General features: G+C 36.1%; 1 protein-coding gene across 1 annotated transcript; it reads left to right on the forward strand.

The window, feature by feature from the left end:
- Positions 1 to 26,335: 26,335 nt before the first annotated feature.
- LOC122029642 (acyl-coenzyme A thioesterase 13-like) lies at positions 26,336 to 50,686 on the forward strand. The gene is made up of 3 exons (XM_042588714.1): positions 26,336 to 26,549; positions 26,624 to 26,767; positions 50,326 to 50,686. Exons 1-3 carry the CDS (start codon positions 26,370 to 26,372, stop codon positions 50,467 to 50,469), a joined length of 468 nt encoding a protein of 155 aa, XP_042444648.1. The 5' UTR covers positions 26,336 to 26,369; the 3' UTR covers positions 50,470 to 50,686.
- The last annotated feature ends 21,403 nt before the right edge of the window (positions 50,687 to 72,089 follow it).

A 72,089-nucleotide genomic window follows, 5' to 3' on the forward strand; every position in this document is an offset into this window, starting at 1 on the left:
ATCTTGTCCACTCGGTCACTCTTTAGGAGTAGTGATGGCAGAGTACACAGTTTTTAAAACCCTACCCACTCAGTCTCGCCATCGTGTGTGAGATGGCTGACTGGCGTTAGGGGTGACCAGGACATGTCATTGGCATCATATGCATGATGCATTTATTGCTTGTATTTGTTTCACTTTGTTTGCTGCATATTAGATGGATGCATATGATTGACATGCATACAGGGACATGCATTTTTGGTCTGACGATCTTGTTATCCTGATAGGAGGCCCTGGTGAGTACAGCTTCTCCCTTATCTTCAGTTTTGCATTGTTTCATTACTTCCGGAGACTATACGCATATTTATTACTGCTGGTTATTATTTACTATGCATGTCAGCTAGGTAGCCGCTGAGTGTTGGACTCACCCTCTGTTATTACCATTTTAGGTTGAGGCTGTCCGAAGGAGTTCCAGTTGCTAGTTTCCCCCTCTATGTTGCGATGATTTCCATTTTGGATTTTCTCTTTGGTTTTCTTATTATGTTATCGTCTACGTTTCCAAACTTGTACCTTTTGACACTTGGATCTTGTATGAACCCTTATTCTCGATGGATTTTCATTTGGATGTATGCTAGTGATTATGGGCGTAGTTGAGTAGGATATAATATTTGAATTTTATGGGTGTAGTTGAGTTGGATATTTGAGATATTTTCCTTATCGTTGCTTATGTTTGGTTTTTACTATTAAACTGCATGGGTGCTTGCTTAATATATATTGTTATTGTTCCGACCGTGTTGGTCGAGGTATATGTGGCCCTGAGGGCATTATAGGAAGTTTCATATTGTCACCCGTACAAGGGAGATGCTGCTGAAATTTCTTCTGGCAGAGACTACCTGGGGTGTGAAAATATTTTTGGTATTAGAGCCAGCTTTGCGAGTCAAACTAGTACTTTCATATATGTACGGATTTCCGTTATGTTTATGTTTCGGAATTTCGTTTCGGATTTGCATGAATTTCCATCAATTTTCTCGTTTCGAAATTTCCGAGGTTAAAAAGGGGGACTGGAAGTAACGGAACATCTCCAGACAACATATAGGTATGATGTTTAATTTTATAGTTTGATACTTGTAGTAATATTTGTGTTATAATTCAACAGATATGAGGCGAGGTGCACGTGCTCCCTTGCCGAGACGTGGTGCAGGACGACCACGTAAGAGGATGTTGGAGTCCCTGGCAACAGAGTCGCTAGAGACATTTACGGGGGTTGAGCCTGTGGGTCAGGGACAGACTCTTTACGGTGTTGCGGGCGCATCGGGCTCCCAGACTCCGATGGCTTCTTTAGAGGTACCTACCTCGGTTGCACCCGTTATACCCACTCCTACAGTATTTACGGTACCACCAGCTGTACCACCGGCATACCCAGCACCTACTTCGGTCGAGCCCATGGCATACCCGACACCACCACCACCAGTGCCTACGACGTACCCGGTACCACCGCCACCAGTGCCTATGGTGTACCAGGCACCACCGCCACCAGTGCCTACGACGTACCCGGTACCACCACCACTAGTGCCTATGGCGTACCAGGCACCACCGCTACCGGTGCCTACTGCACACCCGGCACCCGCACTAGCAGCAGCAGTTGCTCCACCTCCGGTACCACCACCCACCTTACCTCCAACCGCGCCCACCTATACTGACCCTGTAGTGCCACCAGTGGCACCAGCCCCAGCCTATGCAGCAGCACCAGGGATACCTCCCCCGGCCTACCCAGTGGTACCACCTGTAGTACCAGCTCCAGTGGTTCCGCCAATTCCTGCAGTCGTCCCTACTCATCACACTGATATAGTTGCGACACGAGCTCGGATACCAACTTTGGCAGAGTCGATGAAAAGTCGACTCACCTTATTCCATGGAGAGATCGATCCGAGTGTGGCCCAGTCCTGGATATAGACTATGGAGTGGATCTTCTTCTACATGGCTTGCTTCGAGTGGGAGAAAGCAGAGCTGGTTGCTTTCCATTTACGAGATGAGGTTGATATCTGTGGGATACGCAGCGTTCCATCATAGGCGAGTCAAATATCACCTGGGCGAGTTTCAGAGAGGCTTTAGAGAGCCGGTATTGCCCACGAGCATATTAGATGACTCATCGACAGGATTTTCTGAGTCTGCGGCAGAAGAACCGCACGATGACAGAGTACAATGCTGAGTTTAATCGATTGGACAGGTTTTGTCCAGAATTAGTTGTTGAGGACAGATCCCGCATGTTTTAGTTTATCCAGGGACTGGATGGACATCTGCAAGTAAAGCTTGCCAGTTTTAGGAGTTCATCCTATTAGAGACGTTGGACAGAACCCTCATGATTGAGTCAGCTCAGCAGAAAGCATTTTCAGACAAGAAAAGGAAGCAAACGGGTCAGACGTCAGGACAGATCCAGCAGCCATAGGCAACCGGACAATAGCAGAGTGCTCGCAGTCGGCTAGGTCAGGGTACTTTTGGGGCTTCAGGGCAGCCTCAGAAGTCAGGGTAATCTTCATCAGGATGTTCCCGGTCTTCTCAGCAGAACTGGAAACAGCTCGCCAGTGACACTCACTGCACCAGATGTGGGTCCAGAGACCACCTCACCACAGCCTGCTCCCTGGGATAGTCGGTTTACTATTATTGTAAACTGCACGGGCACCTGAGCCAAGATTGTTCGATGAAGGCTCAGCATATTGCTTCTGGAGTGTCTGGTCATGGAGGACAACCCAGTCAGATAGGGACTTATTGAGGAGGGCGGAGAGCCCAATCTTCACATAGCTAACAGAGGACAGCTCCCCCGGCAGCAGTTGCATATAACATGCATGGACAGGAGCACACCAGTGCCCTTATGGTACCACAGGGTTTTGATGTGGGACCTCAGTATCAACTATAGCCCCTGTTGGTTACTACTCGGAAAACCTAATGGTTCCACTGTACAAAAATTTTGTACAAAGGTCTGAACCTTTTCCTAGCTACCATGTGTTCTTTTAAATTAAACTCGGATCGCCTGCGGAACTTAACACGTTTGATCCTAAGTTTAATTTATTTGTTCTTTTAGGTTTAGACTTGGATCTCCTACGGAACTTAACACTTTCGATCCAAATCACCTACGTTATTAATTCTATTAAATATTAATTTCCAAAATTGGCTTCCAGTACTGACGTGGCGAGGCACATGACCTTCTTGGATATGGGAGCAACCACCACCGACTAGAAAAATCCTTTTAAGGAAAGCTAATATTTAATTTCCTTAAATAACTTTAGGTCAACCGAAAAGAACAATCAAATCACAAGAAAAAGAAAAAAATAAAAGAACACAACATCGAAAACAAATTTAAAATACTAGAATCGCATGCCTCTTGTATTTGGTATTTTTACAAAGAAATAAAACTAGCATAATGCGGAAAAACATTACTAGTTATACCTTTCTTTTGAAGACAAAGACCTCATGATCTTCTACTGTATTCCTCTTCTAACCTCGGACGTTGTGTGGGCAACGATCTTCCGAGATGAGAACCACCTTTCCACCTTCCTTCTTTCTTCTAGATTTCGGCCACAATAAATTTCTTCAAGGATGAAGAATTTCGGCCACCACCAATGCTCCAAGGGATACTAGAGACGAGGCTTGCTTTCTCTTCTTCTTCTCCTTCCTTGATCCGGCCACAAACAAGAGCTCCACCAAGAAGATAGGTTTCGGCCAACAAGAGGAGAGGAGAGAAATAGGGTCGGCCACCAAAACCAAGGAAGAGAGGGAGGAAAAGAATAGAGGTTGTTCACCCATGAAGGCTCCTCCACCTCCTCTTTTATAATCCTTGGTCTTGGCAAATAAGGAAATTTTAATAAAAACTTCCTTAATTCTTTTGCCATGAAAAGGAACAATTTATTTAATTAAAAATAATTTTTCTTCTCATTATTATAATGGTCGGCCACACCAAATCTCCAAGCAAATAAAAATTTTAAACACAAATTAAAACTTCCTTATTTGCTTCCGGAAATTTTATAAAAAATTTCTCTAATAATTTTAACCCTTCATGATTGGTTAATAAAAAGGAAATTTTATAAATTAAATCTTTCTTTAAACATGTGGATAATTTTCGGAAAATTATCTCTAAAAATTAAAATCTCCTTTCAATCTACAAATAAGGAAAGATATCAAATCTTTTCTTAATCTTTTGTAGACACTAATAAAAGAGAATTATTAATTTTAAATTTTCTTTTAAATCATGAACATGGTTAAAAGGAAAGTTTTTACCAAAATTAAAATCAACCTTTTAATCTACAAATAAGGAAAGAGATTTAGTTCTTCTCTTAATCTTTTGTAGAATCTTATAAAAGGAAAGATTTAAATTTTTAAACTCTCTTTTAAATCATGTTATCCACATAAGAAAAATTTAAAACTAAAAATCCTTTTATTTTAATTTGGGCCGGCCACACCAAGCTTGAACCCAAGCTAGGGCCGGCCACCTTGAAGCACCCATGAACCAAACTTTGGCCGGCCCTAGCTTGGTCTCCAAGCTAGCTTAGCCGGCCCCTATGGGATGGGTAAGAAGGTGGGTATAGGTGGGTATAGTACTCTATAATTAAGAGGCTACGATAGGGACCGAGAGGAGGAATTGATTTTGGTCTCCCGATAAAATTAAGCATCCCGTGTTCGTCCCGAACACACAACTTAATTTTATCAATAATAATTCATTCCACTAGAGAACTATTATTGAACTACCGCACCAATCCCAAATTATATTTTGGGCTCCTTCTTATTATGAGTGTGTTAGTCTCCCTGTGTTTAAGATGTCGAATGTCCACTAATTAAGTGAGTTACTGACAACTCATTTAATTAATATCTTAGTCCAAGAGTAATACCACTCAACCTTATCGTCATGTCGGACTAAGTCCACCTGCAGGGTTTAACATGACAATCCTTATGAGCTCCTCTTGGGGACATTCTCAACCTAGATTACTAGGACACAGTTTCCTTCTATAATCAACAACACACACTATAAGTGATATCATTTCCCAACTTATCGGGCTTATTGATTTATCGAACTAAATCTCACCCATTGATAAATTAAAGAAATAAATATCAAATATATGTGCTTGTTATTATATTAATATTAAGAGCACATACTTCCATAATAACTGAGGTCTTTGTTCCTTTATAAAGTCAGTATAAAAGAAATGACCTCAAATGGTCCTACTCAATACACTCTAAGTGTACTAGTGTAATTATATAGTTAAGATAAACTAATACCTAATTACACTACGACCTTCCAATGGTTTGTTCCTTTCCATCTTGGTCGTGAGCTACTGTTTATAATTTATAAGGTACTGATAACATGATCCTCTGTGTGTGACACCACACACCATGTTATCTACAATATAAATTAATTGAACAACTACATTTATCATAAATGTAGACATTTGACCAATGTGATTTTTATTTCTAGATAAATGTTTATACCAAAAGCTAGGCTTTTAGTATACATCTTAACAATCTTCCACTTATACTAAAAGACTAAGCTGTTATATCTGCTGCCATACATCCGATTCCTAACCCTTCAACATGCCCATCAAAAGCTCTTGCCTTAAGGGCCTTAGTGAAAAGATCTATAGGTCATCATCTAATGCAATCTAGGCAGCAACAACTTCTCCTCATTTATATGATTTCTCGTATTGGGTGGTACTTGCGCTCTATTGTGTTTACTTGCCTTATAGACTCATGGTTTCTTCGAGTTTGCTACTGCACCACTATTATTACAATAAATTGTAATATTTTTTGGACAAACCAGAAATCATATCTAAGTCTATCTTGAGGTTATTGAGTCATTCAGCTTTTATGGCTACCTCAGAGGCTTGCCATATACTAAGCTTCTATGGTTGAGTCCAGAAAAAACACCTACGCTTATCACTCTTCTATAGTTATGACTTTACCTCCTAAAGTAAACACAAAATCCCGAGGTTGACTTATTATTGTCCCTATCCTCTTGGAAGTCAAAATCCGTGCAACCCACCGGGACCAAATTAACTGCCTTGTAAGCTAGCATATAATCTCTAGTGCCTCTAAGGTACTTCAATATATGCTTTACTGCAGTTCACTGTCCTTGTCCAGGGTTACTTTGATATCTACTAACTATGCCCTTGGCAAAACAAATTTCTGATCTCGTACATAGCATACATTAGGCTTCCGATAGCCGAAGCATAAAGAGCTGCCTTTATTTCCTTTATCCCCTTTGATGTCTATAGAGACATATCTTTAGATAAAGTTACTCCATGCTAAAAAGGTAAGAAACATTTATTGGAGTTTTGCATGCTTAAAACGAGCAAGGATTTTTTCGACGTATGAAGCTTGGGATAAGTAAAATATTCTTTTCTTCATTCTCCCAAGTCCTTTATATCGAATTGTTTGGACAACCATACCCTTACTTCTGACAACATTTTGATATTGTTTCCAACTACCAAAAATGTTATCTACGTATAGTACAAGAAACACCACCACGTTTCCATCACACCTTTTGTATACACAAGACTTATCCGGTTACTAAATAAATCCATAGGTCTGGATTACTTTGATAAACTGGATGTTCCAAGACCTTGAAGCTTTGCCTCAGTCCATAGACTGATTGAGCTTGCACACAAGATGCTCTTAGCCCTTTGCAATGAACCCTTCTGGTTGCTTTATATGGATGCTTTCTTCAAGACTTCCATTAAGGAATGCTGTCTTGACATCCACTTGCCAAATAGATAAAAGAATCCGGATAGACTTAAGCATGGCTACCAGTGAAAAAGTTTCCTTTTTCATCAAGCCTTGCTTTGAAAGTTTCTACCTTCCTGTCTATTCCTCTTTTCCTATTATAGACCTTTTTACACCCCAAAGGCCTTTACACCATTTGGTGGTTCTACAAGCTTCCAGATTTTATTAGAATACATATATTCTAATTCTGTTATTCATTACTCTTTGCCAAGATGCTGCATCTTTATCTTGGAGTGCTTCGTCATATGTCCGGAGATCAGGTTCATGTCCTCCAGGGATCGAGTCCAAAAACTCTCCTAAAACATGAATCTTTTTAGGTTTCCTAACAACCCTCCCACTACGACGAGGCACTTTCTACAATTGTGTATCATTTGTGATACGTGTTGTAGTTTTCTTGTGGTATCTCATCTTGTACAGTTGGTACTAGATTAGACATGCCTTTTATTATTTCCGTAAGAACAAATTTACTTATGGGCACGTGGTTTATTACATAGTCCTTTTTCTAAAAATCGATCATTGATGCTAACAATGACCTTCTGATTTTTAATACTATAAACCTACATTCATTTCTCTAGGATAACCCACAAACAAGTGAATTTCTGTCCAAATTATCATTGTCTCTCTTCAGCATATGTACTGGACTTCTCGAATCCGAATATGCTTCAAAATAGGCTTATGCCTATTCAGCAATTCTATATGAGTAGAGAGTTTTAATTTTGGAAGGTACTATGTTCACTTCCATTTCTAGAGTATATCCTTAAAATGAATTTGATAATAACTCATCATCAATCTACTTATTTCCATAAGAGTCCTATACCTTCCTTTTTCTACACCATTCTGTTGGGGTATACCTAGGTGCAGTTAGTTGGGATTGAATCCCTACTTCTGATAAGTGACTCCTAAATTCTCCCAAGAGGTACTTGCCACTACGATCTAACCGTAGTGTCTTGATACTTTTACTTTAACGTTTCTCCGCATCAGCCTTGTACTCTAAAGAACTTAGTCTTGCGGCACATTAAGTAAATGTATTTGTCTCTTGTATAGTTGTCTATAAAATAGTCAAAATATTCGATACTACCTCTTGTCTGGATAGTCATAGGATCACACAAATCAGAATGAACCAATTCCAATATATTTTTGGCTCCATACCCCTTAGACTTAAAAGCTTCTTGGTTATTTTTCCTTCCAAGTAAGACTCACAGGTTGGAAAAATTTCCACCACTAATGAATCCAAAAGTTCATCAGCTACCAATGAATCCTACTCAAGTTAATATAACCTAGCCTTAGATGCCAAAGATATAATTGGTTCATTTCCGAAGGTTGCTTTCTCTTAAAGTTAGAAGATATGTTACTAATTTTCATTTGTTGCATCGTGGGAGTTATTGGATTTATAAATTGTCAACCAACGTAACAGAACAGATAACTTCCCTCCTTTTCTTAATAACAACTTTGTTATTAAAAGAGGCAGAATATCAAGTTCTTTGAATAGTTTAGAAACTGAAAACTAGTTCTTTCTAAACTTGGTATGTAAAGACAATTACTTAAAATCCATATTTCATTCTTATCAAAGGATAAACATCTCCCACTGCAACAGCTGCCACTTTTATAGCAGTGCCCATGTGGATGGTGTTTAGTTGTCGGGTTTCCTGGAACCCTGCAATGAATTGCGGACATGATTAATGGCATTTGTATCTGTTGGTCCCTTTGGAGGCCGGCAAGAGGGGAGGAGTGAATTGCCCTACAAAATAAAACTCGAACCTTTCTCGGATTTCAACTATATAATGAACACTTGTAATAAATAAATAAAAGAGACTAAGTAAAGAAAAGCAGACACCAGAGTTTTACTTGGTTTGCAATCAGGGGATTGCTAATCCAAGGAATGTAAGCGCACTATCTGATTCTCCTCTGGGCGGAGTAGCCTCTTTACAACGTTGACAGCACAAATGAAAAGAACAGAATTGAAAGCACAGAAGGAATTGATTACAAGTTTGTTATTCTGATCTGTGCAAACCAGTGCTATATTTATAGCACTGGTCGGGGCGCCCCGAAGGGGTTCCGGGCGCCCTGGGGGGATAAAACTTTATCCCCCAACGTTCAGATCGAGTTTGACTCGATCTGGTCAAAAACCTCGTTCCGGGCGCCCCGGATGGTTCCGGGCGCCCCGGACCCCAAAAGTCAACTCTGGTTGACTTTTTCCGTCCGGTCGCTCCGCTTCGGTTCAGCTCGTCTCGGTCCGGGTCTTCTGTTCCGGCTCCACTAGCTTGGGTGATCTCGGCCATCCGGAATAGGGCTCACCCGAACCCATGTTCCGGCCTTCTCCTCGAGCAGCCTTCCTTCCCGGTTTCTCGTCCCTCGAACGCCGCGCACGTTCTTCTCGTCCACCGGTGTACTCTTCCGTGGTCACCTCATCCCTCGGACGCACCGAGCCTGTCGGCTCTCTCCCGTGTCGTCCTTCTCGCTAGCCGCGTCTTCCGCTCGACTTCATGTGTTCCTAAGCTCCTGCACACTTAGACACAAGGGTTAAACAAACGCAGGACCTAACTTAGCTTGTTTGATCACATCAAAACACCTTGGGGTTCCAACAATCTCCCCCTTTTTGATGTGAGCAACCCAAGTTAAGTTAGGGTAACCATATGCAATAAAAATGATTTATATTTCAATAAGGCCAAATATTTTTCAATTGAAAAATTATAGTACCTCCCCCTAGACTTAACATACTTCTCCCCCTTTGATCATATAAAAATTGGGGTTTTAAATAAGTCTAAGGTAAATTCAAACAAAAGCTTTAAGTGTAAAATATTTACTAATGTCTAAGTAAAATTCAATTTAAAGGCACTCTTCAGAATTTTTCTTTCGAAAAAAATATTTAAGTAAAACATTTTTCAGATAAAACAGTCATAAGTGTTAAAAAAAATTTTAAGTGTGAAACTTATCTCAGCATCCCAAAAAAAAATTTTCTAATTAATTGAAAAAAATTCTAAGTTAATATTCATAAGAAACAATTCTAAGTCAATTTTTTTTAAAAAAAAAAAATTATAAGGCAATATTATCATAAAAAAATTCTAAGATAAAAAAAATTTCTAAGTCAATTTTCATAAAAATTTCTAAGATAATAAAAAATTTAAGAAAATAAAATATTTTCTAACACAAATTGAATAACTCTTTTAAAGCATCAAGTAATTTAAATTAATGCTTTTTCAGTTAGTCAATTAAACTTTTCATTTCGATACTTGGCTTCCAGGTCGTGGCGAGGCACTAGGCCTTCTTGGTTATTGGAGCAACAACCACTTCCTTAGACAAAGCATCATAAAGAAATTAGTTGTTTAATTTCCTTGCTGAAAATGCTAAGTCTAATTTTTAATTTTAAATTAAATAGGTTTTTGGTACCCAATAGAGGTTCCTACCTACAGGATTAACCAAGTATTTCCTAGGTATATAGATTTTTGATATATTTCTAATTTGATTTTGATGAAATCTATAATACCAATTTAAACCTCCATAATTTCTAAAAGTAGAAATATTTGAACCATTAGATTTTTTCAATCTTTCTATTTCTTCTTTTAGTTTTTCATTTTCAATTTTCAATTTTTCAAAATCCTCTATAAGACATGATTTTGCCAAAATTCTCTTTGTTTCTAAAATTTCATTTTCTAATTTGGCATTTTTATTTTCTAATTTATACATGGATTTAGTCATAGCTTTGATACCAAAGTAAAGTTCATCAGGGGGTAAGAGGCATACCTCACTTACCATATCAGACTTGAAGCCTGAATCTCCCCCTGCTTCGCTACTTCCATCTGAGGTCGCTCCCCCTTCATCGATGCTGGGTTCTGATGTACTTTGTCCTTCGTGGCTTGCCATCAGTGCAATCCCCGCATATTCTTGAGCTTCTGATTCAGATGAAGAAGTGTCATCCCAAGTTGCTTTTAGGTTGTGTTTCTTGGGTGTCTTCATTTTAGCCTTCTTAGGTGTCCCTCCTTCTGACACTGGTAGCACCGTACCTTTCTTCTACCTTTTTGATTCTTTTTATTCTGCATTTTAAATTTATTAGATCTAAAAAACTTTTTAAAGTTTCTTACCATGTACGCTTCTTGATCGTCTTCGGAGTCTGACTCAGGTTCATCCTTGTTGGTTGCGTTCAGCGCCATAGTCTGGGTTGTGTCCTTTGATATCTCTGCATATCTAGTTTCGTGTAATTCAAGGGTAGAAAACAACTCTTCTAAAGTACTTACCTCCAGGTCTTTTGAAATGTAGTAAGCATCGACGATTGATGTCCATTCCGGAGTTCTTGGAAACGCATTGAGCGCGTAGCGAATAGTATCCTGGTTTGTTACCGTTTCACCAAGATTTTCGAGACCAGTAACTAGTTCTTTTACCTTTGCATGTAAACCGACTACTTTCTCACCTTTCTCCAGACGGATGTTCATCAGTTTGTTGCGGAGGATGTCCCTTCTAGCGAGCTTTGCTTCGGACGTGCCTTCGAGGAGTTCCAAGAACTTCTCCCAAAGTTCTTTAGCAGATAAGTAGTTTCCGATGCGGTTGACCTCTTGAGGCGGTAACATTCTCAGCAGGTGATGTTCCGCACTGCTGTTTGCTACCGACTCATTCTGCTCCTTCTTTGTCCAATCGCTCTCTTCTTTTTCTTTTCCATCTTTATCTATTGGAGCTACAAAACCATATTTCATAATAAACCGAATTTCAAAATATGTTTTTAGGAATACCTCCATACGACGCTTCCAGTCTGTGAAGTTCCCCTCGAATTTTGGTGGGACGATACTTGGTCCGGCCATCTTGTTGCTTCGATCGGCGGTTAGTCCTCCTGAAGCGCCTTGGCTCTGATACCACTTGTTGGTCCCTTTGGAGGCCGGCAAGAGGGGAGGGGTGAATTGCCCTACAAAATAAAACTCGAACCTTTCTCGGATTTCAACTATATAATGAATACTTGTAATAAATAAATAAAAGAGACTAAGTAAAGAAAAGCAGACACCAGAGTTTTACTTGGTTTGCAATCAAGGGATTGCTAATCCAAGGAATGTAAGCGCACTATCTGATTCTCCTCTGGGCGGAGTAGCCTCTTTACAACATTGACAGCACAAATGAAAAGAACAGAATTGAAAGCACAGAAGGAATTGATTACAAGTTTGTTATTCTGATCTGTGCAAACCAGTGCTATATTTATAGCACTGGTCGGGGCGCCCTGGGGGATAAAACTTTATCCCCAAGCGTTTGAACTAGATTGACTTACATCGCTGCGGGCGCCTGAGAGTCCAGGCGCCTAGGAGGTCACGCCACCAAAAGTCAACTCTGGCTGACTTTTTCCGTCCGGTCGCTCCGCTTCGGTTCAGCTCGTCTCGGTCCGGGTCTTCTGTTCCGGCTCCACTAGCTTGGGTGATCTCGGCCATCCGGAATAGGGCTCACCCGAACCCATGTTCCGGCCTTCTCCTCGAGCAGCCTTCCTTCCCGGTTTCTCGTCCCTCGAACGCCGCGCACGTTCTTCTCATCCACCGGTGTACTCTTCCGCGGTCACCTCGTCCCTCGGACGTACCAAGCCCGTCGGCTCTCTCCCGTGCCGTCCTTCTTGCTAGCCGCGTCTTCCGCTCAACTTCCTGTGTTCCTAAGCTCCTGCACACTTAGACACAAGGGTTAAACAAACGCAGGACCTAACTTAGCTTGTTTGATCACATCAAAACACTTTGGGGTTCCAACAGTATCTACACTCCAGGTTCTGGTAGATAACACCACTAAACATGTTTCAACTAATGAATTAAATACACCTATATTATTCTTTAGTTCTAAAAAGACAGACTACCTTAATGTCCAAGTCCTATTTCCAATCATTACAATCGGGACTACTAAGTCTTTTCTATAGTATAACAACTAGAGAATTGACAAATATTTTTAATCCTAAGAATCACAAAAATATTTGATCAAGATCAATTCCTTAAAACCCCCATGAATTTTGTATGCCACGATAGTGTGGACGTATACAAAATCAAAGAAGAGATTTTATCCATTAATTTTATTATCTCGTCAACTTTACTTTATGACGAATAAAATTAATAGTTGATCTTTCTTTGATCAAATATTTAGTCAAAACTTTTGAATTTAAAATAACATTGATTCCTCAAACAATATTATTTAAATTCACCAACACCTCAAACACCATGAATTTTGCATGCCAAGATAGTGTGGATGTATACAAAATTAAACATTTGTAAGAGGAGGGGTTTACCCATTAATTATCTTGTCAATAAATCTTTATGACAAATAAAATTACCTCAAACACCGTGAATTTTGTATGCCACGATAGTGTGGACGTATACAAAATCAAACATTTGTAAGAGGGGTTTTTAATTTTATTATCTTGTCAACATATTTATTTGACAAATTAATAGTTGGTTTTCTTCAGTCGCACAAATAATAGTAGTGACTCCGATGGGGAGGATACTATTAGACGTGCCTAAGTGTATACCATTACTTGACACTAAGTCCATTAATAAGATTGTGCCCCTTCCGATGGGGAAGATCACACACTCTTAATTAGCTTCCTATAGTCATCCAAAATGGAAGTTTAATCTAGTGATCTGCAAACAAGCTCATCCGATATGGAGGAAGGCACTCAGAGCCAACGCGCAAGCTTGTTGCATCACTTATAAACCAGTAATGGAGACCGTGGAATTTATTTAAAAATAAATCTCTCTCCCACTTAGTTATTTAAAGTGAGGAATTTTGACTATGCTAGTCTACTTAACATGCATACTAACAAGCACACACAGTCATAGCATAAAAAGCAATAAACAAAAAAAAAATTCAACTATTATGCCTTTTATCTATTGCTGTCCTCCGTGTGTCGTCAACCCTAGCTGCTGCCATCTTTGGCCACTGCCACCGGGTCTAGTTGTCGCATCCATCTTGCTCCTTGTTCCGCTGCGCCTCTGGTCCTCAGAAGGTTCCACGCCTTGTAAGATCCGATCCACGACATAAATAGAATTTTACATTTTTCGATCCTATATTCCTCGAAGGAATGTACATGTAAACTAGATCGAACATAAAATAAAACTTACATCTATCGATCCTATATTCCATAAAAGGAATGTATATGTAACTAGATCAAAAATAAAATCCTAATAAAACTAAATACAGCTCCTGCTGTATTTTATAATACAATCATGCACACACAATAAAATGCCCTTGACATGTCCAAGGGTTCAATCACACACACAATATCTATAAGCCATAATAGTTGGATCCTGCATCCACAAAGTTAGCACATCCTACTATTATCCTGCCTAAATTATGTATGACATGTGCATAATTAAACTAATACCAAATACATAGAGGCAAAACCCTAGCTCTGATACCAATTGTTGGTTACTACTCGGGAAACCTAATGGTTCCACTGTACAAAAATTTTGTACAAAGGTCTGAACCTTTTCCTAGCTACCATGTGTTCTTTTAAATTAAACTCGGATCACCTGCGGAACTTAACACGTTTGATCCTAAGTTTAATTTATTTGTTCTTTTAGGTTTAGACTTGGATCTCCTGCGGAACTTAACACTTTCGATCCAAATCACATAGGTTATTAATTCTATTAAACATTAATTTCCAAAATTGGCTTCCAGTACTGACGTGGCGAGGCACATGACCTTCTTGGATATGGAAGCAACCACCACCGACTAGACAAAGCCTTTTAAGGAAAGCTAATATTTAATTTCCTTAAATAACTTTAGGTCAACCGAAAAGAACAATCAAATCACAAGAAAAAGAAAAAACAAAAGAACACAACATCGAAAACAAATTCGAAATACTAGAATCGTATGCCTCTTGTATTTGGTATTTTTACAAAGAAATAAAACTAGCATGATGCGAAAAAACATTACTAGTTATACCTTTCTTTTGAAGACAAAGACCTCTTGATCTTCTGCCGTATTCCTCTTCTAACCTCGGACGTTGTGTGGGCAACGATCTTCTGAGATGAGAACCACCTTTCCACCTTCCTTCTTTCTTCTAGATTTCGGCCACAATAAATTTCTTCAAGGATGAAGAATTTCGGCCACCACCAATGCTCCAAGGGATACTAGAGACGAGGCTTGCTTTCTCTTCTTCTTCTCCTTCCTTGATCCGGCCACAAACAAGAGCTCCACCAAGAAGATAGGTTTCGGCCAACAAGAGGAGAGGAGAGAAATAGGGTCGGCCACCAAAACCAAGGAAGAGAGGGAGGAAAAGAATAGAGGTTGTTCACCCATGAAGGCTCCTCCACCTCCTCTTTTATAATCCTTGGTCTTGGCAAATAAGGAAATTTTAATAAAAACTTCCTTAATTCTTTTGCCATGAAAAGGAACAATTTATTTAATTAAAAATAATTTTTCTTCTCATTATTATAATGGTCGGCCACACCAAATCTCCAAGCAAATAAAAATTTTAAATACAAATTAAAACTTCCTTATTTGCTTCCGGAAATTTTATAAAAAATTTCTCCAATAATTTTATCCCTTCATGATTGGTTAATAAAAAGGAAATTTTATAAATTAAATCTTTCTTTAAACATGTGGATAATTTCCGGAAAGTTATCTCTAAAAATTAAAATCTCCTTTCAATCTACAAATAAGGAAAGATATCAAATATTTTCTTAATCTTTTGTAGACACTAATAAAAGAGAATTATTAATTTTAAATTTTCTTTTAAATCATGAACATGGTTAAAAGGAAAGTTTTTACCAAAATTAAAATCAACCTTTTAATCTACAAATAAGGAAAGAGATTTAGTTCTTCTCTTAATCTTTTGTAGAATCTTATAAAAGGAAAGATTTAAATTTTTAAACTCTCTTTTAAATCATGTTATCCACATAAGAAAATTTTAAAACTAAAAATCCTTTTATTTTAATTTGGGCCGGCCACACCAAGCTTGAACCCAAGCTAGGGCCGACCACCTTGAAGCACCCATGAACCAAACTTTGGCTGGCCCTAGCTTGGTCTCCAAGCGAGCTTAGCCGGCCCCTATGGGATGGGTAAGAAGGTGGGTATAGGTGGGTATAGTACTCTATAATTAAGAGGCTACGATAGGGACCAAGAGGAGGAATTGGTTTTGATCTCCCGATAAAATTAAGCATCCCGTGTTTGCCCCGAACACACAACTTAATTTTATCAATAATAATTCATTCCACTAGAGAACTATTATTGAACTACCGCACCAATCCCAAATTACATTTTGGGCTCCTTCTTATTATGAGTGTGTTAGTCTCCCTGTGTTTAAGATGTCGAATGCCCACTAATTAAGTGAGTTACTGACAACTCATTTAATTAATATCTTAGTCCAAGAGTAGTACCACTCAACCTTATCATCGTGTCGGACTAAGTCCACCTGCAGGGTTTAACATGACAATCCTTATGAGCTCCTCTTGGGGACATTCTCAACCTAGATTACTAGGACACAGTTTCCTTCTATAATCAACAACACACACTATAAGTGATATCATTTCCCAACTTATCGGGCTTATTGATTTATCGAACTAAATCTCACCCATTGATAAATTAAAGAAATAAATATCAAATATATGTGCTTGTTATTATATTAGGCTTAAGAGCATACACTTTCATAATAACTGAGGTCTTTGTTCGTTTATAAAGTCAGTATAAAAGAAACGACCTCAAATGGTCCTACTCAATACACTCTAAGTGTACTAGTGTAATTATATAGTTAAGATAAACTAATACCTAATTACACTACGACCTTTCAATGGTTTGTTCCTTTCCATCTTGGTCGTGAGCTACTGTTTATAATTTATAAGGTACTGATAACATGATCCTCTGTGTGTGACACCACACACCATGTTATCTACAATATAAATTAATTGAACAACTACATTTATCATAAATGTAGACATTTGACCAATGTGATTCTTATTTCTAGATAAATGTTTATACCAAAAGCTAGGCTTTTAGTATACATCCTAACATCCCCAGCCACTGGTATAATACCAGTCACACCCTCTAGTCCAATATCAACCGCAGATACAGCCACTGGTCCAGTACCAGTCACAACCCCAGTCGCCGGTCCAGTATCAGTAGCAGTCTACATATCCGTCTCTGGATCAGTACCGGCACTGTCAAAGTGGCAGGCTCAAACTCTGGCGCTGCAGCCTTTGGCAGCACTACCACCTCCACCACTACCAGAGACTGGACGTATTCATGCGGTTACCAGAGAGGATGCACAGCCAGCTGACAGATCTGTTTTCCATGGTATGGTTTTACTTTATGCATTATCCACTGATATACTAATAGATACTGGTAGCTCGCATTCTTTTATTTTCCGTGCCTTTATGAGGGATATAGGTAGACTACCTACTCTTAGACTGCAGCGACTGATCGTCTCCCAACCGTCCGGTGATACATTGGACGTCACTTAGGAGATCAGAGGTTGCCCGTTAGATTTTGGCAACATGATACTCATGGTTGATTTATTAGTGCTGAAAATTGTTGAGTTCGATATTATCCTTGGCATGGATTGACTGTCTGCATATCATGCCACGGTTGATTTCCAGACGAGGGTAGTCACATTCCGACCTCCGAACCAACCCTCATGGGATTTCACTAGCATCAGGGACGATGACATATCGATCATTTCAGCGATTCGGGCTCAGAAGTTGCTGCCACATGATTGTCAAGATTTTTTGTTATCTTTGATTAATACTGAAGACGGCAGTAGTTCTCAACTCTCCAACGTTCCAGTAGTTCGAGAGTATCTGAATGTATTTCTAGAGGAGCTACCATGCTTGCCTCCCAGAAGGCAAGTGGAGTTTGCTATCGAGCTGATTCCGGAGACCGCACCAGCATTGAAAACTCCATATCATATGACGTCGAAAGAGTTGGACGAGCTAAAGGTCCAACTCCAAGAGTTATTGGACAAGGGATTTATTCGTCCTAGTGTTTCTCTGTGGGATTCTGCGGTATTGTTCGTCAAGAAAAAGGATGGTACTCTGAGGTTGTGCATCGATTACAGACAGCTGAATGTAGTGACCATCAGAAATAAGTACCCCTTACCACGGATCAAGGATTTGTTTGATCAGATCAGAGATACATTAGTATATTCTAAGATTGATCTGTGGTCTAGATATCACCAGCTGAGGGTTAAAGAATCTGATATTCAGAAGACAGCATTCCGTACCAGATACGGACACTATGAATTCTTGGTAATGCCATTTGGACTTACTAATGCTCCAATGGTGTTTATGGATTTGATGAACCGCATCTTTCTGGAGTATCTAGATTAGTTCGTTGTCGTCTTCATTGATGACATTTTGATCTACTCGTATTTCGAGGAGGAGCATGCATAACATCTTCGCATAGTCTTGGAGACTCTTCGACGACATCGTCTATATGCAAAGTTCAGCAAGTGTGCCTTTTGGCTATCTTCAATTGGTTTTCTGGGTCATGTGGTTTTTAACCGAGGTATTTCTGTAGACCCTTAGAAGATCGAGGCTGTCACCAGTTGGGAGCAGCCGAAATCAGTTCAGGAGATCAGCAGTTTTCTGGGATTGGCTGGATATTACAGATGGTACATCGAGGGTTTCTCCTGGATTGCTATGCCACTGACATGCCTGACCAGGAAAGGTGTGAAGTTCACTTGGACAGAAGCTTGTGAGACCAGCTTTCAAGAGTTGAAGCGGAGATTAGTGTCGACACTAGTTTTGGTTTTGCCTTATGGAGACAGATTCATACTCTACACCGACGCATCTCTACAGGGTTTGGACGCTGTTTTGATGTAGCACGGTAGGGTAGTCTCCTATGCTTCTCGGCAGTTGAAGGAACATGAGAAGAACTACCCAGTTCATGATCTGGAGTTGGCCACCATTATATTTTCTTTAAAGATTTAGCGGCATCACCTGTACGATATTACTTTTGAGATTCTCACTGACCATAAGAATCTTAAATATCAGTTCACTCAGAAGGAACTCAATCTTCAACAGAGGAGATGAATGGAGTTCCTGAAGGATTACGATTATACCATTAGCTACCATCCGGGGAGAGCTAATGTGGTTGTCGATGCGCTCAGCAGGAAGTCCAGAGGGACTTTGGCTTGCCACCGAGCTTCAGTCACAGACTTGATTCAGGGTTTTTCTGAGTTGGGCCTTCAGGAGCAGAGACAAACAGAGCAGGGTATATTGGTTACCGTGGTTGCTCAGTTGTCAATCAGGATGAGGATCTGAGAGGCTCAGGCCAGTGATCAGTATTTACAGTCCATTAGCAGCCAGATATCTTCCGAGCAGCAGACCAAATTTATACGAGATGAGGAGGGTATTATATATTTCCGAGGCCGATTATGCATACCTCCATCTCACCCGGTCAGTGAGGAGTTATTTCAGGAGGCTCATCGCTCCCGATTTGCTATCCAACCAAGCGAGACCCGCATGTATTGAGATTTGAGGCATTCCTACTGGTGGAACGACATGAAGAAAGACATCATGAAATTCGTAGCTAGGACCAGAGACCTGCCAGATTACTTCAGTGGATTCCTATTCCTGAGTGGAAATGGGAACGTATTACCATGGATTTTGTGGTGGGGTTGCCTAGGACCCGACGAGGCCATGACGTGATTTAGGTGATCGTTGATCGGTTAACCAAATCCGCGTACTTAGTGATTCAGAAGACCGATTCTCTGGATCGATTGGCAGAGCTGTACTATTGAGAGATCATCAGATTGCATGGTGTGCCGTTGAGTATTATATCAGATAGAGACCCACGGTTCACGTCCTGGTTCTGGCAGAGTCTGCAGCAGGCCTTGGGCACACAACTTCTATTCAGTACAGCCTTCCATCCATAGATAGATGGACAGTCAGAGCGGACCATTTAAACTCTGGAGGACTTACTGAGGTCTTGTGTATTGGATTTCGGAGGTAGTTGGGAGGACCATTTGCCTTTAGTAGAGTTCGCCTACAACAACAACTTTCATTCGACTATCCAGATGACACCGTTTGAAGCGTTGTATGGTAGGTCTTATCGGACACCCACCTTGTGAGAGGAGGTTGGGGAGGCCCAACTGCTAGGACCTTATAGAGCTCAGTAGAAGGCAGAGTTGGTCCGTATTATTAGACGGAGGATGTCCGAGGCGCAGGACTGCAAGAAGAGTTATGTTGATCAATGACGCAGACCCTTGGAGTTCTCTACCGGTGACCATGTATTCCTGAGAGTTTCACCCACGAAAGGGGTGAAGAGATTTGACCTCCGAGGTAAGCTAGCTCCATGATACATTGGGTCTTTCCATATCTTGGAGAGAATTGGAGTAGTAGCTTATCGCCTGGCGCTACCACCGCCCCTGGTAGATGTTCACGATGTATTCCATGTGTCTATGCTGAGGAGATATATATCCGACCCGGCACATGTGCTGATAGATATCTCAGTTCCTATTCAGCCTGACGTTACCTACGAGGAGGTTCCGGTACAGATTCTGGACCAAAAAGAGCGTCAGCTACGGAACAAGACTATTCGGCTAGTTAAAGTCGGATGGCAGCATCATTCTGACGAGGAGGCTACATGGGAGCTCGAGGATACGATTCGAGCTCGATACCCCCATCTTTTCACTTGAGGTATGTGAGTTAATTTCCGTTCAGCATTTATACTATCTATTTATTGTTAGTACTTGTTGATGGTAATAACGAAAATTTGGAGACCAAATTTTTATTAGTGGGGAAGAATGTAAAATATCGAAAATGGGTGAATAACTATAAGAGAATTTTTCGAAATTTTCTGGAAATTTTTTTAGAGACCGTATAGTATAGGTTACGGGGATAAATATTTGGCTACGGAAAGCCTGTTTAGGCTACCCCAGTTTAATGAGGAAAAATTTTGTTTTGTTTTGTTTTGTTTTGTTTTATTTTCTCTTCCTTCACCGTTTCTTCCCCTGACCCACGCCCCCGCGCTGTTGCCGTTTCTCCTTCTCTTCCCCAACCGACGTGCCGCCGCCATCGCCGCTCGCATCCCTTCCTCTCCTCCCCTCGCGTACAAAACCACTGGCTGAGGGAAGCTTCGAGTCCTCCCCTTTCCTCTTCCTCACGAGTTAACCCTCGCTCCCCTCTGCCCTAGTCGTCTCCACCCTTGCCCCTCTCAGCCGATAGTCGGCTACCAGCGCTTGAAGCCCCACAGACATCGGTGATCGAGGGCAAGCCACTGTCGATTTGTAGCTTATGCCCTAGCCAGCCCCCGACGCCACTGCCGCTCTCCCTTCTTCCCTTTGTGACACTGCCGACCACCGGATCAAGTCAGAGCCACCACTGATCGTGGGAGTGGAAGGGCTATCAGGACTCCGAGGGTCAGCGATCGAGTCTTCTTCATCCCCTCTGGATTTATTTTTTTCCTAACTCGGTACCCTAGCAGAGGTCCTTAAGGTAGGTGATGTATCGAGTTGTGGATTGAGTTCTTGACCTCTATTCTTGATCTGATCAGTGAACTTCTTGCTTGATCTGTCTTGTTGGATTCATGATCATTTTTCTGATTCTGGACTAGGAGGAAAGCATCGAATCAGTGGACCTCTTCTTCATTGTTACTGATTGAGGTCTCGATTGAGGTAAGATTAGGTTGTTGCTTGATTAGTGAACTCTATTCCTTGCTCTGATCCGTGATCTTCACTTTTGATTTCACCTTGAATCAGACAGCGAAGAATTCTAGCAAGGAGTCTTGCTCTGTGGTCCAACAACTCAATCCAGCAGCAGCTCACCTTAATCTTTGTTTAGCAGCGGTTGAGCTTGAGGTATGGTGTAGGAATTTGGCTACGTATTGTAGTTAGATCAGTAGGTATGGTTTGGATTACATGATTAGTATGATTGACTAGGTTTGGATTTTTAGTCTAATGGATAATTAGGGGTTAAGATAACTAACCCTAATTATCCGTTAGATTCAATTAGGTAGGTTAATAGTTATGTTGATTAGGGTTTTACCCTAAATTAGTTTTAGGGATTTTATTTAGCTATTCTTATGAATTTAGCTAAATAAAATATTTATATATTGTTTGACGTAGGACTCTGATTCGAGACGAGTGTCTCGACGTCGGATTAGTTCGATTGGATCTTCTATTTGAGACAGGTACCTTGACTTATCTTTTAGATAATGTCATGTCGATATGCTTAGTAGATTTTAACAAGTAGTAATAATTATGTTTATATCTGCATCGGTATGTCACTATTTGTTTTCGAGCATGTTTTGTTTGTTACCTGTTTAGCATTCATGCTCCTGTTTATTATTTATGTTATAGAGGTAGTGACATACCATGCTATGTGATATACCGGACTGATCATTTACAATATTTGACCTGTGTACCTAGATCGATTTATTTGATCTATTTATTTTTGGTACATGTTTTATGGAGGTAGATATGGTCAGAATTTGTATGTTTAGTGTCATGCACCATCTCGCATGATTGCATGTTGAGCGATTGGTAGCTCCATTATTGTTGAGCACATCGCTAGTTACTTGGATCTACACACACAATCATTCATGGGTTAGTGGTATATCAAGTAAGGTGTGTGGCATTTATGCTCTGTTAGGCTTCGCTGGTCCACTCATGGGTAGTGGTGATGCAGCGTAGAAGTCGATAGATAGATTTGCTCTGTTTGGCTCCATTGGTCCGCTCATGAGTAGTGTGATGCAACGTGGAAGCCGACAGGGATCCCTCCTCTGTACTGGCTCAAGGAGATAAGAACATTGAGCTCCCCCACTTATGATTTGGGGCAAGAGGATAGGTGTACTCCGACAGTATCTTGTCTACTTGGTCACTCATTTGGAATAGTGATGGCAGAGTGCACAATTTTCAAAACCCTACCCACTCGGTCTCGCCATCGTGTGTGAGATGACTGACTGCGTCAGGGGTGACCAGGACATGCCATTGGCATCATATGCATGATGCATTTATTGCTTGTGTTTGCTGCACTTTGTTTACTGCATATTGGATGGATGCATATGATCGACATGCATACAGGGATATGTATTTTCGGCCTGACGACCTTGTTATTCTGATAGGAGGTCCTGGTGAGTACATCTTCTCCCTTATCTTCAGTTTTACATTGTTTCATTACTTCTGGAGACTGTACACATATTTATTACTACTGGTTATTATTTACTATGCATGTCAACTAGGTATCCGCTGAGTGTTGGACTCACCCCCCTGTTATTACCATTTTAGGTTGAGGTTGTCCGGGAGAAGTTCCAGTCGCTAGTTTCCCCCTACAGGTTGCGATGATTTTCGTTTTGGATTTTCTCTTTGGTTTTCTTATTATGTTTATCATCTACGTTTCCAGACTTGTACCTTTTGACACTTGGATCTTGTATGATCCCTTATTCTCGATGGGTTTTCGTTTGGATGTATGCTGGTGATTTTTATTTTATAGGTGTAGTTGAGTAGGATATAAGATTTGAGTTTTATGGGTGTAGTTGAGTAGGATATTTGAGATGTTTTCCTTATCGTTGCTTATGTTTGGTTTGTACTATTAAACTGCGTGGGTACTTGCTTAATGTATATTGTTATTATTTCGGTCGTGTTGGTCGAGGTATATTTGACCTTAAGGGCATTGTAGGAAATTTCATATTGTCACCCGTACAGAGCAGATGTTGCCGAAATTTCTTCTAGCAGAGACTACCTGGGCGTGACAGACATAAAGAGCTTAGATTCCACACATTTCAATTCTTGTGGGTTTTTGAGGTTGCAAGAAATCTAAAGGTGCACTCCATTACTTATTTTGGGTTCCCCACAAGTTCTCCAATATTGTGATAACTTTCAACTAGAATGCATAGGTCTAGTCTCCTGGAAACTAGTACCACTTTAGGCCTGATATGAGGGAAGACCAGGACCAAGTTGGGCCTAGTCTCCCCACACCAAGCCCAACTTTATCTTGGTTTGCTCTCAAATCAAGCCCAACATGGTCTTGATTTCTAGGAGATAAGACTTAAGCGTTCTAGCTGAAGACTTTTTGTCGTTGCACTACTAAGGAAGTCCGAAAAAAAGTAAAGGAGAGCACATTTAGACTTTTTTACACTTTAGAAACTCACATGACTTGGAATGAATGCATTTAAAGCTCTCTAGGTTGATTAGTGAATTTTGACTGAAATCCATTGATGGGTATAAACTATTTGAATTTCTATGATTTTATAACCATATGAAAGAGTAGAGTTTAGAGAAGCTAGATATGATGTCAAATCTTTATTCTAATTTAGTAGTTAAATTAAAAAACATTGAGTTATATAAATTGATAGGTGAGAGGATGGGTGAGTAAAGTATTTGGATTTCTGTGAATTTGTAATCACATGAAAGAATAAGTTTGGAGAAGGTAGATTTGATGTCAAATCTTTATTCTGATTTTAGTAGTTAAATTAAAAAAATTGAGTTGTATACATCTTAGGTGAGAGAAAGGGAGAGAGAGATTTGCTTTCCATGAGTAGAGAGAGAGGGAGAGAGATGTTGAGATTACATGCATCCAAACCATATAAATAATTTTTATATTTAATCTTTTGAATATGACTCGTTTGGAAGTAAGAATTAAAACCTATGGTTGATAGGAGGAGTAAAGTGGGAAGATCATCCAAATTAGTATGCCCTTTGGTCATTCTCAAAATATGGTGCGTGATTTGGAAATTTTCCAAATTTATGTGCACCCTTTGGTATGATATTCTCATTCTCAGTTAAATGCATGATTGAACAATGTTTAACATCTTGCCTTGCAATTTTTGTTTTCATATTTTTAACTTCTTGTCTGAACCGAGATGATAAGGTGATCTAAAATCTACTTCCAATATTTCCTTTCTATGTTCAGTGTCTATGAACTTGGACAAAACAATTAGTTTTATGATATAAATGCTCATATTCCATCTGTATCTCTTTGTACGACTGATTGATTCCTTATTATCTTAATTTCATGCCTCTTGCTTAAAATTTTTCATTATCTTTAGTCTTTTGCAAGAAGATATAAATATTCTGCAAATAGCAATTAAAGAGATTCATGTTAATTTACCAGACAAAGAATAGTTCCTCAAACATATACAAGTTAGTACATAACACTCACTCTAAAGGAACATATCCAACCAACATCAAACACCATCTTTTGTCTTTGCAAGAGATGACATATTCATATTCATTGCAACCTTCTTTTTTATATACTTTTCTTGTTAGAGATGTGAGAATTGATAATTTGTAACACTAATTATTGAGAAATATAAATATATATCAATTTGTTATGGTAGCAACAATTAAGTCATGCTTACCTAAGAAAAATCATTTGAACATGTCATCAAAGGCCTCCCAAGCTCCTTGTACCCCTTATAGACTTGAGATCAATTTTCCTCATGTAAGGAGTCCCATCCATGCTAACCTTTACAAATAATCAGATAGCATCCGCCTCCGTCTCCACCTTCAGCATTGGTATTTTATTAAACAATTGTCAGTCAAAAAAAAAAAAAAAATCATCCTTAAATACACAAAGTTCACATATTTGATTCAAAATAAAAAACTTCCCCACTAGGGACAAACCGATACTCCTGTGACCCGAGTCGTCCTCTGGCAAAGAATTGACAAAGTCGGTCTCATCCTCGGAAAGCTCTCATTTTTCGCCCCTCATGATTGGCTTCTTTGACGCATTGGAGCCCAGCAAACCAAGCCACAACTAGGTGTCCTTAACGTAGCTCTCCACGGCTTTTATGTTGTTCACTTTCTTCCAAATCTCGATTAAAAATTCTACGGATTCTCAGAGCCCACACGAATCAATCCAAAACTCTAGCCTTGATCTTAAATTGTCATCGACTTATAGTGTCTCTTTGTGGTGTTAGGCGGAGGGCAAAGAAATTATATTTTCTTTAGTGGAATAAAAAAATACTTTTGAGTTTTTATGCTTGTTCGATTAAATATGGATAAGGGTATATGGAAAAAAACAGATCAATTTGAAAATAACTACACGTTTTGGATATTACACCAGCCGTTCAGTAAAATGCCCCCACCTAAAACCACCTTTGGCCAACTATTAGAGCATTCGCAATGTTAATTTGTTATAACATTCATCATCTTATCAAAAAAGTATGAAATCCACTGTCATATACTCATTATAACAGCATTTTTTTTTACTCAAACCCTTTTTAACATTAATACTTATTATTTATGTATCCCACCATCTACTTATTCATCTCTTTTATTAATTTTTTAAATAATATTAAAAAATTTATAATTAAAAAAAAGAAAATATTAAAAAAATTAAGAAAGAGGGTGTTCAAGCTTTTGAACATTCTCTCTCTCCTCTTCATGTGAGTGTTATAATATTAAGAAAGAGGGAGTGCATGGTTCTGTGGCTGAAAGGTCCAGGGGTCGATCCCCGGGGTATCACTGCCTGGGGTTAACGTCTCCGCTATGTACTTTCCACCTGTGTACCTATATTTACCTCCCTTTATATCCGTGGGATCGGCTCTAGGAGGACCACTGATGTGACGGTTCTATATTTTTTTTTTATAATATTCATTTATAATGAAGAGGAGTATTAAATGAGTATTATAATATCTATTTAATATCCCATTGAGATGCTCTTACTGACATAAGGAAAACTAAAACGTGGCTAGGTTATAATAGAGTGCAAATCCAATTTGGCCTGAAACTTCTGGTAATGGCGTTGGAATCAGCGAAGAGGTCACTGGAAGAGGCGGCAGTGGAGACCCTTCCCACGCCTGCCCTAGACGCTCTACCTTCCAAGTTCTATGATGCCTTCCTCCTCCGTGGCCTCCGCATCGATCTCGTGGAGCCCGGTCGCCTCCTCTGCTCGTTGATCATTCCAGCTCGCCTCCTAGTCAGTCTTGTTCCCTTCTTTTGCGCATCAGCCTTTTCCGATCTGGACTCCATCCTTCTTCTGTGTCATTGCAGAACACAGGAAATTTTCTGCACGGCGGCGCTACCGCGTCACTGGTCGATCTTATCGGCTCTGCAGCTTTCTACACCGCTGGGGCAAAGACAAGGGGAACTCCTCTGGAAATTGGCGTCTCCTATTTGGATGCTGCCTTTGCCAACGTAGGTTCCTCGACATTTAACTTAATTTTTTTTGTTAAATAGTCTACGAATTATCTTACCGAATGGTGGTGTGACTCTCCTTCGTGGTTGGTTTGTTCTTTCTCGGAGGGATCCTTTCTTTACGAGAACGATCTGAAAGTATGGGATTATGTGCAATAAAGCTAAATTTTAATTTTAGATTACTTAAGGTGGTATCCTAAAGGAATACTTTCTATTTGTTTTGACAAGAACCTGAAAAGTGATCAAGTCAAAGCTCCTTTTGCTGACCGTTTAATTAAAGATTTAGTTTTCCTTTACTCTTCATCAATAAGTTATTTTCTTGTAGACAAGACACCCTTCTTGGATGCCTATAAATTATCACCCTCTAAATAAAGTGAAGTCAGTGATCCTTTCCACCTCCATTATCCTTATGTGTCACATTTCTTAAAGGAATCAAATTTGGAGAATATTTAAATTTAAATTTCTGATTTATGATTGGTGGCAATAATTTATATTGTTTGATAATGAACTTATTATGGATTGTTATTTTTTCAATCTGGGTAGATAATTAATTGGACAATTGTATTTTTTTTATTTGCATATTTGTTTTTTAGTTTTTGTCAGAGTTCTATAAAAGTTGTAGGCTCCATATAATCTTCATATTTCAATTAATAAGAATTTTTCACTTTTTAATTCTCCACATGAGGTTTGGTTGTTGTGCATGTTACATCAATTCATATTAGTGCTGACCTTTTATTTTGGTCTTCAGTCTTTGTTATAGGTTGATGAACTTTTTCTTATTATCTCGGAATTCTACACTTCCTCTTACACACCAAATCCCTGAAGGAATTACCTTGCTCTCCGTTGTTCTTCTTTTACTTTGTTCTCAAAGCTTTCCGCTTACTCATGCCCTTTGTCATTGCTACCAAGAGTATCCCAACCTTTGTTGCCTGCATAACTCCCCTTAATACCCTGCCTCCTTCTGCCCACATAAAACCAGGTGATGCTGTGGTTGTGGCATCAGTTGAGTTGTTTTGCAGATCTTAATTGACATCACTAATGCCTGGAGCCCCCAAAAGAGACCCGATCTATTTAAATCTATACTTTAGGTCATATCTAAGCTGACTTACACTTGATGTTTCCTCTAACATAGCTTTATACTTGCTCCTTCTCTAAATGACCATGTGAACAAACATCATTTAATGTCACTATCCTTGCTTCCCCGACCTTCATAGCACGCAGTGTAATCATGCTCTTTGAGACCCTACTCACCACGGCCCAATAAGTCCCTGACTCTTCACCTTCCAACCATTGAAGGAGATGGAGAGCCAAAGGTTTTTAATTTATTGAAGGATAATGGATGTAATTAATTGAAGAAATAAGAAGAGATAAATGTGAGGGTGAATACAAGGGTTACCTTGCATCTATACTGACCCTTTCAAGAACACACATGAGGATAATACAAAAATTCAAGAAATCTCGTATAGGGTTCTTTGGGCTGTGAAAAGATGACTTTTTGAAGATATTGCATTCCAAATGTCTTCAAACTCTTCAAGCACTATTTAGCGACATTTAGTAAGTCAGTTTACTACTTTAAAACTCTATTTTCATGTGTTAAGTTGGTCTAACATGTTCTATATGATTTTAAATCATATGTTCTTATAATTTTGATATAATATGCGATTTTGAACATTGTAAATTTTGAAATCCAAGTGCTAGGAGTTGTTAATCTCTATTTCTGACACTGATGTGGTGGGTTTATAATCGCTATCCTGCCTTGATATAGTGGCAAATCGTTGTTCTTAGTTTTTTCAGACCCTAATACGGAGGTTGAATCCGTTGTTCTGGCCCTACCTCTAGGACGGTTAAGTTTATAGGGCTGATATCAATAACCATGAAGAATTTCAAATCTCTGTTTTGACCATGATGTGGTGGGGTTATAATTGTTATTCTGTCCAATACAGTGGAAAATCATTTTTTAGACACTAATACAGTGGATGAATCCGCTGTATTGGCCTTACATCTTTGAGGGTTAGGTCCACTGCTATTTGTAACCAAGAGGAAGTTAAGAATTTTTTAGTGTTTATATGAAATAATTTTGATTATGTTCAGTCAAAAATTAGCTAAACTATATTTCAAGTTCTGTTCTGGTTCTTTATTTCTATTTCCATTACTATTTCTGGGAAATTACATGTTTAAGCAGGTTACTATTTTTTTTTAAGTTATGAATATATATATGCATGTTGATATTTTGTTCGGAATGACCCCTGCTCGTTAAGTGTTTTCTATGACACTCACCCCTTACCTCCCCTCCCCAAAAAAAGAATGAGAAAGAAATCAAAGAAGAAGAACAAACCCAGGCTTGAGGATGGTAAAATTTGGACAAAGGCTTGTGGAATTGTTGCTGTTTGGAAAAGTATTCTGCTGCAATGATTTTATTTTCATGGTGTAAGAAGATCGTTGTGATTTTTTGGAATAAAGACCCTTTTATATGTTTCCTGTACTTTGAGGTTTGTTGTTTTCAAATGTCTAATTTAGAAGCAACGCCTAGGTTTGCGCCTCTGGTGTTAGGTCGTGACATTTAATTGGTGTCAAAGCCAGGTTAAACCAAAATTATGTGGGTGCTGCCTCTTAGAGATGTAGGTAAGTTGATCGATAAGGAATTTTTATAATGAAAAAATTCTCTCTAGTCATGGATGAAAGTATGTTGGGTTTGTGTGGTATAATGAGACATCTTTGAGGAACGATTATGGTCATGCAAGAACAAATGGTGAATTCTTTAATGTTTTATAGAAGCTATGTGCATTGTGCTATACGATGCAATATCAAGAAGGGATTCAAACTTATGCTAATCTTATTTATTGGGATTCTCCAACTAAGTTATTGGTGATTGTTGCAAATTATCATGTGGATGGTGAGAAATTATAGATGTTTCAAGAAGGTGAAGAATTCTATTAGAGTTGATATGGCAAAACTAATTAGCAGTGTTCATTTGAAATTCCCTAATTGGTAGAAGATGATTGATTGTATTACATTTTCTTTAACATGGAAACTGTGTTGTTGAAACCTAAAGTTGAGCTAGAATTGTCACGCCTTGGGTGTAATTCTTGCTCACTAGGACCACTTGGTGATAGTATAATAAAAGGAGACTAAAAGCTATATGAACAAGACATCTAAGAAATTCCATAATTTTCTTATATTAATATAAATATTTTATTTCTACAAGAAAACTATACATATAAAACATCTGGTAAACGAACAAAAATCCAATGAAACAAAAATCAAAATAGGAATCAGCAAGTCGTGACCTCTAAGCAACTCTATGTATAAGTTGAAACTAACTATAATATCAAAAGGGTGTTTGTGCCTGCAAAATTGGAGATAAAGGAAAGCAGACAATAAATACAAATTGCTAAGTGAGTAATAAAAAAGATATATATAAATTTAATCTTGTTTAGGAAGTCAAGGAAGGAGAGTAGGTCACAATTTCATATCACAACATTAATTACTTCTTTAGGTTTTTAAACTTATACATATAGGAATATATAAATACATCTGTAATTATCTACTTATTTTATTTTGAATGTTTATCAATATTTAGAGTTTCAACTAGCATTTCTAATTATTGTTATCTTTTATCATCAATTAAAATAACTTTCAATTATCATTATTTAGTAAGATTCTAAAATTCTCCAGGCTCTAACGCCTAGGCCGCCTAGGTGAGAACTAGGTGCCGCTAGGCGGATTCCACGGTACCAACATAAATTACATAATAAATCACATACTGCAACATAATAACATTAAATTAAAAATGAGTTCAAAATTACACAACCAAATATTATATATTTATTCTACTTCTCCATAATTTTCAACAACTTGTTTTTCATTGGACATAAACTTAATATCATCATTGTGATCCGCCTTTTCTTCTTCGGATGCAAAATCATTCTCGTCAAGTTCTCTCACTCTAGAGCTTCTTCGGGTTGTAGATTTTTATCTATTCTACTTGCTTCATCAACCATTTGCCATATGAGCCCGGAACCTAGTTCAACTTTATCATCTTCCACATCATCCACAATCCAATCTTGTGCATTTGAAGCATCTTTTACCAGAAGCACGTCGACATTCTTTTCTTTTTCTTTTTTTTTTATTTGTTTAACAATCTAGCATTAAATTGGATAAATACTAGATTGTTCAACCTGTTGACATCCAACCTATTTCTCTTTGTATGAATCTTGAAAAAAAAAGAGTAAATATTATAGTCAGTAACATGAAATTAATACTTTATTTTAATTAAAGACTTAAAGTTTAGATCTTACTCTTTCGAATGCACTCCAATTTTTTTCACATCGAGATGAACTTGTAGTTAATGAAAGTATCCTCAATGCCACTCTTAGCAAGTTGGGTGTGTGAGCACCGTATGTACTCCACCATGCACATGGATTAAATGTATTATCATTTTTTATACATGCTTTTGCTGTTAATGTTTTTTCAAATAAACCAGTCTCATCTCTGTATTTTACAAATTCCTTGTTAATAATTGTATCTTATAGATCTAACTCATTGACATGCAAAATTTTCATGCATTCAAAAATCCCCTTTGCGACCTCCTCATAAAGAGCAATAAAACTATCTTTATAGTAAAAATAGATATTCAACAAAAAAATGTAGTGGTATGCAATGATGTATCAAGTCTATCCTTTATTTTTGACTTAATAATCACTATGATAAGTTGATAATTTGATTTCACATTATTCAGGGTCACCTTGATATCTTCTTAGCTTGAAGAAGCTTCCCAGATAGAAACCCCACGGATGACTTTCTATCTTTATCGATCCATCGAAGAACTCTTATCAAAAGAGCAAATATTTTCAAATAAAGTGTTACACCATTCCAATAACTAATGCTCATCACAGTAGAGTAAATCAATTTTCCTTTGTTTGTTTTTGACCATTTACATTTCTCTCACATATCACTTATAAATATGACCCTTAAACTAGACTTTTTTTCAATCAAACCTTGTAATGTGAGGAAATTTGATGCAAATCAGGTAACGTCCGGCCGGATTATGTCTCTCTTCTTCGTGAAACTTCTTATTATTGACAAAATCTTATGGTGACCATAAATGAAAATGGTAAAAGACTTAACTTGCTCAATAACCTTTTTATATCATGAAAGTTTGTTAATACTTGCAAGCATGAGATTAACAATGTGAGTATACTTCCAAGCGTGAGATTAACAATGTGATTTGCACATGAACTCTAAAAAATCCCAAGTCACTTTCCTCTTATTAATTTATTGTTGGTGGCATTGTTTGTTATAATCTGAACAATATTCTGAGCTCCTACTTGTTCAACACACCTGTCAACATCCTCGAAAATAAGTTCATCTATATCTGCCTTAGATTCTAAATATGTAGTACCCTTCTTGCAATTAGCACAAATTTAAGATGCTTCTTTTTCTATCACTCTATGCATCTGTCATGATCGAGTATCCATTCTTTGCCCATTATTCTTAATGTTTCTTCAGCAGTTGCTTTGTTCTTTCAACTTTAGCTTTCAACAGTGGCTCCCTAAGCTGATATTGAGTTGGAGGCTTGAATCCCTGTCTAAATTGACCCACTGCCTCCATTAGTTGCTTGAAGCTATCATTATCAACAATATTGAATGAGATTCCATTTTTATAAACTCATCGCCCAATATATTGTTCAACTTGTTGAGTTCTCTTTTTGAAAAGAGCCTCATTTATATTTTTTTGGCAAAGCAGTTTACTTCCACCGGAACCTACATTTTCTAGAGTAATTACCAATGAATATCTATCTATTTATGGGGCCAAGTGGAAAAGGTTTTTTAATTTTATCTATCCCTTCAATTTTAGGATCTTCTAGAGAAATAATCACCTCAGCTCTACAACTTTGTTCTTCCATTATTTTGTTCTTCTTTCTATTCTTCCCTTCTAAAATAACTTGCTTGCGCTTATTTTTATTTTCTTGAGATGCCTTTCGACAACGAGATACATTTTCAGGTATATTTCCTATGTGCTCCTTGATCCTATACACTCCCTTGACATTGCTTTTTCACACAACTTGCATTTAATTTTGTTGAGATTTTTAGGATTAATCAACATCTCATTCTCCTATCCAATGTCATTTGATTTTCTCCTAAGAATTCCAGATTCGGATTAGGTGACGGATGCCGTCGAAGATGGATTGCTTGCTTTTGTAATTGTAATAACCTTAAAGGTGATTTAAAAATAAATTTAGGATAGAAATCAGTAAAAAAAATATTATCAAAATATAAATGTGATTTATATAAATTAATAAAATTCATTAGATTTTTTTAAAAATTTAAATATAAAATTATTCATATAAATATGATTTATATGATTTAATATGATTTATTAGATTTTTTAATTTTAAATATAAAATATCATAATATAAATTAATTAATAATATTTATTAGAATTTTTAAATTGTAAATATAATATTGTTAGAATATAAATAAATTAATAAAATTTATAAAAAGAATTTAATTTTAAATATATTTTTATATAGTTTATTAGGATAATTTAATAAAGTGTATAAAAGTCTATTCAAATTATCCTATTTAAGTGAGGATTTGTTGAATTAAATAAATAATAGATAAATTTATAAAACATTACGGCATGATGGTGCTGAACGCTCATCGGATGCGTCCGACGGCAGCGGACACATTCCCAGACGTGTCGCCTAAAGCTTCTGGAGGCACCGGATGTTTCGCCAGAGGCTTCCGGCAACACTAGAAGCGTCTGGGATGCGTCCAACACTAGCGTCGTGCAACGCCGAACACGTCTCGTGACACCGGACACGTCTCGTGACGGACATGTCTCATGACGTCAGAAGCATCACGGGAGGAAAAAACAATAATTGTATAAAATAAATTATTGAAAAACTTATTGATTGTCGAGCAGATGCTTCTGGAGGAGGTGAGAGACAGTGACACTTCCAGTAGCACCGGACGTGTTTGGCGGGGCTAGACACGTCATGCGACGCTGGAAGCATCGCGGGAGGCAAAAAAAAATTGCATAAAATAAATTATTGAAAAACTTATTGATCGTCGAGCAGATACTTCCGGAGGAGGTGAGAGGCGGTCAAACAGTGTGAGCAGATGAATCGGATAGGATTTAGGGCTTTAAATGAAAAAAAATTCTATGACGCCTAGGGCATACCAACGCTGTCTAGGGCCACTTAGGTTAGCCACCCAACACCTTTCCGGTGCAGTTGCCTGCTGCTAAGTGCCTAGGCAGCCGCCTAGGGTACGTTTTAGAACACTGCTATTTAGTCACCATGTATAAATGACATGCTATTTTAAATATTATTTTAATCTCCTTTTTGAAAACTATTTTACATGCATATATTATCCATTTTACAAAAGATTGAAGCAAATCGTATAAAGGGTTCTTTAGGCCATGAAAAGATGACTTTTAAAAGTGACATTGTGTTTTAAACGTCTTCAAATGATTCACGGACTATTTAATAATATTCAATAAGTGAGTTTATGCTTTAAAACTATATTTTGTGTTAAATCGGTAGAACATGCTCTATATGATTTTAAATCACGCGTTCCTATGGTTTTGATATAATGTGCGATTTTGGACACTATAAATTTTAAATCCAAATGGTAGTAATTCTTAATCTCTGTATTTGATATTAATGTGGTAAAGTTGTGACCATTATTTGCCCTGATACAGTAGAATACCGTTCTTAGTTTTCAGACCCTAATATTGTCGGTGAATATGTTGTTCTCTAAGATGAATTTAAATGAGTTTTTATTGATTTAATCATCTTTCAGATATTTTTTTTAAAATTTTAATAGGACTATGTCAATAGTAATTAGATTAGAAATGATTTTAATTATATTTTATTTCATTGTATGTCAAATATGAATTCATATGCTTTTACTCTATAATCTTCATCAATTCAATATGAAATACTTATAAGAATTACTTAATAATTTAATTTTTAAAGAAATAAGGTAAAAAAAGTATTATAAAAAGTAATTATTATTTTGGTAAAAATTTGGCTATCTATCCATCATTAAAACAAGTTGGATTTGAAAAAAAAAATAAAGTCAGATGATATATCATCTGAGACGTGTATTACAACTTGGCTATATCACCATTCACATTCAGACAAAGTATGCATACTAAGAATTTACTACTTTAGAGGATAAGTGGTAGTAAATGAATATATGTTCTATGAAAACAATGTTAGATTATAATTTTAATCAACGTAAAATCAATTATTACAATATTTAATATTGCATTTACTAAATAATATAATATTTAATTATATAATACAATTTAATATCGATTCAATTTTTATTAATCATTTAATACTAATTTATTAATACAATATCAATCATTACTACTTTTTAAAATATAATATTAATACAACTTTAAAATATACTAATTCACTAATACAATACAAATTACATAATATAAATATTTAAAGTATTGTATAATTAAATTATATAAGCAGGATGGTTAAAATGGAGGAGGACGTTATATGTTCATTGTGATTGTAAGACACCTCTACAACTTAAAAGGAAATTCTACAAACTAGCGGTTAGACTTATATGAAATGGAATGTTGAGATATGAAGTGACTACACGAACAAAAGCTGAGGGTGAGATGAAGATATTAAGGTGGATGTGTGAGCATACGAGGATAAACAATATAAAAATGAGAACATTCGAGAGAGAGTGAGAGTTGCACGTATTGAGAATAGACTTTAAGAGTGTACTTAGGTAATCAATAAATATTCGAGTTAGATACTATGAGACTGTAATAAATACGCATATTAATCGAAAAAGAGGAAGTAAAATTTTTTTGATTAGCAACAATAAAATAGGATAAAATTCATTTAATGATGTAAGGAGGGTTCATATAGTCGACTCTGGATAAAAGCCTAGTTATTGTTGTTGTATACAACTAAATAATATATGTAATATAGAGAAATGATATAATTAAATCATAGAACCCGATCGACTCATGACTTCCGTGCATTGCCTTTGTGACATCCACCACCCCCGCCCCATTTTGAACTTGTGGTAGCTAAATTAAGGTGAGAATGACCTCACTAATCCCACTCTGGCAACTTACTTAAAGTTGATGACTTTGTGATCTCACTAATACAATTTCTACAACTTACCTATGTCCTCCAGTATCACCGATGTCATTGGAAAGTGGAATTCGTCCTGCTAGAAAGCTTTACTACTTTGATTCTTACTAATATGCTCTCTTCCCGATTTTGAGTCAAGTTATAACCTTTCTTGTTTCCTATTCTCTCTTCTTATAACCGACAAAATTATTCCTCGCTTCATGGGTTGATCCTGAATGAAAACTTTTGGTTTCTATCCTTGTTGACCCAAAGGAAGCTTGTTATCATCTAACACTATTCAGTAGGAGTGACACTATTGAGTACAGGAGGCATTGTTCCTGCAACATAGTTTGATAAACTTGTGCTATATGCATGTTGAATTTAGAGCAAAATGGTAAATTTTAATTGTGACGGGCGGCTTGACATGAAATTCAATCCTTGGGTAATGATCTTAGGATATGTTTTGAGGTTGGATGTCTAGATTGGGCTCAATTCACTAAGAGAGGTTAATACTTATTCCAATATGTAGCCTTTGTTTTAAACATGAGAAATATTACCATATCATTGAGTTAGTGATGCTTTTAGCAGTTTCACTGTTGGGCATCTTGTGGTGTTTTGAGGTGACTAATGTGAATACATACAAATGACCTTAATGTTACAAATTATCTACAATGCGTGGAATTCATTTAATAATTGAAGATACACTTATCTAAGCACTCAGCACATTACACTTACGGATACCTATCCACTATTATACATTAGGTTGATTATAGATATTGGCTTTTAGAACCTAAGTATACTTTATAAGGTGCCAAATGAGTTTGTTATACTTTACGATGTGTGGAATTGGCGCAGCTGTTGAATGTAATGCTTTGTGGCTACTCTGTAAGAGGATCTTGAATGTGGGGGTTAGTTTTGTAGGTAAGCAAATTGGCGAATATGAATTTTATTTCTCTAAATCAAAATGTGCCATACAACCCTCACTTATTCACAATAACACATCTAGAAAATAAGAGAAACAGCTTATTAAATCTCCTAAAAGCAGGAACAACTAAAACATATATATATATATATATATATATATATATATATATATATATATATATATATATATATATAAAGAGAATCAGAGAATAATAACTCATATTCTGAAAGATATTGTAGGAGAATTAACTAATTAACAGACGTCTTATATATATATATATATAAAGAGAATCAGAGAATAATAACTCATATTCTGAAAGATATTGTAGGAGAATTAACTAATTAACAGACGTCGCTATATAAGGAAGCAAGAATATTCTTCAATATTTTACACTCCCTCTCAAACTAGGGTATAAATATTGATTAAGCCTAACGTAGAGTTTAAGTCTTCAAAGTTCTTCCTTGGTGGTCAGCAGATGATTTTCCTTTATGAAGTGACAATGAATCTTCATGTGTTTTGTTCTATCATGATGCACATGTTCTTTGCAATACTGATAGTTGACTTATTGTTGGAACATCTTTATAAGTTGTTCAACTATGGTCCTTAACTAAAGAGTCTTCGTAGTCATATCCCTTCACATATACCATCTAAATTCAACTTTCTCACTCATTCACACATTAGATTGGTTCTTGCTATACTATATAATTAAATTTCTCCTTACATTTGTGCAGTAGCTGGAAGTTGATCTTCGATTTACTACTGATCTTACCTAATCAACGTCACTATATATGTTAGTGCCTTTATCTATTGATTTCTTGAAATATAAGCTCTTTGCTAGTGTTAGATTCAAATACCTCAAGAGACTTACCGGACTAACCAAGTATCAAATGTCAAGTCTTGTGTGGGATAAGTATATAAGCTTGCCTATGAGTCTCTCATATCTGCCTTTATCAATAGATGTGCAATCCTCTTTGCTTTTTAATTTGATTGTTGAGATCATGGGAGTTGATGCCGAGCATTTTAGTTTTTTTTCTGAAGGTCCAGAATATATATTTCTTTTTAAGAGAATGAGCTTCCTACTTTTGATTGAACTATTTCCATTACATTTTAAATTCTGTCTAGTAGACTATTGAGTATGCTCATCTCCTACATATGACTTGTATATATGATCTCTTGATAAAATAATGTCATGCAAATATACAATAAAGATAAGGATGTTAATTTTCCCGTGAGGTGAAGGCTTAACAAAGAGGGTGCGATTCGTCTGACATTGTGGATAACCATACTAGTGTACTCTAGTAAATCACTTAAACTAGGTGCTTAGAGATTGTTTAAATCTGTATAATGGTTGTTTCAGCTGATACACTTTGTTGATAGTGGCTTGCAACTCAAATCTAGGAGAGATGTGTTAGGACTCTCGTTCTCCTCTGCATATAGGCAGCAAAGGGTTTTGATGAAATTAGCAAGTCGGAGATGTACATAAATAAAGATGATACAGATAGATAAGGAGGAGCCACGGGCTTAAACCATCCAAAGGACATAGCTTGACAGTAGAAAACCTGAAAACTTGAAGATACTCTATGTAAGATGAGTGGAATGACTGGCATACATAGGGCGAAGGGTAGAAAGCAACTTGGTCAGAGTGAATGACAGTCGACTGTCAGAATCCGTTGTCTGGTAGTATCAGGCCTCAACAAACAAACGGAATATTTTTAAGTTGATTGGCATAGTCGATTGGATTTTACCAGAAGAGCACAGAATGCCCAAGAGTTGATTGGGGCAGTCGAGGCGATTGAGCACTGATCAGTCGACAAATGCTACAACATTCAATCCAAATGGAGCTGAAGATGGAAATATCAACGACATGATGCATATAAGATGTATAATCAGTCGACTGATGTGCAACAAGTAGTCCACAATGGTCATCAGATTAGCCAATGGGAAGATTCGAGCTAAAAGTTATAAATAGAATTCGAGGGATTGTGAAAAGGATATTAACTGAAGAGGAGAAAATTAGTAGACTCCATATGCATAGACTTTGGATGTAGCAACCTGGGAGTTATGAACCAAGTAAATCGAAGGTGTCTATTTGGTTTTCTTTTCTAGTTGTGTTATAGACTTTGGATGTAGCAACCTAGGAGTTATGAACCAAGTAAATGCGTCTATTTGGTTTTCTTTTTAGTTGTGTTATTTATTTTTGTTGTGCATTATTTTCTGTTGAGTTAGTACTACAGACGAGTTGTGGTATACACCCTCCTCTGCCACACTAGCATCCTGATCCAATAGGATGTTCATGCAAACTTCTTCCACCAGATGTCCATTGAGAAAAACATTGTTGACATCTAGTAGAAGTGGCCAATCTAGATTTACGGCCAAAAATAGAACTCGAACTATGTTCAATTTGGCTATCTTAAATTTGGCTACTGGAGTGAATTTCTTCATAATCGATTGTGAATCATTTTGCAACGAGTTGACTCTTGGACCGATCGACACTTCTATCTTTGTATTCAATTGTGAAGATCCACGGACTAAAGAGTACTTTCTAGGTGGTAGCTCAGTAGCTCAGAGATTTTCCATCTTCCATTCTTCTCTAGTGATTAAATCTCTTAGTCAACCAGTCTTCCATTTTAGTATTGTGAGAGCTTATTTTGAGAGCTTCTTATATGGATTTAGAACTTGTGTTTGATTCATACTTGCTACAAAACTCCTAAACTTTTCTTTTGCTATGGGAAGATCACTATCTTTGAAAGAGTCAAGATTAAGGTTACTTGAAACGGTTCTTGATCTGATACATTAAGTAGCATAGTCCAAGCCAAAAAGCAGTTTCTAGGTGACAACTTGTTGCCCCTCCATAGCTTGTTTCAACTCTGTTGTTTACTTCTTGTGACCTTGGTCTCATCCAGTCCATGTCGGTCAATCGTGGTGCACCTTAGCTGAACTATCCATCCCTCCACTCTAATCTCATCTGAATTCAACCCACTTCAGTCCCTCTGTCCCAAATTTTCCAAGCGAGTCCAATATTATTCGAGTTGTAAGCAAACGTCTCTATCTATTTTGATCAGGTCATTACAGGAAGCTATATATGTAAGGAATTAAGAATTCAACGATACTGGTGAAAATAATGATTTTACAGGGAGAAAAAGTATATATCATAATTTGTTAATTACCATTCTTGTTGGCAGAAATTAGTTATTTTTTGTTGGTTAACGGTGAATAGCTGAAGTTGATGCTGTATTTGTTTCTTCCCTGCAAGTTTGTAAGTTGCTGAAGAGGGCTGAGCAATCGGTTCCAAACCGAACTGACCAAACTGATTTAACTAAAATTGGACATCAATTTTTTTTCGAACTGAATCGAACCGAATAAATTTTTTAACAAAAATTGAACCGATAAAATATCGATTAATTCAATTTTCGATCGAATTAACTGAACTTTTTAATAATGATACATTTCTGTTTGATTTTAACTGTTTAAGTCGGTGACTTTGAGACCGTGTGCTTGTTTATCATTGCTAGAATATAATATCATTGGAGATCACAAGTTGGATATTATCCCTCATCCAATTCCCTATCCCAACCTTTATCACAATTGATGAGTTAAGAGTTGAAACATAACATTCCTTCTTGAAGTCCTTACGTTATGAAACTCATTTAAGATTAACCATTAAGGTGTGCACCATTCTCGAATAGATTTAGAGTTTTGCTGTCAAAAAGCCCTCAAGTTTAGGAGAAAGTAAAAAAAAAAAACAACCCCGTTGTTGTGGTCCTTATAGGCTTCTGTTTTGATTTTGTACTGATATTCCTAGTTAATCTCAAGGGGGGCTGCGCCATTTTCTTTGCTTGTGTATGAGTGAATTGTTTGTTGCAGTGATATTAAGTAGTTTCTGACGTTCTGGTGAAACTGATGTATTGGACCGATACGCACATAGTTTTCAAAAACTCTTTGTATCTTTTTAAAATTTAAAGTATATGCACGTAGTGGAAAAGAAACAAACACCAAAAAAACACGAGCATTTTATTTGGTTCGGAGCTTTCGGCGACGCCTACTCCAAGATCCAGGTCCTGCTGATCTATCAATGGATAATTCACTATAAATCTCTTCCGGTACCTTCGGAAGAGGGAATTGAGTAGAAGAATAGGGACAGTGTAACAACCAACACTTCCCTTTTAAAGTAGTAGAATTAAAAATTGCAACACTAATAACAGGTTACCAATAAGTTGGAGAGTTCGGTGTGTTGCTGTTAGTCTACGGAGAAGATCAGACGTCCCGAAAGCGTAGCTCGAAGGCAGACAAACTTTCTAGAGTAGTAGCAGGAAGCAGAAACAGTCGCCCAATCGAATGCGTAGTAGTTCGTATATCTGTTCTATTTTGAAGCCTTCTTGAGACCCACTTATATAAGGCATGGAAGGCGCCTCCATCCTGTGAAACTTAATCCCGAACAACCCGGCACTCATCCGCGGTGAAGTACAAAATTTATCATGTTGAAGGCACCTTCTATGAATAGTATGCAGGCACCTTCACTGTTTGAAGGTGCCTTTGGACATTGTTCATCCGAAGGTAATTTTGCTCATTTTTTTCTGCAAAATAACGTTAATCCAAATAACTTGCAACACAAGTATTAGAACACTAATAATTAATAATAAAGAGTAGTAATTAGTTCATGTCCTCCTAAGACCGGGAACTAGTCAAGGTCTCAGTTTAAGGATCCCAAATGGACCTAAATTGGACCAACACCTAATGTCCCCTCAATTGGGACGTGTCCTCACTTAGTCACTCTCCTCTAGTGACTTACCTTAACTTATCAATTTGTCAGACATCCGTCAGTCCGTTGACCTGTCTGGACTTCATGTCAGCTATCCGATCAATCCGTTGACTTAGCTGAACTTCTCGCCAAATATCCAGTCAGCCCGTCGACTTAACTGGACTTCGTACTAGCTATCCGGTTGACCCGTTGACTTAGCTGGATTTTCTGCTAAATATCCGATCAACCTGTCGACCTATTTGGACTTCGTATTGCACACTTAATCAAGTAGTTAGATCACAACAGAGCCTAACTTAACTTGTCATTCATCAAAATTTGAGTTAGATCGTTAGTACAAATTGCACCAACAATCTCTCCTTTTTTGATGCAATGACAACCTGAGTTAAGTTAGGAAAAAGTATACAAAGTAAGCATAAAAAAATATGAGTAAATTAGCTTTTGTTGTGGGGTTTAAGTTGTTTTGATTTTTCTTTTGTTTGCTAATTTAATCCCTAACCCTCCTCCTTTGACATTTATCAAATAGACATGAGTTAATAAGTAAGACAGTGAAACAAAAACTTGTTAAAAAAAAATAGACAACAAAAACAAGGTTCAGAGTTATGGGCGATGTAATTAACTAAAAAAAAAATGAAGGTTTGCAAAACAATTGTAATTCTTCGAAAAACTAACTGTAAAGTTTAAATAGTTATTAAGAAACTTTAAAGAAATAAGCATTGCAAAAAAAATTTTCAGGGATGAATCTTTTTCAAGATTGAAACTTTTAAAAGATTAATTTTTGCAAAAGTGAAACTTTTTCAAAAATTTTCAAGGAAAAATCTTTTCTAAGCTTGTTTAAAAGCAGTTTACAAAAATTAAAGTAGTCAACTTTCAAATCATTAGAATTTTGTAAAACATGTGATATTTCAAAATGTGTCAAGAATGATTTTCAAAATAGAATTTTGAAAAGTATAGGTGTGTTTTCGAAAAACGTCTTTTAGAAATATTTTGAAAAATATAAGGATGTTTAAAATATCTGTTTAAAGTAAATGTAAGCAAAAATTTGAAAGTCGTTTTTAAATATCCTATCCCTGAATCTGACATTATTTCAAAATAATCTAATCAACTATAAATTGTCCTTAATTGTTTAACCGTTAGTTATTAACTAACTATCAGAAGATAGCAGTGTTTACTTGGTTAGTCAGGTTAAATTTTATCCAGTTAATGTTTGACTAACCTGTATTACTTAACCTGATCATTATAAATTTGATATTTAACGCCCAGACTTATGTTGATGCACTGATACGAGCATCTTAAGTCCAGGCAATCTGCCTATGCATCTCATCCCTTTCTAAGTTTAGCAATACACAAACAAGGTAACTCTAATGTGTTAGTGAGATACTCAAGTCTTAAATCTATAGGAATATGCTTTTTATGAATTTGATCTAGACTAAGGTTAAAATCGATTTAAAAAATTTTTAAAATAAGGAAATTTTGAGAAAAATGTAAGAAAAGAAATTTTACCCTAAAATTTGCAAATTATTTGAAAATAATTTTGAAAATAGTGATCCTAGTCTATTAAACACATTCCTAATTGTTGACATAATTTGCTAAATTCACTTTCAGGGAGGAGTTTGGTGAATATGTTAGCTAAGTTTGACTTGGACTCAATGTACTTGAGTTCAATGTCACCTTTAATGACATGATCCCTGATAAAGTGGTGTCTAACTTCGATGTGTTTGTTCTTGAATGATGCACAGAATTTTTTGTTAAATTAATTAAGCTAATATTATCAATTAGTTTTTTTGTATTTCTAAAGTTTAGATTAAAATCTTTTAGAGTGTGCATCATCCATAACAATTGTGTAACACATTCTTTTATTGTTATGAATTCTGCCTCAGTAGTAGATAAGACAACACAATATTGATTTCTACTAAACTAGCTGACAAGTGATGGTCCAAGTAACTGACATCCACCACTTGTACTCTTACGGTCTAGTTTACAGTCAGCATAGTCTAAGTCAGAGTAACCTATGAGTTCAAAGTTGAGTGTTCTAGGATACAAAATTCCTACATTTGATGTTCCTTTTAGATCTCTGAAAATTCTTTTTTTTTTGTTAGTTAAGTTGGATTCTTTAGCACAGGTTTGTTATCTAGTACACATATCAACTGCAAATAAAATATCAGGTTGACTTGCGATTAAGTATAGAAGACTGTCTATCGCACTTTTATAGTATTTTAGGTCTACGGGTTTTCCATTTGGGTCATTATCTAAGGTTGTGTTAGTTGTCATTAGTGTTTTTATTTGCTTGGTGTTTTCTATTCTAAATTTTTTAAGTAATTCCTTGATATACTTTTGTTGGTAAACATAATTTCCTTCATTAGTTTATTTAATTTGTAAATCTAAAAAGTAAGTTAATTTACTTACTAAACTCATTTCAAATTTTTGTTCCATTAAGGTTATAAATTCTTGTAAAAATTCAGAGTTGGTTGAACAAAAAATTATATCGTCTACATATACTTGGGATATAAAGATATCTTGGTTGATTGATTTTACAAATAAAGTTGGATCAATTTGTCCTTGGTTGAATTCTTTGGAAATTAGGTAGGAGGTCAACCTTTCATACCAGACCCTAGGTGCTTGTTTAAAACCATACAAGACTTTTTTAAGTTTAAAGATATGGTTAGGATGACCTAGACTCTCAAACTCAGGTGGTTGATCTACATAAACTTTTTCTTTTATTAGCCCATTTAAAAAGGTGGATTTAACATCTATTTGATAAAACTTAAATCCTTTGTGGGTTGCATAGCTAAGTATCATTCTAATAGACTCAAGTCTAGCTACTGGGGCATATGTTTTATCATAGTTAAGTCCTTCTACTTGACTAAATCCTTTAGCCACTAGTCTAGCCTTGTTTCTAATAATTTCTCCATTTTCACTTAGTTTATTTCTGAATACTCATTTTGTTTCTATTACTTTTTTATTGTTCGGTGGTGGTACTAAATCCCAAACTTCGTTTCTTTCAAATTGGGCTAGTTCTTCCTTCATTAATATGATCCGGTCTGGATCAAGTAAGGATTCTTCTATTGTTTTGGGCTTAATTTTTGAGATAAAAAATATTTGATTTAAATTTCTAAAGGATGATCTAGTCTGAACTCTTAGGTTCGGGTCATCAATTATTTGGTCAATTGGTTGGTTTGAGTTAACTCTTACCGTTCTAGTAGGTTCATTTATTTGAGGTTGATCTTCTTCTTCGTATTTATGACTTAGGTTTTCACTGACTCCCCTTTGACTACTGTTACCTCGAACAAAATCAATTGTTTGAGTTTGGGTTTGTTCTAAGTTTTGGTTGGTCTCTTCAAATTTTACATTTGAGGTTTCTTTAATTCTTAGTGTAACTTTATTATATACTCTGTAACCTCTACTGTTTGCCTACAAAGATTTCATTTTCTACTTTTGAGGTGAATTTTCCTAAGTATTCTTTTGTGTTTAGTATGTAGGCTGGGCATCCAAATACTTTAAAGTATTTAATATTATGTTGTTTATTGTAATAGAGTTCAAATGCGATTTTATTATATGTTTTATTTATTGTGGTTATATTTTGTACATAGCAGGCTGTGCCAACAAATTCTGCCCAAAAGTATTTGGGTAGTTTATGCTCATTTATCATTGTCCTAGAAGCTTCAAGTAGAGTTCTGTTCTTTCTTTCTATTATTCTATTTTGTTGGGGAGTTTTAGGACATGAAAATTCGTGATGATAATCATTTTCAAGGTAGAATTGATTAAAGTTATGATTTCTAAATTCACCTCCGTTGTCACTTTTGATTTTTTTTTATTTTTAGATCCTTTTCATTTTCAGTTTGTTTGCAAAATTTGCTGAATACTTCAAACATTTCATCATTATTTTTAATAAGTTTTATCCAGGTAAATATTGAATAATCATCTATTATTACTAGGCAAAACAGACTCACATTTATGGATTTGATTCCATGAGAGTCAGAAAGGTCCAAGTGCAATAATTCTAATATTAAGTTAGTTTGAGTTTGATTAATTGATTTGTGAGTTGATTTTGTTTGTTTTTCTGGTTGACAAGCATTACAGATTGTTGTATCTAAGTTGGGTAATTTTGTTAAGCCTCTAACTAAACCATTTAATTTTGTTAGGTTCCTAAAGTTTGTGTAGGACATTCTTTTATGGCATAACCAAGTTTCTTTTTTTTGTGTCAGGTGACACTTGAGTGAAGAGATAGATTAATTGCATAGATGTTATCCTTCCTAAACCCTTTTAGGTTTATATTAGGGTTATCTAAGTGCTTGATTAAGCATTCAAAAGATAAAAATCTAACCTTATATCCAGAATCACACAGTTGACTAATGCTAAGTAAATTATATTTGAAGTCATCAACTAATAACACTTTTTTAACAATAAAGTTAGTTTTGAGTTTGATATTACCTATCCTAATTATCTTGAGTTTGTCATTGTTCCCAAATGTAACTATTCCTAAGATTTTGTAAGTTAACTGGATAAACTTGGTGTGATCTTCAATCATGTGTCTAGACATCCATTGTCCAATATCTACTCTGTTTTCTACAAAAAAAAAGTAGGATTTTATTTATCAATCGGATATATTATCTTGAATTTAGATTTTAAGTTTAAGATTTAGTTTCAAGTTTTAACTTAGTTTAATTTTATTTATTAATTTAATTTGAAAGTCCCCGTAGAGTTATTTTTGAAATAAATTTTTAAAGTAATTTTTAAAATTAATTTTTAACGAATTTTTAAAATAATTTTTAAAGTAAAATGATTTTTAAAGTAATTTCAAAAGTAATTTAAAGAATTTTTAAAATAATTTTTAAAGTAAAATGATTTTCAAAGTAATTTCAATTTTAATTTAGATTGATATTGGTATTTATTTTGATGTAATAAAATTTAATTTTGATTTTTATTCACATCTCATCCGATCTATGTTTTCAATCAGGGAATTCTATAATTTTGTGAGATGTTTCAGGGTTTGGTTTAATTTTGTGTTAGATTTAAGTTTAGTTTTGGGTTCACCAAATAGAAATTCTTTGGATAAACTTCTGGGTTATGGTGAGTCACCAGAATATCATTAGAGTAACCATATCTTCGAGGTTTTTCAAATAGTCCTATCCACTTAGCTTAGTACAAAACCTTGGTCAAACTAGTCAGGATCTGTAAGGGGTAACTTCAGTTAGTTCCACTAAGCCAAATGCATCATGTCGAAGTCGTATCTTCCTAGACATGTATAGACAGAGTTTCCCTAACTTGCTATCATCCAAAATTTTATTAGTACTTTGTCCCTATTAAGACTAGTCCTAATTATCCATCTGGGTAAGTTATTGATTTTTGAAGATGCCAATTAATTTGGAGCCTCCCCCTGAATTATTGAATATTTGGGTTTAAGTTTTGAGTTTACGTCGATTTGTTTTATAGTTGTAGTATACTTGGTTATTGCTTGCATTTATGTTGTATTCTTTTAAGTTAGGTTTAATTAACTTAAGGTTTTTCATTTGATTTGTATTTATTTTGAAGTTTTAATTTTAGAATTTAAGGGAGAGTCATTTGATTTATGTAATGAATTTTATCTTTAGTTATATAAATATTGATTGAGTCCTACTTACATGGTTAGACATACTTTTGGAATCCAAACCTTGATTTTTATTTTGGTTAACTAAAGAAATAAAGGATTTGTTGGTTGAGCTGGACTTGTATTCAAGTCTCGACTTGTTGTACACAGCTTTTTGTGACTCAAGTATCATATCGAGATACTTGGATCTAGTTGTAGATTTCTCCAGAATTAGTTTAATTACTTCGCTTTTTAACCTGAAATTGTCCTCCTCAAGTTTTGTAACTTGAGTTGGGATTTCAGGTTGAGTCTATTTAACTGTTGTTTTTTATTTTGATTGTTCTTTAAGTATTTTATTTTATTGGGTTAGTTCAATTATTTTAGTTTTAGAAGTAGTTAATTTCTTAATTAAACATGAAATGATTTTAAAGGATTTTCTACTTAAATCAAAATATACCTCATCGGAACCTTCGGAAACGAGTGCGGACTTGTGGCTTGACTCGGGTTTGGACCCGTCTTTTGATTCATTCTCCGATTCTGGTCTGTACGCCATCCGTGCGAGGTAGTTGTTGTGTCTTGGCTCGTCGTTGTCCGATTACTCCGAGGACGATTTGTCCCAAGTCGCCTTTAGAGCTTTCTTCTTCTTGAGACTTGGGCAGTTGGTCTTGTAGTGTCTCTTTTTGTTACATCCAAAGCATGTCATGTTCTTACTGTTTGAGTTGGAGGTGGAGTTGATCTTCTGCAGATCCTTGTTGGTGAAATCTTTTTTCTCTTGGTGAATATTTTCCTTACCAAGTTTACAAGGTATTTTTCATCGTCCGACTCTTGGTGATTTTTCTTTCGACGTTCTTGCTACAAGAGCAATATCTTTCTCAGTTTTGGCGTTAGTCTGTTTGTGTAACTCTAATTCACAAAAGAGTTTGTCTAATTTTAATTTTGATAAATTCCTCGAAATCTTATAGGCATCGACAATGGATGCTCACAATGCATTCTGAGGAAATGCGTTTAGAGCATACCTGATTATATCCCGGTTCTCCATCTAGTGGCCGATGGTGTGAAGTCCGTTGAGGATATCTTTTATCCTCGCGTGCAGCTGACTAACAGTCTCACCTTCCTGTATTTTTAGATTAAATAATTTATTTAGATATAAGTCTTTTTTCGTTACTTTTGTCTCGTTGGTCCCCTCGTGTAAGTCTATGAGTTTGTTCCATAGCTCTTTGCGTTTTGGTGAGATCCGACGCAGTTCAGCTCTTCTTTTATTAGTTTGCGTTGGACTGTGTTGAGGGCTTTGAAGTCAATTTGTGCTTTTTTCTTCATTTTCGGATTCTAATTTTCCGGGTCTATTGGAATTTCAGCGCCATCCATTGGTGCCTTGTACCCTTTAGTCACGCTGAACCATTGATCGAAGTCTATTTTCAGGTTACACCTTCATCCGCTTCTTCCAGTACGAGAAATCGTCCCTGTTGAAGAGTGGGGGACGAATGATGTTGTATCCTTCGTTTTGGGTCATTTCACGGCTGTCGATATAAAACTAAAAAAGAGGTGCCAAAATTTGGTCTTGGATTAGCAGAGTTTTGAGATATAAAAAAAATATAAAAGAACTTGAGAGGTGTTGCACCAACTTCAAGTTTAAATCGAACGAAAAACATTATTTGAATAGGTAAAGTTTTATCAATTCAAATAGAATGCAAAAAACAAAAAAAGTCTAAAAACGATTCCCCCGGCTTGATTGGTGGTTGCACCAATTTAGAGAAAAATCTTGCTCTGATACCACTTGTTGGATCGATACGCATGTGAGGGGGGGGGGGGGGGGGGGGGGTGAATCACCTGGTATTCAGAAACTCTTCTTATCTTTTTAAAATTTAAAGTATATGAACGCAGCGGAAAAGAAACAAACAACACCAAAAAAACACGAGTGGTTTACTTGGTTCGGAGCCTTCGGCGATTTCTACTCCAAGACGCAGGTTCCGCGGACTTATCGATGGGTAATTCACTATAAGTCTCTTCCGGTACCTCCGGAAGAGGGAATCGAGTACAAGAATAGGGGCAGTGTAAAAGCCTACACTTTTCTTTTAAAGCAGTAGAATTAAAATTGCAACACTAGTAACAGGTTACCAACAAGTTGGAGAGTTTGGTGTGTTGTTGTTGGTCTACTGGAGATGATTGGACGTCCTGGAAGCGTAGCTCGAAGGTAGGCAGACAAACTTTCTAGAATAGCAGCAGGAAACAGAAACAGTCGGAAGCCTAATCAAATGCGTAGTAGTTCGTATATCTGTTCTGTTTTGAAGCCTTCTCGAGACCCACTTATATAAGGCATGGAAGGCATCTTCCATAGCCGTGGAAGGCGCCTCCAACCTATGAAACTTGATCCCGAACAGCCCGACACTCATCCGTAGCGAAGTCAAAAATTTATCCTGTAGAAGGCGTCTTCCATAGCCAAGAAGACGCCTTCTATGAATAGTACGAAGATGCCTTCAAGTATTGAAAATTGCTCCTTTTTTTTTTTTTGCAAAACAACATTAGTCCAAATAACCTGCAACACAAATATTAGGACACTAATAATTAATAATAAAGAGTAGTAATTAGTTCCTGTCCTCCCAGGACCAGGAACTAGTCAAGGTCTCAGTCTAGGGATCCCAAATGGACTTAAACTGGACTGACGCCTAATGTCCCCTCAACCAGGACGCGTCTTCACTTAGTCACTCTCCTCCAGTGACTTACCTTAACTTATCAATTTGTTAGACATCCGGTTAGCCCGTCGACCTATCTGGACTTCATGTCAGCTATTCGGTTGGCCCGTTGATCTAGCTGGACTTCTCGCTAGATATCCGGTCAGTCTGTCGATCTATCTGGACTTTGTATCAACTATCCAATCGATCCGTTAATCTAGCTGGATTTCCTGTCAGATATCCGATCGGCCTGTCGACCTATCTGGACTTTGTACTGTATACTTAATCAAGTGGTTAGATCATAACAGAATCTAATTTAATTTACTTGTCATTCATCAAAACCTGAATTATATCGTTAGTGTAAATTGTACGAACAATAAGACACTCTCTTTTTAGGTGTTTCATTTAACATCTCATTTGTTGCACAACATATTACTTTAAGCTTTGGTTTAGCTGTGCATTTGATGCTAGTAACTAACCTAAATGATAAACCATTGCTAAACTTTGGGTTGTTTGAACACCAGGATGAAATCGTGATTGAAGCCAAGGTTCTGCGAGCAGGAAGGACAGTCGGGGTTGTCACAGTAGAACTTCGACAGAAAAAGACAGGGAAGATCATAGCTAATGCACGTTATACCAAGTATTTGGCTCCATTAAGTAATTTATGAGGTAATCTTCTGTGTATTCTGTTTTTAGTAAATACATGTTGGCATTATACATGCTGGGTTTCACATGCATTAATTGAAAATTTGAGATGTGGAAAATTACAAGAGCTGGAGTATGTAAAATGTTTCTGGTTTCAGCTGAATCTTTGTTTATATCAGAAACTATGTCCAACTATTATATGTTTGTTATCAATATATATTATAGAAAAGTTAAAAGCTAGTCCTGCAAATAGTTGGTGAGTTTTATTCATTTATTTGCAAAAATGGATTAAATATGCACTCAGCACTCAATGATAAATCAATGCACAGGGAAAGAGAACTCAGGCCTGGCAGAGCGAAAGAATCCTGCTTATAAGTCTTATTAACCAGGCCAAGTAAAAAATAACCTGAAAATCGAAACCTAATAGTAATGGAGGCAGATGGTTTGGACTAAGCTTGTATGCGTCTTTTAATCTACATGTTTCTCTAAATCTTGTTTAGGGCAATCCATTCATATCTGAGTCACTAAGAATGTTACTCCAGCCGCCACAGGCGTAGTTGATTTGTACTCCATCCCCTAAGGCTAAGTGTGATGGTAAAAGATAGGATATATTTTCTAAGCAATTAGAGTTTAAATTTTACATAAAGTCGAGATGCCATGTCAAGAGCTATCGTGATTTTTAAATTTATTTTGGATAAAATGTAAGATCGGATGTCGGTTGTAACCGCTGCATGATTCCTACAAAGGTGATAAGAATTTTGGTATAAAATTGTTGTACTTTAGATTTTGATTTTCTGAGAACCCGTCCTTGGGATGGATAAAATATATTATGTTGCATTTTTTTATATTCAAATATTCACTTTTTGGAGCTAATTATTTTATGGGGTGATCGATTTGATTTTATAAAAAATTTTCTATCATTCATTAAGATAAATTTAGAAGTGCTCGTGAAGGTCCATTTAAATGGTCCATATTCTTAGAGTTGCTCCATTAAAGGAAATTTTTTATAGTGCGCTGCAGTTATGATTCAACCTTTAGATATTTGGTTAATCATTTGGGGGGCTTATTCACTACACCGTAGCCTTGGAAATATACTATGTTGCATACTTTTTTTTAGCATTAGGTATTCAGTTCTTCGGGTAGATTAATCTAAGGCATGATCGATTTGCCTCATAAAAATTTTTTACTGGCCATTAGGATAAATCTGGAAGTGCTTGTAGTTGACGGTCCAATAGTATCCCAAGTTCATCATCCCACTGAAGGAAAATATCCTATAGGGTGTCATAGTTGGGAATCAAACTATGAGTATTTGGAAGATTATATGAGCATCATAGTACGGGGCTACTATATTATAGACTTGCTAGATATGTATGTGGGACATTTTCCCACTAATTAATCTAATGTTTATAGGGCAAAAGGTGATGTGCTCATTCTAGACATCCCTTCACGCTTGTCCTAAGATATTTGGAAGAGATGTAAATCAACGGCGTCTTTTTAGGTGGAGAGATTTTATTCCTAGAGGATTGTTCCTCTAAAAATTTAACCATGGGAATTCGATCCTTGCTTTCACGGGATAATCTGTCATTCGAGTAGTAACTTGACTATCCGTAATCTATGTTCAATTGGCTGTGTAACTGTCTAACCTCCCTTATATGATAAGTCGTTATGTTAGGATTAAATACCTTTCTTATACTGAACTGCCTAGAGTAAACATTATTATTTTTTACTCCAACAGTAATAGCTGATATATGTCAAATGATGGCCTGTTTACTCCAATAGTATTAGCTGATATATCTGTAAAATGATGGCCCGTGCACATCCCAGAAAATGTGTGCACGATGTGAAGGGAACACAGTTTCTTTGCATACAAGAGGAAACAAGTCTACCAAAAAGTCGTGGCAAGTGCAATGTCAGAACTAGATTATCAACTCAATATTTAGAATGAGTAATTCTCATCCTCCTCTAGTTACATAAGGTCATCTTTTAGTATATGAGATATTGTCACTATAAGATCTAGGAATTAATTTCTAATTAGTAGTTAGGTTCCTGCTCTCTTTTATTTATTAGTCATTGTTCGGATTAGTAGTCATCCATAATTTATCTCCTTTTTGTTATAATCTTGAGACGGAGTATGAGGCTAGTCTAGAATGAGCATTATTATCTTTTACTACCATAAGGACATCTTTTGAAAAAAAAATTTAAATTAATTAAAAACATTGTATTCACTTATTGTGGGTTAACTTACCCATGAATTTTTTTTAGTAATCTAGATATCAAATCGATTAATTTTGGAGGTGATCAATCCAATTTTATAAAATTTTTTTTACCGATTATCAAAGTAAATCAAGAAACGGTCATAAAAATTCATCTAAATGATCAATATTCCTAAATATATTTTTTATTAGAGGAAAAATCTCTTATAATATATCGTAGTTAAGATTTAAATTTTTAATTCCTTAATTATTTATTAAAGAATTTTACCATTTTACCATTGCTATAGAACTCCCTTAAATTTTGCTGAGTAGATGACACATGTGGGATGTATAATTCAAACATGTATAAACAGCAACTTATCCACACTAACCAAGCTGGCCATCAAGAGGCTGACGCATCAAATTGCATTGGCAACATAAAAGAGACAAACAACTTATTTCCAGCCATATGACGCGTGTTATTACGAGTTGGACATTCACTTGGTATCTATAAAAAGGGACACTAGGGGATAGAACAAAACTTTCGACAAAAGCAAGATCCTTTCCTTTGAGCTGATTTGGATCATGGTGGGCATGAATGAAGTGTATCATTTTGTTACTTCAATTGGCATGCGGGACAACTTTGGCATTGCTGGCACATGCAGAACTAAGGAATAGGATAGGAGATGAGAGAAGGAGATGGAAGAAGGAGAAAAGACGGACAACAGTGGTAAAAGAGTGAGAAAAAGGAGAAAATGATGAGCGACAGTGAAAGAGAGGGTGAGAAGGGATGAGAGATATCAGTGAGATGACACGTTGGGACAAGGAGGACACATGTGTTAGGGATAGTGCCCTTAAAGCATCGTAAACATACTATATTTTTATTTTTAATAAATGTGACATTTATTGTTGAACATTTTTATTTTATTCTTGTCTTGATATCATAGTAAAATTATTAGATGGAACCATAATTTTAATATATATAAGAGTTATATATAAGAAGATTAAAATTATGGATAATAAACTTAAACTGTGTCCGTAATAAAATTAATTAAAGTATGAGGTCTTTAATTAAAATATTACTAATACGGCTCATGAACATTCTGAATGTGAACCTCTTATTTAGTCCGTTGATGTGGAGACATCTAGATGGGAGGATTTATATGTAATGAGATTATATAAGATTTGGATCGATTTAATTATTTATTTTATAATAAATTCCGTTATTAATATGAAAATTTAATTAAATCATAAGATGATCATATATGGACAAATCTTAATCCCGATGTAATTATAGACTCCTATTCATTTTAATATGATTCTTAATTTGCTTGTTTAAAGTTTATAATTATGTATTCTCAACACTTACAATTTAGATTTATATTTGAAATGATTGGCTGAGAATATGAATTTACAGATATGGAATCCATTCCTTCCTGTTGGAAAGTAGAAAGACGATTCCCTCATTTATTAATTCTGGAATTGAGTATTGAGCCTAACTAATTTATAATTATTTTATAAATTAAACCAATAACTAGTGAATTAATGGTAGATGAGAATAATAAGTAATTGAAGAGGTAAATGGAATATTTAATGATTAAATCAATGGACTGCTATTTAGTAGAGTAAAACATTTCATAATGGAAAAAAGTTCAATTCCATATTTTTAGTGGAATAATAATGGAATTAATAAGTTGGATAAATTAATCAAAGAGTTTAATTATTTATCTAATTTATTGGAGCTTTTAATTATTAATTATGGGTTTAGGGTCCGAATACGCCTTTTAATCAAATGTGAAACTAGAAAAATGCTTTCATGTGTCAAAAGCTTGTAGATAAATATAATGGAATATGATTAGATCTAAATTATAATTATCATAATTATGAGATAATTATAAATTTAGATTATTATGATAATATCCAAATAGATATTAATAATATCCCAATATATCGAGAATATACTAGGATAAGATTATTTAATATCTAAAAAGATAAGATTAATCTTAGGATTTTGAATTCCCCCCCCCCCCCTCTCTCTCTCTCTCTCTCTCTCTCTCTCTATATATATATATATATATATATATATATATATATATATATACTATGTATTGAAACTACGTCGAGAAAATACATTTTGATTTCTAGTGATTGTGTTTTGGAGTGCATTGGCACCAAGGATCGTATTGGAAGACTGGTTTCTACGCACTTCGAATTCACAAAAGGGAAGAAAACTACAAGGTCAGTTTTCTACAAAATATTTATCTTATAAATTTAATTTCACCATTAGTTTATATTCATATATTTGATTATGATTTATCAAATTGCATAATCGCTTCTGCTATTATTCGATTGGATTGAATATGTAAAATTATTAAAGACGGAATTCTTCTGGAGTCCAAATAATTTCGAACAACATGGGCATTGCAGGACGGAGGAGAGAAGAATGAAAACAATATTTTTAAATTTTATTTATAATATATATATATATATATATATATATATATATATATATATATATATATAGAAATTTGTTATCCTGCGCGACGTCACAGTACGTGACTGTGCGCACCGCGCATGATAACAACTGTTTTTTATTTTTTTTAAAATTTATTAATTAAAAAATAATTAAATAAAAAATAAAAAATAAAATATTTTTTTTTAAAAGTTTATTTATAGGGTTCAGACTTTGGTTATAGTGTTAAAGTTATTTTTTTTTTAGATTTTACCTATAGTGTTTAGGCTTTCCAATTAGATTATAGTATTTGATTTTAAAAAAAAATTAAAATAAAATTAATTTAAGTATTTATTGAGTATTGTAATATGTTGAGGGGATATATTAAGATATTAAAAATTTATATAAGGAAATGTTAAATTATATATATATATTTTGATAAACTCTCATATTAAATTAATTTTTATTCAATCCTAAAATAAACTATTGATTTGATTTAATTTAATTAGACATTATTTTTTTTAAAAAAAAATAAAATGTGAATTTTTAAATAAGATAAAATTAATTATTTTTTGTGCTATGTGGTACTGGCCCTTTAACGGCTCCCCTCACGACTGCCCACGCTATTAAAAAGGAGTTTAGTAGGAACTTAAATTGATAAGGAGTATGTATGAGTAGGGACTCACCGAGGTGATAAAATCCTCTAGTAAATTTTGTCCTCTAATTATTATAATTATTATCCCATATATAGCCCTGCCACCTGTTCTATCACTCTTATGATTTGGAGAATCGTTGTTGTAAGCAATGAGGAAATTAAAATTCTACGAGATTATGTTAATTTTCTCTTTTTTATGGCTTCCTTCAACTCTGGTCCAGTATTATCTCAATTAAGGATTATGAGTTTGCATCTTCATCTTATGAAGAGTTTGACTAAGGTGGTTGCTCTTATGCTATCATAAATATACAGTTATTTGTCAGTAATAAAATATTGATCACATAAGGATTTGATAAGTACTAATAAATTCACATGACTAGCTAACTAGATGATCGAAATATTAATTAAAGTTTTACTGACTAAGATTGAGAAAACAAAAGAGAGAGAGAGTTTTGAGGAGAACAGGTAAAGGTGAGTGTTTTAGAAGTTTGGTTTCATTATAATAATGATCAATATGTTATGGATTGCTCATCTCCTATCCTTTATCCTTATGCAATGTTGGAAGTCTAACTAAATTCTGACACTCTCCCACGACGGTCATGTCGGAATGCTGCTCCCTTGATTATCAGATGTCTCTAAGTAGTAGAGATAATCTAGGATATCCGATTAAAGGATTACCTTTTGGCACATAGGGCTCCCCGGTCATACGATCCTAAATTATACAATATACCCATTAATATATAATAAGGAACAACCAATTAAACCTAATTAGGTTCTTCTGTGTAGAGAATTACTCTCCCTTTCAGGGTGATGCCTTTGAAAGTACGATTAAAATGTTACCCCTATCACGAGATCCTCCGGTCATACGATCTAGGGTATCTCCTCTATGGGGTAAGCGATCTATACATCTAATTAATTAAACATAGAAATTAAGCACAAACATATCATATACATATTTAATCAAATGGATACAAGACATAAACATGTAATTAGAAGGAAAATTGATAAATTCATAGAGTTCATATCAATCTTACATTACAATTACCCCCTTAATCCTAAAACAACTAGATCTACTCCATGACAAGGACAATTGAATCCAAAAGCATTAAGATTATAAGCTTTATAAGCAATTCAAGAGAGAAGAGATAAGGAAAGCTTATCCAAGTGTGATGCTGGGTCTTCGGATCCAATTTTGCATTCAAAGAAGATGGAGACGTTGGAAATGGCCTCAGATCATCAAGTGTGGTGTAGATGAAGCATGGATCTTGATCTTGAGTCTCCCCAAGGGAAAACTCTCCTCCCCTTCAAAGGGTGAAGTACTCCCTTATTTATAGGTGAGGCACAACCGCGTGAGACACGGGCACGGGCCATGTCACGACTGTGCCAACTTGGCACGGTTGGGTCTCGGGAATTTAGATCTGAGGAAGCATGACTGTGTCTCCTAAACACAGTCATGTCTTGAAATTCTAGGTCAGATAAGGCACGATCATGCCTCTGAGCATGGCTATGTCCTTGTTCTTTAGGTCAGGGGAGGTACGACCGTGTAAATCCACATGACCTGTTAGAGTGTATACTAAAAGCCTAGCTTTATAAAGAATCACATTGGTCAAATGTCTACATTTATATACTAAGTATAGTTGTTCAATTAATTTATATTGTAGATAACATGGTGTGTGATATCACACATAGAAGATCATGTTATCAGTTCCTTATAAATTATAAACAGTAGCTCACGACTAAGATGGATAAGAACAAACCATTGGAATAGTCGTAGTGTAATTTGGTATTAGTTTATCTTGACTATAAAATTACACTAGTACACTCTAAGTGTATTGAGCAGGACCATTTGAGTTAGTTTTTTTTATACTGACTAAATAAAAGAACAAAACCTCTGCTATTATGGAAGTGTGTGCCCTTAATCCTAATATAATAATAAGCACATATACTTAATATTTATTTCTTTAATTTATCAAAGGGTGCGATTTAGTTCGATAAATCAATAGGCTCGATAAGTTAAAAAAATTATATTATTTATAGTGTGTGTTGTTGATTATAGAAGGAAACTATGTCCTAGCGATCTATGTTGATAATGTCCCCAAGAGGAGCTCATAAGGATTGTCATGTAAACCCTGCAGGTGGACTTAGTCCGACATGACAATAAGGTTGAGTGGTACTACTCTTGGAGCTAGATATTAATTAAGTGAGTTGTCAGTAACTCATTTAATTAGTGGACATTCGATATCTTAAACACATGGAGATTCACACACTTATAATAAAAAGGAGCTCATATAGTAATATGGGATTGGTGCGGTAGTTCAATAATAAATCTTTAGTGGTATGAGTTATTATTGATGAACTCAAGTTGGGTGTTTGAGGCGAACATGGGAAGCTCAAGTTCATCGGGAGACCAAAACCAATTCCTTCTCACGGTCCCTGTCTTAGCATCTTATTTATAAAGTCTCATACCCACCCATATCCACCTTCTTACCCACCTTAAGGTGGCCGACCAAGCCTAGCTTGGAGCCTAAGCTAGGGCCGGCCAAACCAAGGTTAGATGGGTCAAGTAGGTGGTCGACCCTAGCTTAAACCCAAGCTTAGGTGGCCGACCACAATAAAATAAAAGGGATTTTATTTTTTAAAATCTTTTCTTATGTGGAAGCCATGATTTAAAAGAGAGTTTTAAAATTAAATCTTTCCTTTTATAAGTGTATACAAAAAATTAAGAGAAAGATTTAATATCTTTCCTTATTTGTAGTTAAAAGAAATATTTTAATTTTTGATAAAACTTTCCTTTTTGTAACCATCCTCATGGTTTTAAAAGAGAGTTTTAAAATTATAAATCTTTTCTTTTATAGTTAGTTTCTACAAAGAATTAAGAGAAATGTTTGATATCTTTCCTTATTTGTAGTTAAAAGGAATATTTTAATTTTAGAGAAAACTTTCCTTTTTATAATCATCCATATTTTAATAGAGAGATTTTAATTTATAAAAGTTTCCTTTTATAACCAACCATGAAGGGAATTTTTTAAAAGAAAAATTTTTTATTTTAAAAATTTTCGGAAACAAATTAGGAAGTTTTAATTTTGTGTTTAAAACTTTTCTTGTTTGGAGGATTTAATGTGGCCGACTAATAGAAACAAGAAAAGGAAATTTTAATTAAATTTTACTTTCATTGGCAAGGAAATTAAGGAAGTTTTAATTAAACTTTCCTTATTTGCCAAGACCAAGGAATATAAAAGAGGAGGTAGAGGTGCCTCACCTCATAACCGATCATCTATTATTCCTCTCTTCCTTCGTGTGGTCGACCCTCATCCTCTCCTCTTTTTCTTCTTCTTTGGCCGGTGGCTTCAACTCTCTAGGAGACTCTTGGTGGTCGGATTTTGCTTAGAGAAGAAGTAGAGAAAGGAGACTTTGTTTCTTTGCATCCCTTGGAGCTTGGTTGGTGACCGAAGACCTTCATCTCTAGGAGATTCTTGGTGGCCGAAACTTGCAAGGAGAAGAAGAAGGCTTGGGTGGATTCTCGTCTCGGTAGATCGTCGTCCACACGACGTCCGAGATAAGAAGAGGAATATCACAGAAGATCGTGAGGTCTATAAGCTACAAAAGGTATAACTAGTTATTAGTTTCCGCATCATAACTAGTTTATACTTTTGTTTAGATCTTGAAATACCAAACACAAGAGGCTAGTGATTTTAGGCTATCGAATTTATGTTTTGATTTTGTGTTTCTTTAATTTTTCGATCTTGTGATTTGATTGTTCTTAATGGTTAAACTTAGGGTTACTATAAAGAAATTAAATATTGAATTTTGTTGAAAGGCTTTGTCTAGGAAGTAGTGGATGCTCCCATATTCAAGAAGGTCTAGTGTCTCGCCATGTTTAACTTGGAAGTCGATCTCTGAAATTAATATTTAATTGAATTTGTAACATGGGTGGATTTGGATTAATAATGTCAAGCATCGTTTGTGATCCAAGTCTAAACCACTAAGAACAGATAAGTTGAATTTGGAATCAATAATGTTAAGTTCTATTTGCGATTCCAAATTTAATTTCTAAAGAACATAATAGGTTATTAGGAAAGGTTCAAGACTGGTACAAAATTTTTGTACAGGGGAACCGGTATGATATTCCGAGTAGCAACCAACAATTGGTATCAGAGCCACGTTTTGTATTTGTGTGTTTGGTTTTCAGTTTAATTATGCACATGTCATACATATTTTAGGCAGGATAATAGTAGGATGTGCTAACTCTGTGGTTGCAGCCTCCAACTATTATGGCTTAATGTGATTGTGTGTGATTTGACCCTTGGACATGTCAAGGGTATTTTATATATGTGCATGATTGTATTTATTAAATACAGCAGGAGCTGTATTAGCCCTAGGATTTTACATTTTTGTTTGATCTTGACTTCATGTACATTCCCTTGTAGAATATAGGATCGATATATGTAAAATTCTATTTTTGTCGCGGATCGTATCCTTGCAAGGTGTGGTACTATTGGAGGACCAGAGGTGCAGCAGAAAAGGAAGCTCGATGGACCCAACGACATGAACCCTAGGGCTGGCAGCACACGGAGGATAGAAATGGAAGAATCCATAATAGTTGGAAAATTAATTTCCATATTTATTGCTTTTATTTACTGTGATGTGTACTTGCATGAAAAAAAAATTCCTCACCTTAAATAACTAAGTGGGAGAGGGATTTTAAATAAATTCCACAGTCTCCATTACTGGTTTGTAAGTGATGCAACAAACTTGCGTGTTGGCTCTGAGTGCCTCCCTCCATAATGGATGAGTTTGCTTGCGGATCACTAGATCAAACTTCCTTTATGGATGATTATAGAAAATTATTTAGGAGCGTGTGGTTTTCTCCAACTGAATGGCACAATCCTATTTAATGGACTAATTATCAAGTAATGATATACATTTAGACGCATTCAATAGTATCCTCCCCAATGGAGTCACTGCTATTTTTTGCGTGACCAAAGGAAAATCAACTATTAATTTGTCATAAAGCTAGGTGAAACCCCCTCTTACAAATGTTTGAATTTGTATACGCCCACACTAATGTGACATACAAAATTCATGGTGTTTGAGGTAATTTAAGGTTGACAAGATAATTAATGGGTAAAACCCTCCTCTCACAAATGTCTGAATTTGTATATGTCCACACTAACGTGGCATACAAAATTCACGGTGTTTAAGGTGTTGGTGAATTTAAATGATATTATTTTGAGGAATCAATATTATTTTAAATTCTAAAGTTTTGACCAAATATTTGATCGAAGATAGACCAACTATTAATTTTATTTGTCATAAAGATAGGTTGACAAGATTTTAATAAAATTAATGGATAAAATCTCCTCTTACAAATGTTTGAATTTGTATACGTCCACACTAACATGGCATACAAAATTCACGGGGATTTTGATGTGCTGGTCTTGACCAAATATTTTTGTGATTCTTAGGATTTCAAATATTTTTCAATCCCCTAGCTGTTATACTATAGAATAGACTTAGTAGTCCCAATTATAATGATTGGAAACAAAACTTGGACACTAAGGTAAACTGTCTTCTCAGAATTGAGAACAATAAAGATGTATTTTATTCATTAGTTGTTGAAACATGTTTAGTGGTATTATCTACCGGTACCTGATGAGTAGATACGGGAGCCATTGATCATGTCTGCAATTCATTGCAGGGGTTCCAGGAAACCCGACAACTATATGAAGGGGAAATCACCGTCTACATGAGCACTGCTGCAAAAGTAGCAGCTGTTGTAGTGGGAGATGTTTATCCTCTGATAGGAATAAAACATGGATTTTGAGAAATTATCTTTACGTACCAAGTTTAGAAAGAACTTAATTTCAGTTTCTAAACTATTCAAAGAACTTGATATTCTGTCTCTTTTGATAACAAAGTTGTTATCAAGAAAATTTGGGAAGTTATCTGTTCTGGTACGTTAGTTGGCAATTTATCCAAAAACTCCCACAATGCAACAAATGAAAATTAATAACACATCTTTTAACTCTAATAAGAGAAAGTAACCTTTGGAAATGAACCAATCATATCTTTGGCATCTAAGTCTAGGTCATATTAACTTGAGTAGGATTCAAAGGATAATAGCCGATGAACTTTTGGGTTCATTGGTGGTGGAAAACTTTCCAACCTGCAAGTCTTACTTAGAAGAAAAAATGACCAAGAGACTTTTTAAGTCTAAGGGGTATAGAGCCAAAGATGTGTAGGAATTGGTTCATTCTAATTTGTGTGGACCTATGACTATCCAGACAAGAGGTGGTTTCGAATATTTCGTCTCTTTTATAGATGACTATTCGAAATACGGGTACATTTACTTGATGCGCCGCAAGTCTAAGTGCTTTGATAAGTTCAAAGAATACAAGGCTGATATGGAGAAACGTTAAGGTAAAAGTATCAAGACACTAAGGTGAGATCGTAGTGGCGAGTACCTCTTAGGAGAGTTTAGGAGTCACTTATCAGAAGTTGGGATTCAATCCCAACTGTCTACACCGGGTACACCCCAACAGAATGATGTGACAAAACGAAGGAACATGACTCTTATGGAAATGGTTAGATCAATAATGAATTATTCAGAATTACCAAATTCATTTTGGGGATATACTCTGGAAACGGCAGTGAACATAGTACCTTCTAAGTCAAAACCCTCTACTCCCATAGAATTATAGAATGGGCGTAAGCCTAGTCTGAAGTATATTTGGAATTGGGGTAGTCCAGCACATATGCTGAAGCGAGACACTGATAAGTTAGAATTATGAACAGGAGTTCACTTGTTTATGAGTTATTCTAAAGAGACGAAAGGTAGTTTATTTTATAGTCCTAAAGATCAGAATGTCATTGTTAGCACCAATGCCTGATTTTTAGAATAGGACTATAAGCCCATGAGTAAAATTGTTCTTAAAGAAACAATAAAGGACACGTCTAATCTAGTACCAACAGTACAAGATGAGATACCACAAGAAACTGCAACACGTATTACAAATGATACACAACAACAGACAGTACCTCGTCATAGTGGGAGGGTTATTGGGCAACCTGAAAGATTCATGTTTTAGGAGAGTCTTTGGACTTGATCCCTAGTAAACATGAACCTGATCCCTGGACATATGACGAAGCACTCCAAGATAAAGATGCAGCATCTTAGCAAAGAGCAATGAATGCAGAATTAGAATCTATGTATTCTAATCAGGTCTGGGAGCTTGTAGAACCACCAAATGGTGTAAAAGCCATTGAGTGTAAATAGGTCTACAATAGAAAAAAAGGGACAGATGGGAAGGTGGAAACTTTCAAAGCAAGGCTTGTTGAAAAAGGAAACTTTTTCACTGGTAGTCATGCTTAAGTCTATCCAGATTCTTTTATCTATTGCTGCTCATATGGATTATGAGATTTGGCAAATGGATGTCAAGACAGTTTTCCTTAATGGAAGTCTTGAAGAAAACATCCATATAAAGCAACCAGAGAGGTTTATTGCAAAGGGCTAAGAGCATCTAGTATGTAAACTCAATTGGTCTATTTATACACTGAAGCAAAGCTTCAAGGTCTTGGAACATCCGGTTTAATAAAGTAATCCAGACCTATGGATTTATTCAGTGTCCGGATGAGTCTTGTGTATACAAGAAGTGCGATGGAAATGTGGTGGTATTTCTTGTATTATACGTAGATGACATTTTTGATAGTTGGAAACAATATCAAAGTGTTGTCGGAAGTAACGGTATGGTTGTCCAAGCAATTCGATATGAAAGACTTGGGAGAATGTGCACATATTCTCGGGATCAAAGTAATAAGGGATCGCAAGAAAAGAATGTTGTGCTTATCCCAAGCTTCATATATCGATACAATCCTAACTCATTTTAGCATGCAAGACTCCAAGAAAGGTTTTCTACCTTTTAGGTATGGAGTATCTTTATCTAAAGAGATGTCTCCGAAGACATCAAAAGAGATAGAAGAAATGAAGGCAGTTCTTTATGCTTCAGCTGTAGGAAGCCTAATGTACTATGTTATGAACGAGACTGGATATCTGTTTTACCATAGGCATGGTTAGCAGATATTAAAGTAACCCAGGACCGGGACACTGGACTGCCGTAAAGCATATATTAAAGTATCTTAGATGGACTAGAGATTATATGCTAGCATACAAGGCAGATGATTTGCTCCCTGTGGGTTACATGGATTTGGACTTCCAATCATATAGGGATAATAGTAAGTTAACCTCGGGATTTTCTGTTTACTTTAGGAGGTAAAGTCATAACAATAGAGGAGTGTTAAACATAGATGTTTTTCGGACTCTACCATGGTAGCTGAGAATGTGACAGCCTCTGAGGCAGCCATAGAAGCTATATGACTCAGAAACTTCATGATGGATTTAGATGTGATTCCTGGTTTGCCCAAAAATTATTACAGTGTATTGTGATAATAAGTGGTGCAGTAGCAAACTCGAAGGAATCACGAGCTCATAAGGTAAGTAAACACATAGAGCGCAAGTACCACCCAATACGAGACATCGTATAATGAGGAGAAGTTGTTGCTGCCTAGATTGCATCAGATGATAACCTGATATATCCTTTCACTAAGGTCCTTAAGGCAAGAGATTTTAATGGGCATGTTGAAGGGTTGGGAATCAGATGTATGACAGGGTATATGGCAGCATAATCTTTTAGTATAAGTGGGAGATTGTTAGAGTGTATACTAAAAGCCTAGCTTTATAAAAAATCACATTGGTCAAATGTCTACATTTATATGCTAAGTGTAGTTGTTTAATTAATTTATATTGTAGATAACATGGTGTGTGGTGTCACACAGAAGATCATGTTATCAGTTCCTTATAAATTATAAACAGTAGCTCACGACTAAGATGAATAGGAACAAACCATTGGAATAGTCGTAGTGTAATTTGATATTAGTTTATCTTGACTATAAAATTACACTAGTACACTCTAAGTGTATTGAGCATGACCATTTGAGGTAGTTTCTTTTTATACTGACTAAATAAAAGAACAAGACCTCTGTTATTATGGAAGTGTATGCTCTTAATCCTAATATAATAACAAGCACATATACTTAATATTTATTTCTTTAATTTATCAAAGGGTGCGATTTAGTTCGATAAATCAATAGGCCCGATAAGTTGGAAAATGATATTATTTATAGTGTGTGTTGTTGATTATAGAAGAAAACTGTGTCCTCGCGATCTAGGTTGATAATGTCCCCTAGAGGAGCTCATAAAGATTGTCATGTAAACCTTGCAGGTGGAATTAGTCCGACATGACAATGAAGTTGAGCGGTACTACTCTTAGAGCTAGATATTAATTAAGTGAGTTGTCAGTAACTCATTTAATTAGTGGGCATTCGATATCTTAAACACAGGGAGATTAACACACTCATAATAAGAAGAAGCCCATATAGTAATATTGGATTGGTGCTGTAGTTCAATAATAACTCTTTAGTGGTATGAGTTATTATTGATGAAATCTAGTTGGGTGTTCGGGGCGAACATGGGAAGCTCAAGTTCATCGGGAGACCAAAACCAATTCCTCCTCGCGATCTCTGTCGTAGCCTCTTATTTATAAAGTCTTATACTCACTCATACCCACCTTCTTACCCACCTTAAGGTGGCCGTCCAAGCCTAGCTTGGAGCCCAAGCTAGGGCCGGCCAAACCAAGGTTAGATGGGTCAAGTAGGTGGTCGACCCTAGCTTGAACCCAAGCTTAGGTGGCCGACCACAATAAAATAAAAGAGATTTTATTTTTTAAAATCTTTTCTTATGTGGAAGCCATGATTTAAAAGAGAGTTTTAAAATTAAATCTTTCCTTTTATAAGTGTATACAAAAAATTAAGAGAAAGATTTAATATCTTTCCTTATTTGTAGTTAAAAGAAATATTTTAATTTTTGATAAAACTTTCCTTTTTGTAACCATCCTCATGGTTTTAAAAGAGAGTTTTAAAATTATAAATCTTTTCTTTTATAGTTAGTTTCTACAAAGAATTAAGAGAAATGTTTGATATCTTTCCTTATTTGTAGTTAAAAGGAATATTTTAATTTTAGAGAAAACTTTCCTTTTTATAATCATCCATATTTTAATAGAGAGATTTTAATTTATAAAAGTTTCCTTTTATAACCAACCATGAAGGGAATTTTTTAAAAGAAAAATTTTTATTTTAAAAATTTTCGGAAACAAATTAGGAAGTTTTAATTTTGTGTTTAAAACTTTTCTTGTTTGGAGGATTTAATGTGGCCGACTAATAGAAACAAGAAAAGGAAATTTTAATTAAATTTTACTTTCATTGGCAAGGAAATTAAGGAAGTTTTAATTAAACTTTCCTTATTTGCCAAGACCAAGGAATATAAAAGAGGAGGTAGAGGTGCCTCACCTCATAACCGATCATCTATTATTCCTCTCTTCCTTCGTGTGGTCGACCCTCATCCTCTCCTCTTTTTCTTCTTCTTTGGCCGGTGGCTTCAACTTTCTAGGAGACTCTTGGTGGTCGGATTTTGCTTAGAGAAGAAGTAGAGAAAGGAGACTTTGTTTCTTTGCATCCCTTGGAGCTTGGTTGGTGACCGAAGACCTTCATCTCTAGGAGATTCTTGGTGACCGAAACTTGCAAGGAGAAGAAGAAGGCTTGGGTGGATTCTCGTCTCGGTAGATCGTCGTCCACACGACGTCCGAGATAAGAAGAGGAATATCACAGAAGATCGTGAGGTCTATAAGCTACAAAAGGTATAACTAGTTATTAGTTTCCGCATCATAACTAGTTTATACTTTTGTTTAGATCTTGAAATACCAAACACAAGAGGCTAGTGATTTTAGGCTATCGAATTTATGTTTTGATTTTGTGTTTCTTTAATTTTTCGATCTTGTGATTTGATTGTTCTTAATGGTTAAACTTAGGGTTACTATAAAGAAATTAAATATTGAATTTTGTTGAAAGGCTTTGTCTAGGAAGTAGTGGATGCTCCCATATTCAAGAAGGTCTAGTGTCTCGCCATGTTTAACCTGGAAGTCGATCTCTGAAATTAATATTTAATTGAATTTGTAACATGGGTGGATTTGGATTAATAATGTCAAGCATCGTTTGTGATCCAAGTCTAAACCACTAAGAACAGATAAGTTGAATTTGGAATCAATAATGTTAAGTTCTATTTGCGATTCCAAATTTAATTTCTAAAGAACATAATAGGTTATTAGGAAAGGTTCAAGACTGGTACAAAATTTTTGTACAGGGGAACCGGTATGATATTCCGAGTAGCAACCAACAATTGGTATCAGAGCCACGTTTTGCCTTTGTGTGTTTGGTTTTCAGTTTAATTATGCACATGTCATATATATTTTAGGCAGGATAATAGTAGGATGTGATAACTCTGTGGTTGCAGCCTCCAACTATTATGGCTTAATGTGATTGTGTGTGATTGGACCCTTGGACATGTCAAGGGTATTTTATGTGTGTGCATGATTATATTTATTAAATACAGCAGGAGCTGTATTAGCCCTAGGATTTTACATTTTTGTTTGATCTAGACTTCATGTATATTCCCTTGTGGAATATAGGATCGATATATGTAAAATTATATTTTTGTCGCGGATCGTATCCTTGCAAGGCGTGGTACTATTAGAGGACCAGAGGCGCAGCAGAAAAGGAAGCTCGATGGACCCGACGACGTGAACCCTTGGGCTGGCAGCACACGGAGGACAGAAATAGAAGAAGTCATAATAGTTAGAAAATTAATTTACATATTTATTGCTTTTATTTACTTTGATGTGTGCTTGCATGAAAAAAAAATCCTCACCTTAAATAACTAAGTGGGAGAGGGATTTTAAATAAATTCCACGGTCTCCATTACTCGATATCAAGAGAAACTTAGCATTTATTTTTCCAATAACCTAACTCGGTCTCAAAGGGGTAAATTACTAGGTTCCACTTGCGAAACTATTTTTTATATCCCTTATTCAATTCAACTCACTTTTTTTTATGCTACCACAAGTGCATAGTTATGTTGTTAGTAATAAAATATCAATCCCACAGGGATTGATGAGCACTAGTGAGTTCACACGAGTAGCTAACTAGATGATCAAAATATTGGTTGAAGTCTTACAAACTAAGGTTGAGGAAGTAAAAGAGAGAAAGCGAGTTTGGAGGAGAACATGTCAAGGTGAGTATTCTAGGGGTTCGGTTTTGTTGCAATGTTGATCTCCTATCCTCCATCCTTATGCAATGTGGGAGTCTAACTAAATCCCGACACTCCCCAACGACGATCGTGTCAGAGTGTTGCTCCCTTGATTACTCGATGTCCCTATATAGTAGAGATAACCTAGGATGTCTGATTAAAGGATTACCCTTTATTACCTAGGGCTCCTCGGTCATACGATCCTAGATTATATAATATACCCATTAACATAGAATAAGGAACAACTCATTAAATCTAATTAGGTTCTTTCATGTAGAGAATTACGTTCTCTTTCAAGGCAACGCCTTTGAAAGTCCGGTTAACGGGTTACCACCAATCATCGCCCCTCCTCCGATCATATGATCTAGGACATCCCCTCTACAGGGTGAAAGATCTATACATCTAATCAATTAAACAAGAAATTAAGTATAAACACATTACACACACATTTAATCAAATAGATACAAGGTATAAACATATCATTAGAGAGAAATTGGCAAATCTATAGATTTTACATCAATCTTATATTATAATTACTCCTTAATCTTAGAACAAGTGGATCTACTCTATGACAAGGATAATTGAAACCAAAGACATTAAGATTATAAGCTTCCTAAGCAATTCAAGAGAGAAGAGAGAAGGGTCAGGCCTTTGGATCCAATCTTTGTGTCCAGAGAAGATAGAGACATCGGAAATAGCCTCAGATCATATAGTGTGGCATAGATGAAGTGTGGATATTGATCTTGAGTCTTCCTAAGGGGAAACTCCGTAAGGGATCGATGGTCGGCTAGAAGGGGGGTTGGGTAGCTAAGTCACCCCCCAAATCGATTGCTTCTCTACAAGGTTAGTGCACAAGCGGAATATACTAAAATTAAAAACAATAAATGCAAACAAGCGCTAACACAATTCCTTTACGTGGTTCGGAGATTGCTTGCTCCTACTTCATGGCGTGCCCTTGAGGTGGACGAACCCTTGATCCTTCGGTGGATCAATCCCCGGCAATCTCCGGCTAGATCTTACTCCTTCTTGGTGGAGTACAACCTCTCACAAGGCTCTCTTCCTCTTACAAGATGGAGACTTAGATTAGGAGGAAGAGAATAAACTTGGAAGCTTTGGATAAAGGCTTAGGAGTTATTCAACAAGCATGAGTAACCTCCTTCAAGCCCCAAAGCTTCCTATAAATAAGAGGAGAGAGTTGATCATCATATCAACTCATCTCGACATCAGTCGATTGGTAACTGGTGTTACCGTTGGAGGTAGCCGTGCAGTCGACTGCTAAAACATGCAGTCGACTGGTGCAGTTGACTGCTAAAACATGCAGTTGATTGCACCTGGTTACATACTCACACTCATCCTCTCCAGAGTCACCCTTGAAGCCCTCTTCCTTGGCCTTCGTCCCTCAGATGCACCCGAGCCCGCGGCTCCTCTCTGTGCCATCCTTCATGTTGCCTTGAAGTCCGCTTCCCTCGGCTCCACTCTGTTGCTCCTCGTCCAGCGGTCCCTCGGATGTCTTCCATACCATCCTTCACCGACTCAAGGATCCGAGCCCTAGGATGAGCTTCCCAAGCTTAGCTGCACCAAGCTCAGCTGCACCAAGCTCCTCATGTGTGTTTCACCAAGTCCTGCAAGACTCAAACACACATATCAAATACATATGAAAGCATAACTTAAACTCTTTGACACACACATCAAAACCATGATCGTACCGATCAAACTTGGGTCGATTGCACCAACAATCTCCCCCTTTTTGATGTGTGGCAATATGTTTAAGTTAAGCACAAATAATAACATTGAAAATTACAAGCAATATGTAAACATGAAGCATAAAGCCTAAGCTCCCCCTTAACATATGCTCTCATCTTTAATTTTCAAGTTTTACACATAATAACTTAAACCTTCCCCATTCCTCCCTCCCTTTGACACCATCAAAAATTGTACTAAACAAGTACACATACCATGGTATCAATGTGGACTTAAAAATACTGAAAACCAGCTTTTGAAGGTGCTGAAAAATAGCTACCAGTCGACTGTTAACTGTTGCAGTCGACTGGCACAAACCCAATCCGAATTTCAACATTCTGAATCCAACTTCAGAAATGCATAAAAAATTCTAAAAAATTCAAAAAATCATGAAATTTTGAACACATATTTCTTATAATGTTCTTTAACAAGGAAAAATATATTTTCATGAAAATTCATCATATTTTTGAAGCCTTGATAAAAACTCAAACACTTTGAAAATCACTCAAGTTTGTATCAATTTAAACCTTAGTTTTGCAATCATATGTTTCAACATAACTATACTACAGTAAATAAAACATAGAATTAATTTCAAAACATTTTAAAATATTCAACTATGATCTATAGACAATATGCCCATTAATTAAACATTTGCTTTTCTCATAGTTGACCTATGATCACTAAAAATTGATACATTTCATAACTCATCAAAATGCCATAAGCATATGTGAATTATTTGTATCATCCTAATATCTCACATTTATGGTTAGAAAATAATGCAAATCATTGTGAGATAAAGGTAACCTCTACTTAGCCCTTTTGATCATGAATTTCTATCAAGGCTAACCAAATATTCTCCCCCTTAAGGTCTCAAGTCAACCATTTTTCAAAGATTTAAATTATGATTTTCATGGCTGACTTGACCTAAAATCCTCTAACCCTTGAGGATTGACTTTGGAACCCAATAGAGGTTATTTCTAATTGGGTTGACCAAGTATTTCTTGGGGATCCATTTTCTTTCTATGGTCTTAGTTTTTGATTGTCCCCTAGCAAATAGACAATGATAAGTCTTTTCATTGTGGGGTTCATTGTATCCTAACCCATTTTTCTTAAAACTTGCCCTTTAGCTCCCAATAATCATGTTTAGGGTATTTGAGCCAATTTTAAATTTTCTAAGGGCTTTGGTGAGGTGTTCTACCTTTTCCATTAAGACCCTATTTTCTTCTTCTAAGCATGAATCATTTGAACTAGAAGAAGAAGAAGCATGCAAATTATTATCATTAAGAGTCATGAATTCTAATTTTTCTTCAAAGCAAACAATATCATTTTTCAAAGACTTATTTTTTCTTTTTCCTTTAACAAATCCTCATTTGTACTTTTAATAATCTTAATTAAAACCTGGGGAGGAAGATTATATACCTCACTTACCGAGAAGTCTGAATCCGAAGTTTGACCTCCCCCTTCACTTGAGCTCCCTTCTTCATCTTCACTTGAGCTCTTTCCTTCTTCATTTTCGGATGAGGTGGAGGCTACATCTGTTGGGGTTTCGGGCGGTAAAAACTGCTTTTTGCGTTGCGGAAACCCCGAAACCCTGCCACCAGATCCGTGCGAAGAAATAAAATTTCGTAAAACTTCAAGTACGAGTTTCTAACCTAGATCTAAACTAGATCTACAAAGGAGAAGAGCTTTACCCTTGATGTGATGCCCTTCGCTTAATCCCGCTCGTCCAAGGTGCGCCGGATCTCGAGAGTATCAAAGTAGATACTCCTCTATGTGTATCCACACAAGCAAGAGATGGAGAAACCAAACAAAAGGTGTGCTAGCACCTTTGAAAGGTTCGGCCAAGAGGAGGAGAGGGAGAGAGGTTGAGAGCTTGAGAAAGAAGAAGGAGGTTTCAATATAAAATGAAACTTACCATTGAATTCATGTGGTCGGCCACATTAAGAGGGATTAAAACCTCCATGGAATGTCAAGTGTCACAACTCTTGGTAACTCCCATGAGGTGGCATCCCACTTAAGCAACCATGATGATGTGGAGCATCATCATTGGCCCACTCTTTGCCAACTCACCAATGAGGTGGCAAATGGTCAAGTCAAACTTGACCCTTTATCTTCCTCTCAAGTCAAGTCAAACTTGACCACTTCTCTCCCTTGGTTGATCTAATCTAACCATTGGTTCAAGTCAATTTTAATTTAATGAATCTATATTCATTGAATTAAATTAATTAAATGAGTCTAAGTTCAAATTAGACTCACTTAACACATGAACCAAATTGAGTCCAACTCAATTAGCTCAATTTGGATTACTCTTAATTCAATTTGGTTCATCACATGAACCTAATCCTTTAGGTTCATCAAATGAACCTAATCTCCATCTAATTGCCCTTTGTGTGTGACCCTATAGGTTCTTG

The sequence above is a fragment of the Zingiber officinale genome, chromosome 10B, assembly GCF_018446385.1.
Source record: "Zingiber officinale cultivar Zhangliang chromosome 10B, Zo_v1.1, whole genome shotgun sequence".
Taxonomy (NCBI): domain Eukaryota; kingdom Viridiplantae; phylum Streptophyta; class Magnoliopsida; order Zingiberales; family Zingiberaceae; genus Zingiber; species Zingiber officinale.

Bases quoted from the DNA above. Each gene is read 5' to 3' on its own strand.
- LOC122029642 (XM_042588714.1), top strand. From the start codon at position 26,370: ATGGCGTTGGAATCAGCGAAGAGGTCACTGGAAGAGGCGGCAGTGGAG. The intron at 26,550-26,623 runs GTCAGTCTTGTT...GTGTCATTGCAG, and splicing joins TCATTCCAGCTCGCCTCCTA to AACACAGGAAATTTTCTGCA. The intron at 26,768-50,325 runs GTAGGTTCCTCG...TTTGAACACCAG, and splicing joins TGGATGCTGCCTTTGCCAAC to GATGAAATCGTGATTGAAGC.